Here is a 71,518-nt window from a genome sequence, read left to right as displayed (position 1 = left end):
GTTGACATACTACAACATCCACTGTGGATGGGCCATTATTTTTCTTTGTGCCCCACCATTCTGAGTTTCTATCTTTTATTGGAATATCACAAGTTCTAAACTGGTGGTTGGTGAGTAATTCTGTCACTGTGGGCCACCGCAGCAAGCAAGGTGACCATCACTTTGAGGTGTGTGGAAGACATCTCCTGAACCCTCTTTTTCTTTCAGTCACCAGAGCATGGAGAACTCAGTCCATTTATTCAGCTGTCTCTTGACCAGGAAGATGGGAGCTGGGGAAGGGGAGGGATGGCTTATCCCCTGGTCCCCTGGAGGATGGATTTCTGCAGGTAAGCTCTTCTCATGGTCTGTTGCTTTATGACACCTGCTAGCTTCACTATCCTTTATCCTGGAGGAGAAAGTCCTATATCACTTCCCTTGACCATGATCCCCACGGTGCCCAGGGCTTTCCACAGGCCACCACAGGTCCCAGCTGATATTTGACCTGGGAGAGTCAAATTGATGAGAGTTGATAGTGGAGAAGAAGGGGGCCACAGACAGGCTACCTTTTCCTTGACGTCCCTTCCTTTTCAACTTTCTCACCTTGTCCATGAGAACCATGTAAAATATTTTGTTAGTTGAGTAGCTGAAATCAACATGCTAACTCAGGAGCCAGTGACTCCAGTGGGTACTGGGCTGGAGGCAAACAAGAAATGAATGCATTCTGGTCCTTAGTTGCATGCCTATCCCTAGGTTAGGACCCCTGGGGATCTCTGAAAGGAAAAATTAGCAAGCTCCCGGAGACAGTGCTCTCTGTGTATACTTGCATCCAAAGAGATCAGTGTTTATGTATTTAAGTAAAGCCTTGTGTCTTATACATGAGCGTGAGCAGGTGGAAATATTTACTCAGCCTGAATCCCTAGTTGCAGATCTCTCTATGATCCAGACCCTTTGAAATTCAAACATATTCACGAGGCTGAAACATAGATGCTCTTTATTAAGACCAAAAAAGCTGTCTAAAAAAATAACTCAAAAGCCCATCTATATGCGTGGAAATAGACATGTTAATTGAACTATCCCTATGGGAGCCAGGAGTTGGTAAATCCCGGGAAGGGCCACTCCAGCACCTACAGCTGGGGCAAGGGCTGAACCCTGCCACCAGTCCCGATGGTGCCATCACCACCAAGCGAAAGGAAGAAGAGCCATGAGAGGCAGAAAGACAGAGCCATGGGTGCACAGGGAGCTCTGAGCACGGATGTTGGAAAGAGACAGGCAAAAGGCAAGGTCGCAGCCAAGGACAAAAGCTGAAGCGTGCTCTGGGGCGGCAGGAGCAGTGTCAGAGAAACTCCGGTATCAAATGAGCTGAGGTTTGGAAGAAAAAATGTCAAGGACACTAGAAAATTAATTTCTTTTTTCATTTCGTTTGGACCTGAGAAGAAATGGATTGGGTGCTGTTTTGGGGGGCTGCTGGGGCTTTCTGCCACAGCTGTCAGGTTCCCCTAGCTGGCAGGGGAGGGAGGTGTGTGACAGGCGGGGCTGGTCACAGGGCTGGAGGAAAGGCACAGTCACCCACACCACTTTGACTGTTTTCCTGAGGATGTTCACGGGAGTAGGAAGGATGAAGGGCTTGGTGCAAGAGGGGAAGCTCAGGAAACCTGGAAAGATGAAGAGGGTAGAGGAGCTATAAGGGGCCAGAGAGGTGGGGAAGAGCCCACCTGCAGGCCAGCCTGGCCAGAGCCCTCCAGACATTCCAGTCATTCAAGACCTAGGCTCACACAGCTTATTTCAAATAGGAAAAGAACTTGGTAATGTGACTTCAAGGAATCCACTGTCCAGAATCTCTCAAGACAGAAAGTATGAGAGAGAGAGAGAGAGAGAGAGAGCGTGCAAGCACTCCCTCAAACAAGGGCAGTGCTGACATGTGAAACTGGAAAACAGAACAAAGTCCATTTCCAAATACAAAGCTGAAGGCCATTGACCTCAGGGTTAATTCCCAGAAAGCCCTCTGAATCCCGAGTCCAGTGGTTGAGCAGTCTGTTTCTTTTTTTTTAAAGTTTGAGGAAACTTTTTTTTTTTTTTTTAAGATTTTTATTTATTTATTTGTCAGAGAGAGAGAGCGCGCGAGCGCACTGGCAGACAGAGGCAGAGGGAGAAGCAGGCTCCCTGCTGAGCAAAGAGCCCGATGTGGGACTTGATCCCAGGACGCTGGGATCATAACCTGAGCTGAAGGCAGCTGCTTAACCATGAGCAGTCCGTTTCTAAGTGCTTAAGGAGGAAAGCACTTAAGGAAGAGCCCAGTGAGGGCTCATCAAGTATGCCCGATATAGGTGCTGGTGTTTGCAAAGGGCGAATCCTGGCTGATGAGAGTACCTGAACTTCTGGGAAGCATTTCTCAGCCTCTCACAATAGCCTAGTCCATAATGCAGAAGCCTGTGGCCTGCATGGCAGGAGGATTTGTGGGGGTGCCGAAGACATGCCCCCAAAGAGTGTGGAACAAGAACCTGTTTTTAGCCAGGCTCCGCTTTACTTACTAGGCAGAGAGGTAAGCACAGTGATTACAGCAGTTTTTGACTTGAATGAATGAACTTTGAATGAACTTCAGTGAACTTGGCTCAGTCACTCAGCAAGTGTGTGACCAAAAAAACTTCCTTCCTTTTTGTGAACCTCGGTATCCCCATCTGTCAAGTGGGAGATAATTCTACCCCTACCTACAAAATTTGTACATACACACATATATGCATGTATAAATATAAAATATGCATATATAAAAATATTTATGTGTAGAAGAAAATATGAAATGCATATATACATACAGAAATGGATGTTATATATATATGAAGATTAATATGTCTATAAACATACACAACACATGTGCTTAGCACAGGTGTGGGGTGTTGTGTGCACTGGACCAGTTGTTGTTGGGTGCTGGTGGTTTGTCCCAGCACAGAAGTGCCTCTTCCTCCAGGAGGAAGGGGCAGGAGATTATGTCCTTGAAGTGCAGGTTGGGGTGGCCCCAGGGTGCGAATGCGTGAGAACAATAAGGACTTTATGAAAGGGGAATATTTAAGGTTGGAGTAAGTCTAAAAGAAAATAATAAATCCCCGGCGATTTGCTAAATGAGAATGGATTGCGACACTCGGGCCAGAGGGAAATTTAAGAGTTAGTGCGGCAATTCCAGCCCTCCCAGAGTTATAGGGCGCACCGGAGAGTCTTTAACCGATGCCCTGTAGCCAGAAGAGTAATTCACCAGGCTGGGCCGTACATCTAAAGAGAACCCTGCTCGAGACCAAACTGTTTTTTCTTCCAAATTAAAAAGCAATTTACATCCCTAAATCACAGGCTGCTGAGCTCTCCCCAACACCACTATGCAAATCTTATTCTATAGGCAGATAAATTGAGACGGCAGTTTAAAAAAAAAAATCATAGCTCCATACACTTAAACTTTTTCTGCTTTTCTGCTCTCTCTCTCTCTGCCTAGGGTAGAGCAGAGTGCACACTCCTACCTCCACCGCTTCCAGAGTCCGGCGGTATCTGCCCCTTGCACTCAGTCCATTCACTGGCTAAGCATCTGCCGAGTGTGGGACAAAGTCCTGGCCCCCATCTGAACTGTCAGCTTAGGATGGGAAGCAGAGAGCTAATCATGTCCCAGGCATGTAGCTGGATCCCAAGGAAGAATTAGATGATATTAAAATAAAATGGGGAAATGAATAGCTATATGGCATCTCTAATGCATGATGGGCTCTTAAGTGGCAATTCTCACAAAAGAAAGCCCACTCAGGATCAATATCTGCATGTTATCAGTGCAGATACTGTCTGTGTGGTGAGACTTGCCACTTGAGACTTGGCTCTGATTTGTGCAAAGTGGCTTATGTGCCCACCTTCTGGACCTTCGTGGTGAGCTTCAGCTCCAAGGGAGTATGTACATTTGTGTGCATACGTGTGTGTGTGTGTTTGCGGAAGGTATAGTCAGAAGAGAGGAAAGCTAGTCTGACAAAAGCCATCAGGATCACTACGTGTGACATTGTGAAAAGGAGGCAAAGGTGTCTATACAGACCACTGGGGCTGGATTTGGGCTGGGCTGATCTGTTGTTCTCAAATGTGTGGTCTAATGACCGCCAGCATAGGAATCACCCAGGAAAGCTTGCTGAAACACAGCTTCATAGGCCTGACCTCAGCCCTAGAGTCCGGACTCCCCGGTGGGTCCCGGGGATCTGCCTCTTCAGCAAGCCTCAGAAGGAGCAGATGGATATCTCAACAATTCGGGGATATAGGGGTTGAAACAGATCTCACCCACATCTTTCTTGTGTCTGGCGCTGTGCTAGGTGCCTCGAGATACATGAGACATAATTGCCGACTTCCGGAATCTACGGAGGGCAGGAGTTAAGTGTGTTGATTTCTGAACCTTCCCAGAGAGCCTAGGCATGTGTTATTCACAGATTAAATTCTTCATAATTGAGAATGAATGAATGAATGAATGAATGAATGGCGTTTGTAGGACCACCACCAGGGGGCTCACGCTCTGCCCGGGTGAAAGACAACTGCGTCTCCTCCTCCCCTCCAGCTTGCTCCCTCCTGGCTTCTCTTGGCCAAAGAGGATAATAAAGCATGTTGGGTTATTTATTTATTTATTTGAGAGAGAGAGAAAGTGGGAGGCAGAGCATGAGGGGGAGGGAGGAGTGCAGAGGCAGAGGGAGAAGCAGACTCCCCGCTGACCATGGAGCACCATGTGGGACTCTATCCCAGGACCCTGAGAACAGACCCTAAGGCAGATGCTTACCCAACTAAACCACCCAGGCGTCCCCAGATGTGAGTTTTAGAAAATGCTTTGGGCTGCAGGGACTTCGTGTTCAGCTCTGCAGGCAGTACCAGCCCCGTAGTGGGCACCCCAGAAATGCTGGCTGAATATGTGGCTGGCAGTCCTGCCAGCTGAGCCCTGATGGGGTCCCCAATCTGCTCGGCCAGTTCAGACATCCCCAGCACCCACACCCCCACCACCATGGGTGGCCTGACACCCAACACTGTGTCCTCATTTTCTTCTGCTTTCCTGTCCCCCAGGCCCTCGCTGCATTCCCCTCCCGGGATCTGCCCAGTTCTGCTGAGAAGGTAAAGACTCTGCAGCCATGGGCTCTCCCTTGGGCAGCCCCTCTGGGGCATCGGGCTACCTGCTTGCTTCTAAGACATTGGCTTTGCATCTGGGTCTCCTTTGGTTTCCCTCCACGCCCCCTCCCTTCCCACTCCTCCACCTCAGCCCCTCATGCATAAGGATACAGCCCCCCTCTGGCAGCTTGGAAGGTGCTGCCTAGGTCCAGGTTGCATCTGGGACCTTGTGCCTTCTCTGTGGCCCGATGAGCACAGCCTGCCCATCCCCTCCCCACCCCGCAGATGTCTCCCACCTGCCCTATCCCCACTCAGGGGCTGCAGAGTTTCTGGAGAACAGGGTGAGGGAGATGAGCTTCCTTGGGGAGCTGGGACTCTCTTTGGGAGAGCAGGTCTAGGCACAGCCAAGCCACCAGAGAGCCACGCAGAGCAGTTGGGACAGCAGATGGCTGAGGGCTGGAGGGACAGGCCCTCAAGGGCCCTGTGGGAACCTGGGTGAGAGGGGGGCCAGGAAACTCCACAGGGAGGCGGGAGGTTGGTGTTGGAGCTGGGGGGAGGGGAGTTTGCAGGCTCAAAAGTCTGGTGACAGGTCCCACTCCACCTCCCACATCTTTGGCTCAGATCATGGCCCTTGGTGCTGCTGGGGCTGGTTCCTGCTGCCAAGCCTTTACACTTGTCTTCCTCCCAGCTGCCCCTTTCCTCCTGAATTCCTTCATGAGCCTGCGGGGGGGGGGGGGGGGCTTCTCTTCCAAGCCAGAGGAACAGGAGCACGGATCACCCCTTCCTGTAACTGCCCCCCTCCACCCATGCCTCTGCCAGTGTTGCCCAGACTTCACCCGGCTTCTCCATCTCTCCACGGGGTCTCCCTGAGGCCACCCCACATCTTACTTACTCATCCGAGACACCCCCCCGCCCCACCCCCCACCCAGCACAAGGCAGGTCCTCTCCCCTCACTGCCCTGCCTCTGTGCTCCTCCACAGCTCTGCTGGGACCCTGCCCCGGGCACAGTGACCTTCGGCTTTGGGCCTGGCTCTGCACTTACCCCAAGTGACACCTCCGTGCTTGGGCCTCGGGTTCCTCCCATGGCCTTCCATCAGAATGAGACCCAGAATGAGACAACAGAGTTGATTCGATGCTCACGAGGCCCAGTTCCTGGGCCTCCCAGCTCCCCACTCTCTACAAACACCTGTTTCTCCCCCACTGCCTGACTCTCCTCACTCTCCCCTGTCCCGCTCCCACAGCCCCCACCCAACTCCTTCCATCCTATCTGTGCATCACTGACACCTCTCCATGGGCCAGGTGAGCCATCTGGGGCCTGGAGGGGCTGACCCAGACTGGCAAAGAGTCCTTAACAGGGTGCTTTGGCATATTTGGTGAATAGGAGGCAATAGACCCGTGTATGTTGTGGCTGGAGGAAGAGGGTCTGCCCAGCTGCAGATGCTCCAACCCTGGAGAGACATGACAGACCTGTCCCGCTGAGGACAGGGGGAGTGTAACAGGTGGCCACACAGGTACTGGGTCATATCCTACTTAGGATACCTCCTCAGCTGTGTGACTTCCAGCAAGTCAGTCCACCTCTCTGAGCCTCATACTGGCCAGGCAGAAAATGAAGACTATGTGCGAACCTTCCTCAAAGAGGGTGGTGTGAAGATTAAATGGAATTAATGCTGACAGCGTGTTTAGCATGGCGCAGGGAACATGGGAAGCATGAAATGAATTACAGAAATTAGTAAATATGTGCATTTTCACAGCTGTGCCGAGCCCAAAGAACAGAATGCTCCTTAGGGTGTTTGGGGCCCCAGGAAAATATTTGATTAAAAATGTGTTATCAAATCCATGTGGAATCTAATGATTTATTGATGAGGGCTTAGAATAATGGGCAGAGACGAGGTACTTAATTGTTTGTTGGCCTATCAGCGCCCGGGAAGATTCTTCAGAGAGCCCCGGCACTGCCTCTCTCCGTTCAGGTCCAGGAAGCCTCGCTCTGTATTCTTTATTGACAAGAGCGCATTCCTGACTAATTTCATAGTTCCCACTGCAAGGAACAGGTGTTGATATGTGGAACTCACCATGCTGTGGCTTTCCAGAGCCTGTGAGTCACTGAAGCTGTGTTCAGCTCTCTGGCTGTGCTGTTCCCCAGTGTCATTTCTATAACGCTGGTGGCACCCGTGGTCATGAAGCCGCATCAGCTGGGTGCGGTCCGTGAGCACACTGACTTCACCGACCCCCAGTCACTGTTGTGTGTCTACAAGTCCTGCTCTGGGACTGCGGGGAAACAGGACCAGTGACTCGTTTTCCCGTCATGTTAAAATTGCCACTTGGTATGACTTCCAAGCATGACTTCCATCTGCATCTTCTCTTGAGCTCATTAGGCCGTAAGGACTGTACCCCTAGAATGTGAAGTCTCTCGCTCCACCACAGGCGAACCGGCAGCCCAGTGCGTCTGCCCAAAGAGCGTCCATCCCCTCTCTAGTCCGTCTTCAGAGGGCCAGGGGGAGCATGGTGTGCCCACCCCCATCAGACATAAGAGGCTATATCACAGGGGATACACCAAAGCCTCAGAGGAGATATGCACCCCTCCCACCGCCCTCGGGTGTCATAGAGCTGGGGCCACACCATCATGGAAAAGAACCAGTCCATGGGCCCAAGATGGTGGCTCAAACCCAAAGCTCTGTGTTGGGCTGTGGGTAGCTCAGAGACCCCACATCTATCTTCTGCCTGGCATGAATGAGAGTTACCCCAAATCAGTACATTCTAGAGGCCCCAGCTCATGCATTCAGTGAAGAGAACAGCATGCCAGCCGGCAATAGCCATCTGCTCCTCAGACCACTCTCCTGGAACCATGGCCCGGCAGTGGGACCCTAGGATGATGATCCCCTGAGCACCTGAAACTTCTTCAGATGCTTTGCAGACCCCATGCAAAGAGTAGAGGATCTGAGAGCATCTGGAAGGGGAGAGACAGAGCCAGAGGCTCCTGCCAGTCTAGGTTAGAACACAGGTGCCCCGCATGAAGGCTCTGCTAGCCCTGAGGGTCTCAGATACTCAAGGAGACTTAAGAAAATGTCAAGGAGGGGTCTGCGGGAAGCTGGAACTTATGCAGGCCCAAACCAGAGGTTTGGCAGGGGTGCTTGCCCAAGCAGAGCTCCAAGCCCCAGCTGGTCCCACGTACCCAAAAAGGATTCAGAGAATTTCAAGGAAGACATCCCAAATGGGACCCCCTGAGGCATAGGGCCATGGAAGCTAGGCCTAGGCCTAAGGAAACTACTTCCCTCCAAAATTAATAATAACCAATGATTGAGATTTTAAATCTAAGGGTCATGAAATACCGAACCACATAAGAAGTTCTGGGCTTCATCCAGAGTTTGCCCTGGCTGCTGTGGGCCCGGCTGGGCTGAGGGGGGCAGATGGGTTTGGCTACGGAGGTGATGGCTCAGGTTCCCCAGGGATGCTGCTGTTTACAGATTGGAACTCAACAGGCTGGGGCTTCTCCCCCAGCTTTGCCTTCGTGCCCCAAGGCAGGGGTGCCCAACCTGGTTGCACACTGGGGTGTCTTGGTGATGTTTCCAGACCCATGCCAGACTAGTTAAGTCTGAATCACTGGGGGGCTTCTGCATTCAGGGGATGGGTAAATGGAGGGAATGAGAACAGCAAGGTCTTTGGGCACATAAGGCTTGAATTCAAATCCTGATTCCTCTGCCTATATGCTGTGTGACTTTGAGCAAGTTCATTAACCTCTCTGAGATTCTGTTCCCTTCTGTGTAAACATGATACTAGGCCTCACAGGACTGTCATGAGTTCAGTGACCGAGACCATGGACTTCAGGCTGATATGTTCTGTACTTTACTGACTGCGTGAAAGTGGCTATTATCTGACCTCTCTTAAACCTTCATTTCTTGTTTTTAAATGGGCATAATAATATTCCCCACCACCACCACCCAAGGCTGTGGAGATAGAATAGGATCGTTTATTTTAAATACCTAACAAGTACCTGGCGCACTATACGGAATTAGAAAAAAAAAAAAAAAAGATTATTCTCCTGCCTATGGAAACTGCCTATAAGCAGCAGATGACCTCAGTCCTCCATCCAGCTTCTGGCTGTCTTCACTTCCCAGTTGCTTCCCTGCCTGCCTGCCCCGCCCCCCAGCCTGACAACACACACCTCATCAATCCTTCTCTCCCCTAACCGCTCCAGTCATATTAATCTTCCTTGTTCCTTCTTATCTCTGAGCGTTTGCTCCTGTCAGGTGCAATGGAATGATCTCCCCTCTCCTCTCCACTGGACTGGGATGAGCTCCTCACTCACGCCTTTGTCAAATTAAAATGTTCTCCATGAGGAAAAAAAAAAAAAAAAAAACAACGAAGGAAGAGGAGAAGCCAAAAGAATATATGTACATATTCATATCCAAGCAATAGGAAGAGCTCTTACAAATTAGTGAAATAGAACAATAACTCAATTAAAAAAAAAAAAAAAAAGAGGGGTGGAACCCATAGGTAGTTTTCAAAGAGGGAAGTACAAACCAGCAATAAATATGTGAAAAGAAGCTCAGACCCCCTCATCATTAAAAAATGCACACGAAACAAGGAGATGCCACTTTTCACTATTATCTTGGCAAAAGAATGATGATAATCCAGTCAGGCAAGGGGCTAGGGAGGAAGACACAGGCGGTACTGTTAGGCGAATGCAAGCTGGTGCAGCCTGTTTGCCCTGCAGTTTGACAACTTTACCAAGATTTCCAAGGCTTCTCCTCTCTGAGAGCGATACCACTGCTCAGAGCTGCTTTACAGTTTAATTGCTCATGCCTCTCTATTCATTCAACAACTCTGTAGTCAGGTCTGTCTGTCCACAGGCATGGTCCTCGGCATTGGGATGCAGTGAGAGCAGAACAGAACAGCTACACCTCAATTCCTCTCTTCCTGCTGCTGTAACTTCAACCAACATGGATTTAGCACCTTACAGTTCTGCTGGACAAAAGCCCCAGGGTCAAGGTGTCCGCAGGGATGCAATGGTCCTGGAGGCTCTTGGGGAGAACGCACTTCCTTGTCTTGCCCATCTTCTAGAGGTCCCTGCGCTCCTCTGCTCATGGCCCCTCACCCTTTCCCTGACTCTGACCTTCCTGCCTTGTTCTTACAAGGACACTGTGACTACAGTGTTAGGGCCCTCCTGGATAATGCAGATGGATCAGCGCATCTCCAGATCTTTCATGTAACTGCATCGGCAGGGTCCCTCTGGCCACCTAAGGTAGCCGACTCACAGATTCTGGGGATTGGGATGTGGACGTCTTTGGGGGTCCTTGGTCTGCCAACCACACAGCCTCATGGAGTTAATATTCTAGTGCTGAAACACAAAGATATCCATGGTAGCATTATTTGTAACAGCAGAGAACTTGAAAAGCCTAACTGATCATTAATAGCAGCCTCGTTAAATTGGTTATGATGCCTCCATTTAGTGGAATCCCAGGCTGCCGAAGATCTGAGCCAGCTGGAGCTGTTTGTAGTCACAGGGATCCATCTCGCAGACACTTTGCTGAGTGAAAAAGTGACTGCAGGGCAGGATGAAGAGTTAGCTGACAACTGTGTGGAAAGAAAAGTACATACACTTTGATATGCATAGAGTGTATTTGGAAAGATACACAAGAAACTGTTGAGCAGACCAGAATGGGATCGGGGGGTTTGAGTCTGGGTGAGACTCTTCATATATCTTGTGGTATTGCTTTCCTTTTTCGCCATTTGTAAAAATAAATTTTCAATTAAAAAAGGAAATCTAGCTAAGGAAGGGATAGAAATGAGACCATTCGTATCTCAGCGGGGATAGAAATGAGACCATCCATATCCAAGCGGGGGTGGGGGTGTGGCAACTCCCATTACTTTCCAAAAGATCTGTCCCCGGTTCTCTTCAGACATGCCTGCCCTCCAGGGCATCCTAGAGCCTCTGGGGATTGGTCGGCCAGATTTGAAGCCCCAGACCGATTTGAAGCACCTGTCCTGGGAGGGCTGGCTACAGGGCTCTGGCAGCTGGCAGAGCACAGAGGGAGGACCCAAAGGGATGTGAGGGTGGCCAGAGAATAGCCCGGTGTTTATTGTTCATTCATTCAACAAATATGGACAGGAAGCCACTGTGTGCAGGGCAGGCAGGGAGAGCTTGGAGTCATCCCTGGGGTATGAGGGGCACTTATTCAGCTTTTAAAGTGGCCATCTCACTTCAGACCCATGAACTTTGGCCGGCACCCTGGTACTGGGAATTCTGAGTATCTGGGTACTCTGTCTTAGCTTGGCCTGCAGTTTTGCCCCAGGCAATGATGAAGTCGGATTTTATTATATTTTATTTATTTGTCAGAAAGAGAGAGCACAAACAGGAGGCTCATCAGGCAGAGGGAGAAACAGGCTCCCCACTGAGTAAGGAGCCCGATGCTGGACTCAATCCAAGGACCCCAGGATCATGACCTGAGCCAAAGGCAGACGCTTAACCAATTAAACCACCCAGGCATCCCCAGATGTGAATTTTAGAAAACCCTCTGGGCTGCAGGGAGACACAGAGACCATAAGGGGCAAGAGTTGAGGCAAGGGACAAGCTGGAGGCTGGTCAGGATTAAGGCAGTGGCTGCTGGGAAAAGGGAAGGGTCTGAGGGAAGCGGGAAGGGTCTGACTTGGTGATAGACTGAAAAGACTGGGGGCGCTGAAGGGAGCCCCTCTGTTTCCTTCCTTAGAGACTGCAGAGAGAGCAGCATCTTCCTCGCCAGAAAGAGCAGGAAGGGGAAAACGGTTCCAATGCAAGTCTGCACCGAAGGCACTTGAGGGGCACACAGAGAATACTGACACTGCCAGGGTGGGCGAGTGGCTAGCAGCAGTGTTGACACTGGAGGGACAAAGAAGCAGCTGTGCACGGAGGGGAGGGACCCTGCTGGCTCAGGTGGCTGGTCACGTACAGACCTCTGATCCTGCTCACCTTATGTCCGTGGAAATAGCAAAGCCTTCTAAGATGTTTTCATTCAAGCTTTACAGAAGAATGAGAAAACACACACTTCTTTCTCTCTTCTTCTTCATCTGCTTTCAAGGTGGCTATGCGAGGAAGCAGATGGAGTTGGGGTAACCACCCCTGGCATCCCTTGGCATCGTTCCTACCAGGAAATATATGGACAGTGAAGCAAGAAGAAGATGAATGCCAGGTTTGAAGGGACAGACAGGAAAGAAAGGATGCTGGGGAGGAAGGCTGAAGGGGGTCAGGGAGACAGTGGGGGGAGGCTCCAAAAAAGGTTAAGAAAATGAAGGGGAGACAATGTTTCAAAAACCAAATAATGCATTTTGAATTTAAAAAACATTTTGGGGGGGCAGGGAAGAAGAACGCAACGGTTAACTCTCAGATACCTCCTCTCTCTCCCTCTCTCTCTCTCTCTCTCTCTCTCTCTCTGTCTCATCTATCTATCTAATCCATAGACACTTAAGGCAGTCCTACAAAGCTCAAGGCGTTGTGATAGATTCTTTAGGCAATGCTGTTAAAGTACCTATACTCTAGCTGGGTGAAAATTGAAACGAGCCATAAAATATTTAAGGAACAGCTTAACCCTGAAGCCACAAAGGCAATGATTGATAAATTTGACAACGCAAAAAAAATGAAAAGCTTTACTACCAAAACAAAAATTATTCAGTTCAAACTGTAAAGGTATTTGCAGTGCGAATGACAGACAGCCCGTTTCCCTAATGTGCATTGAAAGAACCATCGAAAGACCCCAGATGTCAACAGGAAGTTCTTAAAAATGAAAGTACAAAAGTATTTTCAACTCATAATTAAAAGAATGTAATTTAAAACAGCAAGGAGACTTCAATAATCACATCTCTGAGTGGCAAATATTAAAATGTTCATTACTATCAAGTGCCATCCAGGGCTTGGGGAAATCGGCACCCTCCTCCTTTCGGTGGTGGTCAGCTGGTAAACCTTTTCAGAAGCTTATTTAGGACCATGTCAGCATTTAAAACACATATCCCATTTGACTCAGCAATGGCCATCGCTAAATACTCAAGGTGTACCAGTAGCCATGCTCAGAACAATACAACCTTTGTTTAAAGATTACAAACTACCTGATAGCCATCAACTGGGGATGGAACAGATGAGTTAGGTCATATCTGTGGTGTAGAATAGCATGTAGTCATTAGGAAAGATGAGGTATAAGGGAAAGCAACTCAGTAGAAAACAGTGTGTCCAGAATTACGCCATTGTGCTGATAAAAATCATATATAGTATGCTGTATATGGATGATTCTAGATTTTTTTGAAAGATACATGTGAAACTAGTAACCATGTCTGTCTTAAAACAGAATTAAAGGAGCAAGTTTTTTTTTTTTTTTAAAGATTTTATTTATTTATTTGACAGAGAGAGATCATAAGGAGGCAGAGAGGCAGGCAGGGAGAGAGGAAGGGAAGCAGGCTCCCTGCTGAGCAGAGAGCCTGATGCGGGACTCGATCTCAGGACCCTGAGATCATGACCTGAGCCGAAGGCAGCGGCTTAACCCACTGAGCCACCCAGGTGCCCCAAGGAGCAAGTTTTTGATGGAAATCATGAGTCTGGCTTTTGACCGTTGGGTTTAAAGCACATTTAGGAGGAAGACCGAGAGGGGCTCCGCGTAGACAGAAAGGCGCAGCTATTAACGATTTTATGTTTTCAAGTACTATTTGAACTTTTTATTATGTGCCTGCATTACTTTTGTGTTATAATAGATTCTAAATTAATTATAGTAAGGCAATAATTAAGTAGCTGGCCCCAAACCACACATGAGAAACATTGAATTGCTCAACCCACAAGGGCTAGACTCGGAGGTCTATCTGGTCACGTTGTTTCTCCGTTTTGTGAACTCCTTATGCCACTGCATATTGTTCGTGAATACCCATAGGGAAATCCCCTGCAAGGTGCCCATGTCCCTCCCCCACCCCTGCTAGCAGCCCCTGCCATCTTGCCGGAAGATAGAGCTGTGACTACAGTCTCTTCGGAGCAACCTGCATTTCAGGAGTTCCTCGAACATCAAAGTATTGTCTTGGCTAAGAACAAAATTAATCACGAATTTGCACAACTGGGGTGTGTGTGTGAGTGTATATGTCCCAGTGGCACAGCTTCGTGAGCAGAAGGAGCCCTGAACTGGGACAAGGACTCTTAGGCTCTAACCAGCACAGCAGTCATCCCAGCTGTGTCTCAGTGCTGACCTCACGGCCTCTCTGGATCTCCCTCACTTGCCTCTAACATGAAGGACTCCAGCTCAAATCATACCCTCCAAAGATCCTTGCAAGCTAGATATTTTGGTTTTTCTACAAGTCTTTCTAGACCCCAATGCCAGCCTTGGTGATATATTCTTCCATTTCCCTACTTTACCACAGAGTCTCTGTAGGGCTGAGCTAACAGGCGCCTGGAGTGGATGGACCCTGGGTTGGAGATTTTGGGTTCAGAGGCAGTCACATATCCTTGGATTTGAAACCCATTTCTTTGTCGCCTGTAATAAGCCAATGATCTTTTCTGAGCCTTGGTTTCTCCCTATACAGAATCCCTTCAAGGTTGTAATACAGCTGAAAGATGCTTCATCTCAGGGGCCTGGCACATAATAGGTGCCCAGGAAAAAGGGAAATGTTTATCATTGCACCAGAAAGCAGTGATAGGAATGCACAGAAGGCATAGACTTCTCTCAGCCTCCTTCAAGTCTTCTCAAACGTCCTTCCTGCAGGCACCTATGTTGCCACACTCTTGACTATATGAGTCCTTCTCTGTTGAAATTGTATGTTGATATCCCTAGCTCCCTCACTGGGCTGTGAACTTCTTGAGGTCTTGGATCATGACTTTGACCCCCTGATCCCCAGTACTTGGCATGGTGCCTGAGAATGGCTCTCTATACCTTTGTCAATGAGTGTCCCTACGTGTAAGCCTGTGAGCACTGCAGGCTTTGGACCGTAGTTTTGCCTCTGGCCCAAGCTTTTGTCTGGCTCACCTGTCCTAGCTCTGATTGATCTAACCCCGGGGTGGGGGTTGGGGGGTCCCATACAGATGGGGACAAGGAAGACTCTCTGGGCAAATGGATAGAAGCACCAGGAAAGAGGCTCATTTCTAATTCATTGCAGCTTCTTTTATCAGTGACAGCAGGGGCCACAGTCAGCATCACAGAATTGCTCTAATTGCCTCTGAGAACTCCCCACACTTCAAAGGTCCTGGGAGGGCCTCCTCAGCAGGCCCAGGCAGCCCTGATAACTCCCTTCTGTCCACGCCAATTAGATCCTCTGGGGAGTTCCCTAGGTCAGATTTAAGCTTTCCACAGCTGGCCCTGTTCCTGAATCCTCTATTTTGGTAAAAGCAGAGCTACCCTCCTGGGCACCCCAGCCTGGAATGAGTCTGGGGTCCACCCCCCAGTCTGGGCATCAACGTCCATCCTGTGCCCTGGCCCCTGCTCCAGACCTTGTCCTCTCTTAGCTAGGCTGCTATGGCCTTGTCTGTTAAATGTGCAGCCCCTACAACCCACATGTCCAGCTCTCACTTCCCAGGGCACCTGTTCCCAGGCCTTGGTCCTCTGGCCAATTTCAGTCACTCTCCCAGCTTAGTGGGACTTCTGCAGGAAGCCTTCCATGAATGTCATCATCCCCTTCAGGTTCACTGTCCCACTCTGGGTCCCTGGACCCCATATAAGATCATCTAGTTGTGTACTGATGGCTCTCTCTCTCCAGCTGGACTGAGAGCTTTTTGAGGGCCTAGCTGCTATGGGACATCTCCTTCTCCCTGCCCAGCACCTGCTACAGGGCCTGACACTTACAATGTGCCTAGGCACGGTTTGCTGGAATTGAGTTAAATCCAGCACACTCACAGAGAAAGAGCCTAAAGAGAGAGAGAACTTCCTATAAAGGAAGGGGGTACTGCCAAATGTTGGGTGAATCTCCTGTTGCCGAAGAGCACGAGACAAAACCAGTGGCTACAGGCCCACTAAGACCATGGGTGAGCACCTACTTGCAATGACATTTGCTTCCATGCTCCCCTGCTTTCTTACACCAACTGGCCACCATCAAGCAGGCCTTGGGTGGGGGCGCTTCTCAGGGGCTCTGGCTCTCTGGCTCTCTGGGACTCAGACCCCACTTCCCAGATAGCACAACCATGACGTAGGTTGCATGAACCCCTCTTGGCTCTCTCTGTCCTTGCTGGCCGGTCCTCGGATGAAACCCCTAGTTGGGGAGTCCCGCAGGCACACACTTTCGGACATGGCGGGGGGGGGGGGGGGTTGGCAATGGCCCAGTATCACCCTTCCTTGTCCAGACAAGAAACGGAGCACTGGAGGAGAACATAGCTGGAGGTCACAATCAATCCAGAAGCTAACTGAGTAGAGACTAGACCTCAGGTCGCCTGACTGTTTGGTGCTTTTTCTGCTATAGAACCATCCGTTTTACTCCAAATTCTTCAGAAGTCCCCCATCACACCTGCTGGAATGCCCACTTCCTCCTGCTCACATTCTTTACCCTGGGGTGCAGTGTGGTAAGGGGGTGGCGAGTATAGGAGAAAGACATGGATTTCTGGATCTGCTTGTGTGCAGACCAAAAGCTCCACTGCAAACTAGCTTGCTGTGTGGCCCTGGGCAGATAACCCTAATCTCTCTGATCTTCAGTTGTCTTCTCAGTAAAATGCAAGTTAGAGACTCTGGTGGGATTGTTCCGAGGAATCAATGCGTGTAAAGAACTTCATACGATGCCAGCTCAAAGCCCGTGCTTGCTGAATGGAAATTTCCCCACATCCTAAGGGGCTGATGCTTAGGTTCTGACCTTAGGTTGACACCCTTTTGAAAGGATTCTGTCCAACGCCAGCTGTAGACTGTTTATTCCTGGGGATGAGGAAGAAGGAAGGAGGAAGGAGTTGAGTGGAGGACCCCGGCTGGGCACAGATAAAAGGCGTGTATTTCTCTGGAGGCAGGAAGGCCCAGACCAGGTGGCACAGCCAGCCAGGGAAACTTGGCGGGACCCGTGGCCTCTGGAGTTCAGGACACTGGCAGAGCGAGACAGAGACTGAGACAGGCGCCTGGCAGGCTGTGCACGGACTGCAGCGCCCCCGCGTGCCGGCAACGAGAAGGCAACCTCCCCAACCACAACCCGTCTGCAGACATGGGGCCCCAGGTCTCCTGCCCTGAAGGGAAAGCAGGGTGCAGCCAGCAGGCCCTGGGCCAGAGGCAGCCAGGTTCTATTTGAGGGAAGTGTGAGACCTGAAACCCACCCCTTTTCAGACTGTTCCTCAATACCAGTCCTGCCACCACCGGCACTGGTCAGTCACCGCCCAGCATCTACCAAATTCTCGCCTGAGACCAGAGCACATTCAGCCCCTGCAGAGCTCCTACTCTGTTCTTCCCAGTCCAAACAGAAAGGGCGCGAGGGCCAGAGAAGAACTTTCATCGGCTTATCAAAGCACTGGAGTATGAAGATCCAGATTTTTTTAAATGCCATTTTAATGTGTCTCTTAACAAACTTGCAAATTTCTTGTGTTCCCTTTTGTGTCATTTTGAGTGCAATTACTGGAGAGACACCATACATCTGTTTCACGAGTGTTCATTATGGTTTTACTGTGTAGATTTGGGGAGTGGGACTGAAGGAAAGAATACCAGTTGGACCCCATGCCGGACTGGGGTTCAGAGCCAAGAACCACCCCCAGCCCCGCCCCCCACTCCTGGGCCAGCCCAGCCCATCACTCTCTACTGAGAATATATTCACTTGTGCCTTCCCTTGCCCCGCCTCCGTGGACCCTCACCCCAGCGGACAGGAACTAGGCCTTTAATCTTTGTGGGGGTGACTCCCTCATAGAAGGCACAGGTGAAGGTCTGGCAAATCACAGGGAAAATGCAAATGTGAGATGGTGAGGTTGGGACCAGGGTGGTGGGGAGTGGAAAGGCAAGCAGAGGTACAGCTCAGTATTAAGTACAGAGGGGCCATCATCAAAAACAGCCCCAAACTCTTCCAGTAGGACATGAAAGTTTTGGCAGTGATCAATATAGGAGAGCCCCCCGCCAGAATGTGCTGGTTTCTCAGGAAACAGCACTTGACTGGGAGGTTGAGCGGCAGCCTGAGGTCGGGCCCAGCGGGCAGAAGTGGAGGCACGGCGTAAGACTCCACAAAGGCATCCTCGGCAAGAGTAGGTGGAGGGCCACTTATCTGTGTCATCAGTCATACCTGGGGTCAAATCTGCCTGCTGCCCTTCTACTGGCTGGGTGACCTTGAACACATTCCTCCACCAGTCGCTGGTTTCAGGAATCTTTACCTTGCAGGGGTTTTTTTGTTTTTGTTTTTTTTTTTAACTGAAGTATGGTGGATGCACAATGTCCCATTAATTTCAGGTGTACTGTGTAATGATCGGACGGGTCTCTAATGCTGTGCTATGTTGCCAAGTGTAGCTACCATCTGTCACCAGGCAAGTCCAGCACAGTACTCTGGACTGTATTCCCTGTGTTGTTCCCTTCATCTCCATGACTTCATCATCCTGTGAGTGGAAGCCTGTACCTCCTACCACCCTGCATCCATTTTGCCCATCCCTTCCCCACCCTGACAACCATCAGCTAGCTTCGTGGATTTACGGTCTGCCTCCTGCAGGTTGTTTTAGAAGATCAAATGAGAGAAAGGGTGCCTGGCACAGGGTAAGCCCTCCGTGGATGGTGGCTTGACTACCCTAAACATTTCTAAGTAGAGGCACCAAGGCCCTCCTTCCCTCCCCAGCCCAGAGTCAAATCCTTCTCCCTTGGATCCCCCAGCACCCTTTCCTTCCCCTGTCACTCAGGTACTGATGTTGGTTCCTGCCCTTGGAGAACACAGAAGTAATCAAATGAGAACTCCACCGATCCTTCATCTTCCTACCACCAAATGCACCGGCTTCCACATACTCATATTTTCGCCTTTCTTCCTGCTGCCATCCAGGAGCTCTCCTCCTCCCACCAATTGCTCAGACCCCTCTGACCTCTAGCCCTCATAAGGACTTAGCTGCTGATATTATGCCCTCTCTCCTGACTTACTAATTTCTCCCTCCCTACAGGGCCATTCCCATGAACATACAAACAGGGCTGACTGTTATAAAACATGAAGCCCTCCCCTGTTCCCCCCATCTCCCTCCGGCTACGGACCCATTTCTCTTCACAGTCCATGCAGCACAGACGTTTTCTGGGCCTCATGCCTCTTGTCCTCCTGGGGGTCTGTGCTCCAAGACACAAAGGGATACACGGTAGCACACAGGGGGACCAGAACTGAAAGTCTAAGCCCAGGATGGGGAAGATTCTGGATTCTTTGTTGATGCATATTGTGCTTTGGTGTTTCCTTTAAACAACAATTTCTTTTCTGCTTATAAATATATACTCAAGATAGACAACTCCAACTCATGGAAAAATATTAAAAAAAAAAAAAGACCAATGATAAAATAAATTAAAAATATAAAATGTAATCAATCATAATCCTGCCAAAGAGAGACATTTTGGTGTGTTTCTTGCCAATTTTTCCCCTAAGCATATACATTTTAAAAACCATATATTACATATATACATCTTACATACATACACACACGATATATATGTGCTATGCTGAAAAATGGGAGTCCACCAGGACAATCACAGTTCTGCTCACAGAACAGAGAGGCAACGAATAGTTCTAAACTCTGCTGGGTGCCATCTTGCCGGCTGGATCCAGGTGTGTGGGGCTCAGAGGAAAGGAAGTGGGAGGAAAGGCAGAGGGGAAGAAAGGGTGAATGGCCATAGCCATTCTGACCAACACTAAGGATTTCTTTTAATTGCCAATATGACATGCAAATAAAAGATCTCTTTTTTTTTTTTAGCATTTCTTTTATTGAAGGTAAGAATGAACTTTAAAAAATGTTTATTGACCTATGGTCTCTCTTTGACCATCTCTTTGATGGTTTATATTCCTGGTTTATATTCCTGGACTCACTCCCCTCTGATACTCTACCAAAAGGGGAACTGAAGAACGTTTAAATGAACAAATTCCTTGAGTTCTGATCCTCTCCTCAACCCCAAGGACTTAGAACATCCCTATCAGAGGGGTGTCATTTGCATGATTTTAATACAGATTCCTGTGTTGCAACAATGCACATTTTCTGAATGCTTCTTGAGTCCAGCATGGTGCAAAGGAAAAAATATTCAGAGCCAGAAGACCTGGAGATGAGTTTTAATGACCAAAAAGATTCATTTTCTTCAGCTAGATTCAGTTTTTCCATCTATAAAATGGAGATAATAAGGAAACATTCCAACTCAGTGTTGTTGTGAAAAATAAATAAGATCAGGGTAACCACCACAATAATAGACCTCACCTCAGAAGATATTGGATTTTGTGCTGATTTTGCCTCCCTTACATGGATGGGTTATCTATCTATCATCTATCTATCTATCAGGAGTGAGTGAAAGGAAGGCTTTCTCTGGAGTGGGTGCTGTCAGACAACGTTTCTTAAACAAAGTACAATGTGAACTGGGCCAGAAAGGGTGGAAAGGATCCTGATGTGGTGGGTGGAGGAAGGGAAGATGTTCTGGGTGTGGAGACATGGTTAGAGAGGAAGCTTAGAGTCAAGCTGTCCTAGTCAGTGCTGCTGTTATTCAGTTCCCAGTATGTGCCAAGAGCTCTGCAGTTACTCCACACAAAGCCATGTATTATTTCTATTTTTAAGCATCATCATCATCATCATTTCCCCCTTTACAGGTGGGGAAACAGAAACTCAGAGAAGTTATGTGACTTCCCCTAAGTCACACAATTGATCATTGGTGCTGGAATTTGAATCTGATCCCAAATCCCATAGTTTCCCTCCCAAAAACCATCTCCAGCAGGCACGGAGGGGCTCCCAGCCCTCCAGCTTCAAGGGAGTACCTCCCCTTGACCTGCAGGACCACGAAGGCTCCAGCCTTAAGGTGGTGGTTACTTATCCACCTCTGCTTCCGGGTCAAGGCTGTGTACTTCCGGAGCAGCCCGGCCAGGGACCCAGTGGAGCAGAGGGAGAGTCTAGGGGCCTGGCTATTCCCACCCAACATGAGACGCAGCCTCTGGGGGCAGTCTTCGCTCCATATCTCCCTGTGGAATCCCATAGGCAGGTGGGGCTGGGCTCTCCTGCCCCATCCAGCTCCTCCTACCTTTTGTCTTTCACATGCCTGATCCCTGTGAGCCTCTCCCGCAGCCAGCTCCGTCTCATGGGGCCCTGGACATCCCATCCTCATGTGTCCTGCCCCCCGAGCCAGGTGCGGCTGGCAGATCCTTCTGAAAGCCTGCTTGCTGGAACACAGGGCCCAGCAGGGCAGTGCCCAGGCAAGGGATGGACTGTGGAGATCGTAGTAACCGACCCTGAGCATTCGCCAGGTAGCAGGCACCATGTTAAATGCTTTCTTTTTACTTATGATTTCTTTCTCCTCCTTCTTTTTTTTTTTTTTTTTTAAAGATTTCATTTCTCTGACAGAGAGAGGCACAGGGAGAGAGGGAACAGAGCAGGGGGAGTGCAAGAGGGAGAAGCTGCTGGGCGCCTGATGTGGGGCTGGATCCCAGGACTCTGGGATCATGACCTGAGCAGAAGGCAGACGCTGAAGCTTAAGGACTGAGCCACCCAGGCGCCCCTTTACTTATGATTTCAATTAAACCTCACAAGAACTCTGAGAGAGAGCAATTGTTACTATATTTTATAGACAAGGAACCCAGAGAGTTCGAACACCTCGACTGTCCAGGTAGAAGCCTGTTATGGGGCAATGTGGTTCCAGAAACCGTGCTTGTAGCTGTGTCTCTCCCCTTGGTTGCCAGGAAGCTCTCCAGGCTTGCCCTGCTGGGCAGGAAGTGACGGGGGTGTCTTGGAGCACCCGCCATCTCTGTCTTGCTCAGCACAGCTTGCCCCGTGCTGGTGTCGTCCTGTGGGCCTCAGCCAGGGGAACTGGAAGCAGAGGAAGGAGAATGACTTCCCTGAACAGCATGTCTGGCAGAGGTTAGGAGGTCAGGCCGAACATCCGAGGGCGCCCACCCCACCCCAGTCTGCTCTCTGGCCCTTGCAGATGCTGTCATGCTAATTTTACCCAGTTCCTCATTGGCGCCCACAATCAGCTATCCGTCAGCCACAGAACCAGTGTGTTCATAGAACTATGTGCTGTGCCCCACACCCCACTTCCACCCATGGTTCTGGAAGGGGTGTTTTCTCAGCTTAGCTTGGCCTGAGAGCTTATGAGAGGAGCTGCCTGGCAGAGGTGCAGGGGACAGCAACTCTCCATCGTCTCTTAATCTTACCAATGTCAGACAGAGACCTGGCTTCGAACCCCTCTCTGCCCCTTCCGGGGCTGTGTGTCCTTAGTCAAATTAATTCCATTAGGCGGTTATTGCTAATAACCGCCACACCCCAGACTTAGTGGCTTTAAGCTACAACAAACTGTGGTTGTTCAAGAGATCATAGGTTGGTTGAACAGTTAGTTCCTTGGATGTGGGCCAGGCTTGACCAGCCTCGGCTGAACTCCCTACTGGGACTGCAGCCAGCTAGAGGCTGGATGGATGGCGAATGACCTCACCTGGGGTAACTGGACCCTGCTTCACATGCCCACTTATCCCCCAGTGGGCTAGCATGGACCAGTGTTCCTAATGTGCTGGGGATGCCCAGAGAGTGAACCAGGGACAGACTTGGCTTCTGATGATGAGCGGCAAAGTCACGTTGCGAATACCCCAGAGAGAAGGGTGGTGGATTGGAGCCATAAACCGCATCACTTAACCTCGCTGCAACTCTGTTGACTCATTTCTAGGATGGGAATAATATCACATATCATGTGATGCTCTAGCGTTCCCAGTCTTTTTAGGGGGCGGTCACGAAGGGGCAGCCACAAGAGGGCACTCAAGAGAGGTGCAGGAAAACAAAGCTTATTAAACTCGGGGGGTCTTAGGGAGACGGAATCACTGCAGGCTGGGAGGGGGGACCATGTGGGAAAAGCCCCAAGGGACCAGGTCCAGCCATGCATGTGGGGAACTGAGAGACAATGAGGAACCTGTGGGTCAGGGCGGTTACTGTGGGGCGGGGTGGGTACACAGGCAAACAGCCTGAGGGGCTGTCCTTGGGGCTCTTTGGTGTTTGACCAGCACTGGGTCACAGTCACGGGAGGTAAGAAGGGGAGCTGGTGGCAGGGACCCATCTTATCATCCTGGTACACTTGGTTCTCCAGATTGGGTGCTCACGACGTGTTTGTGGGGATGTTGAGGCAGCAGGAAGCGATGAACTTTTGAAATTTATAATACACCTAGTACGCCAGGGGCTCCATGAGTTTATTTTGAAAGCTAACTTTATAAATTACAGAAGACCAAGTAGTAGATTCACCATTCCTTTGCACCTTAGAAACTGTTTGGTTGTGGTGGTGGTGGTGGGGTGTCCTTAGCCACAATAATTAGAGTATGAGGCACCAGGATCTGCCCTCCAGCTGCAGGAGACAATGAAGCCATCCTAGTGCAGCAAAGTGGAGTGCTCTGTCCAGCATTCCTTCCTCCCTTCCTTCGTTTATTCAGGGAATCAATCAGAAAACAGACAGCAAGAGCCTGTCATGTAATGTGTGGGAGATACTGGTCGTAACATAGGAAATGAAGCATCGAGGTTCCCAGAGGGGTGTGTGGGGTTGATTGTCAAGGGCTCTCCCCTGCAAGCCAGGTGAAGAGTGTGGCGCCCTGCCTTGGGGAATGGGGAACCACTGAAGGCTTTAGGCAGGGATCCCTATGGTGGTTTCTTTGTCATTTCAAAAGATGTCTCAGGTGGCTGCCTGGAGAACAAAGAGGTGGTTGGTGAAGTGCAGTGCAGGGAAGACTAATCAGAAGATGTTGGGAGAGAGAGAGAGCGCGTGCACATGAGATTGCACTCAGAAAGTATAGAACCCTGGGGGAAGCCTGGAAAGGGATGGGGGAGCTGAGTTGCTCAGAACATGAGCTGCTCTACCTTCTTGGTTTAATTCGGTCATTGATTAAATACAAGTTTACCAAGCCCCTAGATGGGGGTGAATAAAATAGACAACAGTCCTTTCATTAATGGAGCTCACATCCCAAGAAAACTCATTTTCATGCTTAAAGGCATGCAGCATGGTGTCAGCTACATGCCCACCTCCCCATTTGCTGGTGAAGGGCTCCAGGCCTGGCGCTCAAGCGGAAGGGACAGGGATGGTCATGCCTCATTCTGACTACTGGTACTCTTCACTTTCCACATCAAATTTAGGACCCCTTGAGTCCCACCTCTCCCTGGCTATAAGTTGAGATTCCACTGTCCTCTTTTGAGAACTCAGTGTGTCCTTTGAGTGGGCCCATCAATAAGGAACAGAAGGTATGAACTCATGAGTTCAGCCACAGCCAAATACATTACCAGGTCATGTTTTGAGTTTTATTAGTGACCCCACCTCAGAACAACCCCTCAGAGAATGCTGGCCCTCCTGCAGGGGAGCTGAGTGTCCCTGTCTGCAGACACTTCCGGCCACAGCATGGTGGAGGGACTGTGGGGGGTCATCTGCATTCCACACCAGCATCCTCGTTGTGGTTGCAGTTGTGGGCCCCCCAGTTGTTCTTACTGCAATTCCAGAGGGTCATCTCTGTCCCCCGACAGGCAACGTTATCCAGCCATATCTCCCCACTGCCTGGATATAGGGAAAGCAGGGAGAAAGAGGGAAGCAGGATTAGTGCCAAACTTACATTTGGGGTAGACTGCCAATTTCCCTCACAGCCACTTGGGCCCCAGGTGCTGATGGCCGGTCTCCTCTCCTGCTATGAGTCTGCCTCCCTTCTGCTTTCTGCTCTTTAACAAAAGTCTCATCCAAAGATTAGATGAGATTGATTAAGATAGATTGAGATATATATCATCTATTTATAATTACTGATACTTAGTCTATGCAGTGTTTGAAATTTCCTCCTGGGGACTTCCCAGTGTTTGTTTCTTTCCTGCTTAGTCCTGCTGCTGTACCCACCTTCCTCAAATGCCCTTTGAACCAGGCCGTTCTCTGGCTCGAAAGCATTCACATGTTCCTCCAAATCCCTTCCTCCTGATATAATCGATTTCAGATCACCAGCACAGAGGAAAACAGCAGGATGGTGGATGGTTCCAACTTACCGTGGTTTGATTTATGACTTTCCTACTTTATGATGGTGCAATCATACTTGGAATTTTGAATTGTGATCTTTTCCCAGGCTAGGGGGATGTGGGGTGAGGCGCTCTTCAGATGCTGGGCGGCAGAAGCTCCCAGTCAGCCAGGTGCTCGTGAGAGCAAACGGCGGACCCATGATACCGGGGCAACCATTCCGTATGCAGACTGCCATGCTGTTTGTAACCTTCGGTACAGTGTCCAATCAATGGCATGGTCTAGTGACTTCATCATAAGTAGGCTTTGTGTTACATGATTTTGCCTAACTATGTTCTAGTGTAGGTGTTCTGAGCATCCTTACGGCAGATGAGGCTAAGCTGTGACTTGGTAGGTGACCTGTTTTGTATTAGATGCATCTTTGACACAATGTTTTCAAATTACTTTGTGTTTATTGAAATGTAACCCCATTGTAAACCCAGGGTGATCTGTATTTGGTTACAGTAATTTACTTTTACACACAGTTTACAGTGTAGTGATCTATGTAAGTGTAATCTATATGAGGAAAATATATACTTTAAAGGAGTTTTACAAGCCAACTGGTACCTAGATTAAAAACCAGGTAGGCACTGTAGGGTGGAGTAAAGGCAGAGAGCTTTTGGGGCAGGAGAAGACAACCTAATCTTCCTGCCAAGTCAGCTCTTATGGCCAAAGAAATAGTCTTAGTCTGGGGATTTGGCTACTTTATTGAAAGTTTGAAGTTTTTGCTGAAAGAGTAGCCTGAGTCTCTAGCACCCCAGGATGTCTTTCCAAAAGTGATTTAAGGAAGTCCCTGCCCTGATTTGTTTATTTTTCCCTTTGCACCTTTTCCTTGAAGATGATCAAGGCGTGTCCTGGCTTCTAGTTTCCAGAAGTTGAGATGAGCACCTGTATTTGCCCACCCTGAAACTTTTCTGTTCTTCTAGGACTGGCGCCTGGCTGTCCTTCAGAGAGCCATGACTCACAGACACCCTTGGCCATGGAGCACTCTGGCTTTCTATGCTGCACAGACAGTGACCCAGCCGGGTAAGCCAGAGCCCCACCCAAGCCTTTGCTGTCCAGGTCCTCTTTGTCCTGGGGCAGCCAGCCTAGAAGGCACTGACCAGCAGGACTTTTCAGTTGCTTAAACCAATCTTTTTCTTTTAACCTAAATTCATGGAGTTCTTTGCAACCAAAGGGAAAGCCTCCAGGAGAGAGGCTCCTGGCCAAGGACCCACTCACCAGGTGACACGTTGGTAAGGGCTGTTCCGCTGGAGTAGCCCAGCATGCGGCAGAAGACGGTGGCATCGGAATTGTCCCAGTCATCATCACAGATTGTCCCCCAGACGCCGTTATAGAAAATTTCAGCCCGGCCTCTGTTCCTACTGCCGATAATCCTGACGGTCTGTAAAGGTTCACCTGGGTGAAAGACACACGTGGGAGAGGGGAAGAGAGCAGCCTAGGGCTTTGTGTGGCTGCAGGCTCAGCCTTTTTCTGGTTGGCAGTTCTGTTATTCCGGGGCAGGGGAAATCCCCCTGTTGGACTGTCACCAGAGCCGGGAACTTCCTGCATGTGGCTCAGCATTCTCTGTCCACTTGCAGCCAGTCCTGCATACCCAGCTGGCTGCATCGCACCTTGTCTTGTGGGGAGAAGAAAAGGAGCAGTTGAGGGGAAAACAGAAGGAGGGAAAGAAGGGAGAATGGGAGAAAGGGAAGGAGCGGGACTTGGAGCAGGAGGGAAGAAGAAAGAGAAGGAAGGGGGGAGGCAGGAAGGGAGAGGAGATGGGAGCTAAAAAAGCAGTTGCGCTGTGGCTCTAAATCATCATGGATGGGCTTCGCCAAAGGCTGAGTCTGTTAGCTTTTCCCCAAATGAGGCATTTCTCTGAGAAGCAGGGTCTGTTCCCTACCACACGTACAGTTTTCAAGCACTGAGTTCCCACAAAGGCACACATTAAAGAGAATAGAAATAATAATTACCTTTTTGGCCTTTTTCTCCCTGAGTTCCCTGTGCTCCAGAAGCTCCTGTTGCAAGGGAAAAAAGAAAAGCAAAAGAAAGAACCCACACAATTTAAAGGAAACCAAGCCAGGATCCCTTCACCCTTCTTCACCGGTGGTGGGGAGGAGAGCGGGGGCAGGGAGGTCAGATTCTCTCCTCCAGCTGTGCCAGTGACCGGGCATCATGGGGACTGAGCACTACTGGTTGAAGAAGCCGAAACAGGCCTGACCTATGGTGGGAGGATCTAAACTAGATTCCTGAGGAGTACTGAACAGGTAGGAGACAGGGAGGGGCGGCCTCTCCTTTGTGGAAAGCTCTGGTGGCTAGGGCTCGGCGGGGCGTCGTGCAAACACACGTTCTCTTGTCTGGCCCCCAGGATGCCCTGGCTGTGCCTCATCCACTCCTGTATCCTCAGGGCTGAGGGCAATCCCAGCGCAGAAACTGTCCAGGGAGCCAATAAACCTCTACACCTTTGGTTCTTAAAACTCCCAGGCTCTTTACAACAGGGCCTCTCCTTAGAGCCCATAAATCACAGACCGAGGCCTTACCTTTCACTCCCGGCTCTCCCTTTTGGCCTTTCAGTCCAGGTGCACCTGTGAGGCCTCCCTGGCCCGGGTTTCCCTTTTGTCCCTTCATGCCCTCCAGGCCTGGAGAGGAGAGAGACGCTTCCATCAGATGTTCTGCCCTGCTTTCCGAGGGGGACCGAGGGCCTTGGTCTTTAGAGACTGGGTTGTCCTTGACAAGCGCACTCCCCACCCCCGTGAATGGACTGTTTGCATGTTGAGCCTGCACCTTCGGTCCACCTGGGAGAGGTGGTGAGGGCGGGCAGGGTCTGGCTACTGCAGTGATCTCCCCCCACTGACTCTCACATGAATGCTGGGAGACCACACACGGGTCACAAGAGCTGACAGGATTCCAGAGGTTTTTATTTTCCTCAGACCACACAATTGTGTGCAAGTTCTGGCCATTCTGGGAGAACTTGCTAGAATGTTTCTAGGCCTCGAGATCTGCTTTAGTAAGTTTCAATGCGAACCAGATATCCAGCTCAGAGGAAGAAAGCCAGTTCAAGAAATGTGTCTGAGAAGTTTCACATTGGCCCTCATCAGGGCAGAGCTGTGGAGAAGACTAGAAGTGCTCTGTGTGAAGACGTGTGCTCAGTGACGGACCACGGGCAGGGGCTTGGAAAGCCATGGTGACCATAACAGGCCAGTGGTAAGCAGCCGGAGGAGGACAAGAGGAGTTTCAGGGGACAAACTGAAGATGGAGAGGGACCAGCACAGGCATGGGGAAGCAGAGGTCTTACAGCCTGGGACCTGGAGAATAAGGCAGCCCAGCTCCACAGAGGCCGCATGCCTTGAAGCCACCAGCGGACTCCAAGCTCTCCAGCCCCTTCCTACCCCTTCTCCACCCTCAGCTCGGTCCCCTCTCTATTACCTCAGGTCCCTGAGTTCTGTCCCTCTCCAGGTTTTCCAGGGGAAGAACCTGAGGCTTGAGAGACAGAGCCCTGGAATCTTAGCCTCAAACAGGCTTGGGCCCTGGCCGCTCTAGGGGAAGGTTAAAGCAGAATGTTCAAAGTCAACAAGACCTGCCCTCCGAGCACGAGCCTTTCCAGACATCATTCTGAGAAATTAAAATGAAGCCGGCCCTTTACCTGGAACTCCTGATTCTCCTTTTGTTCCTTTCTGTCCTTGAAGTCCTAAGATCGAAATACAAAAAAGGGGGGGGGGAAGATAATAAAACTTAGATATTAGACACTTTTAATCTTAGACAACCTCTACCTTTTGTCTGATTAATGCAGATGGAAAGACACATTGGTTCTCCACGATTGTTTAAAGCCTCCTTAGCCGAGCATAAAAGGAGATAGACCGCAGATAAATGGGGACACGTGTTGGGGTGAAGTAGAAAGGTAGTGGATGAAAGTCAGAGTTAGACAGACAGACAGACTCTGGATTTACTGGCTGGCCTTCTTGGTCTGATGATAGCCTGACTCGGAGTATAAATTCAACCCCATTCCTTCCTGCCTGCATTTTATTGGAAAAGAAGTGAGACATATTTTGAAAATAAAAGCACCTTTATTTCCAGAAGACTGTGGAGGAGACTCCTGGGGCTCAAGGAGTGGGTGGGGGGAGCCCTCATCCACAGCAGATGCTCCATAGAAGTTATTGGTTCTTTTCATCATGGCCCTAAGGTAGCTAAGGATTCATGTGGCCAGGTCAGAGGCCACAGGAATCAGAGCCGCTGCTGTAGAAAAGCAGGACATGCTGGAAGGATCTGAGAGGGCAACTAGTTCAGCCCCTCATGGGAAAGATGGGACAGAACTGAGGTTTAGTGAGTTTCCTGTAAGACCTGGAGGAACCTCAGAGGCCAGACCTTGGCAGGCAGGCCCGAGCCCACCGTGAGCCATTTGCACCTGCTCTGGTCCCTCTTTTTAGAATGCCTCACCCATTCTGTTCGCTGGAGAACTCAGATCAAGCCTGTAAGACCTGCTAAGATGTCAGATGTCACTTGACTACGAAAACTTCTCTGGCCTCTCCTATGGATGGCGTGATCCTCCCGAGGCAGCAGAAGGGCTGGAGCCAGACGGCCTGGGCTGGCATCTGTCTCTGTGACCTTGAGCAATGTACTTGCCCTCTCAGAGACTCATTTTCCTGCTCTGAGTCTCCTGGCTGCCTCGGGGGTGGTCCTGAGACTGAAATGTCATCTGTGTCATGGGCTGAGCTTCGTGTCTGGCCTGCACTCAGTAGGTGCTGCCCCAGAGACCCCACGGACCCTGTTTGCACGTATCTGTCTCCCCTCCGGAGGAAGTACCTCAGACCCTGGCCCACAGGAGCTCCTGGCTCCTGGCCCAACAAGCCCCCTAACTGTTCACTGGTGACCTGAGCCAGAAGAGGCAGCACAAATTTCCTCTGCTCATCGGCATCTGAATGGTGTGTGTCAAGATTAGAGAGGAGAAGCCACACTCAGACATCTGTCTTTGGCTTTAGTAAATAGAAAAATACTTTGACCCTTGGCCCTCTGTCTGCAGCCTAGAGGGCGCAATATTGCAGAAACCTCTACCTGAAGAGTCTGTCCCTGGAACCAAGGTTCAGGGACGCCAGGCCCCATGACCTCCCTTTATGGTCCCCTCCCAAAGAAATGCCCATCCCCAGCTGTCCCCAAAGCACCACATGACAAGCACACCCTGTACAGACAGGAATCACAGGGACTCCCTTATTTGCTGACCTGTGCATGCTGCTAAGGGCTTTATACATATCCTCATTCCACCTTTCAGTTACCCTGCAAGGTCATGCCCTTTTCCTTTATACAGAAGAGGAGAAAAGACACAGTCACAGATTCTAGGTGATTTATCCAAGGCCACACAGTGACGAAGTGGTGAAACTGGGTTGTAACCCAGGTGGGGCCCCCACTGAGTGCTGTAGCTCCCTATGCCCCATTAGCATAGCAGCTCACATCTTCCTGGAGTTTCCATTTGGCCTGTCCACCTGGTTCCCAGGTTCCATCCCGTCCCCTAAATGAGTAGCTGAGCTAGGGGTGCTTCAGAGTCACCTGCATGGGGCTGGCGAGCCAAACCGGCTTGTCAGGCTCCACCCTGGAGCTGCTGATTCAGTGGATCTGAGAAGCTGCCTTTCTAGCAGGTTCCCAGCTGATGGTGATGCTGCTGGTCCGGGGACCACATTTTGAGTAACACTGCCTTAAACAAATCTCACTGGCTCTTTAAAGACCAGCTCCCAGCTCACCACCTTCGAGCAGCCTTCCTGTCTATGGTTTCTCCTCTAAACCACATCTAACTGGGTTTTTCTGGGTGTCACACATGTATCAAGCTGAGATGACCCCAAATATTTATTTGCAAGGTATTTACTTAGAGAAATAATTTTCTCCCAAGAAAATCATTTTGTTAGAAAGCACATGTCTCTGGATTGTTCCGTGTTCAGCTGGTGTTTTGCCTGAAATCTTAGAATGTTCCTGCTCTGAGGGGGAAATTGCCAGTTTCAAACACAGAGTGCTGTCAAGCTAGCAGGGACCTGGCTATTATTCTAGAATATTCTTCACATTCCACACAGAAGGAAATGGGCCCGGGGCAGGTCTTCCAGCTCTGATTTAATGTAGAAATTTCCAGTACATTAGGAAACTCCTTAAGTAGCATCTTGACATACAGGCTAAGTGCAGCCTGACAAAGTGAGGATGACTTTGACAACTGACAGACGGCGCTATGTGGCAGAAGTAAGATGGCGGGTTGAAGACCGATACTGGGATGGATGTAGACTTTTGCAGATATCTCTGAGAGATTTAGAAGAAAATGAGGACAGGTTTTATGAGTGGCAACTTAGAAATGTGAGTTGGTAGAATTTAATAAATTCTGGGACCAACTCAGTACTTTGATATGGGGACTGGAATGAACTGAGAAATTATATTCACAATATAGGGCTTAATTGCTATTATGAATTACTTTTTGTTGCTTACCTTCAAAATAAAATGTCTTCAAATACAGATAAGAAAATGGATTTCAGGCTATTTGCATTTTGGCTTTGCCTCAAGAGGAAAATAAAAGAACATAGAAAATTCAGATTCTTGTTATATTTTAGACACGAAGGCTGCTGAGATGCAGACCTTCTGATCAGATGGGTGTTTCAGAGCTTAAATGTCTTGGCTGCTTCTAATACCATTTCATGGGCCCCTGGGTGGCTCAGTGGGTTAAGCCGCTGCCTTCAGCTCAGGTCATGATCTCAGGGTCCTGGGATCGAGTCCCGCATAGGGCTCTCTGCTCAGCAGGGAGCCTGTTTCCTCCTCTCTCTCTCTCTCTCTTTCTCTCTCTCTCTGCCTGCCTCTCTGCCTACTTGTAATCTCTGTCTGTCAAAAAAAAAAAAAAATCTAATGCCATTTCATGAGGTGTGATGCTAGAAAGCAAAATGCCCACGTCATTTCCCAACAAACTTGAAAATGGCCAAGGGATTTTGAGCTAAAATGAATTTTTGTGGGATTTTTGGTTTTTTATTTTGCGATCGTTTTCCCCCAAGTCAAATAACTCCATAATCCTTTGAAAGATCAAAGGTTAGAAATAACTCCATTTTGGGAGGTTGGTAAAATGCTGTTTTGTGAATGGTGAAGGAAAGGGTCTTGGGAGAAAGTTCTGCCGAGTGATCATGCCATCTGTGACATGTGTGATTTGTCCTCCCGACAGAATGAAAAATGTTTCCTCGTCACCATCTTTAATCTAAGATGGCTGCTTTCTCTCAAGAAGTGCCAACACAGGGGCACATTCCACCTGAGTGGGTTGGAGTACAGTAAGCGACCACTCACGACGGCAGGAGGATTTGGTGACTGAGCCAAGATTCACCCATCTGCAGGGGAGTGGCAAGGGCAGGAGAGTCTGGCTTTCTTAGAATTGTTTACTGTGTGCTATTCTATGTAACATGGTCTGGAAAAGCACAACTTTGGGATCTGGCCCTGGGATTAAGATTCAGAGTATATTACCTGCGAGACCCCAAGGAGAGGATTCACCCTCGGGGAATGTTTGCTCCCTCCACTGTAAGGTAGCGGTAATGGAACTCAGGGACACAAGCAGATGAGCTAAGATCATAGGAGTAAATCCCAAGCACAGTGCCTGGCCCAGAAGTATCGTTAATTATAAACAGATTTCATTTTTTTAAATTAATGCACCATCATAGGAGCTGGCTGTTAGCCTAGGTCAAGCCAAGGCACTATAATTTCTCTGTTTTCATCCAGGGAGGCTTGATGTTCTCTTGAGAGATTAATGATTTTATTTACAAAATAGGAAATACATTGGGTTGAAAAACTGGCTTGATATAACCCACACGGGACAGACACCATACTATCTCCAGTTTGGGGAATACCAGTGTCCTGACATTGAAAAGTAAGCATTATCTTCCACGATCACTACCCATCCTTCCTTTTCCCACTTGAGAAATCTAACCTCTCCAGGAGTTCCTTAACCTCTGACTTCGGGATGATAGGTAGACCGATAATGGACCTGTTGGAATAGGCCAGATAATGGACCTGTGGAAATTCCCTCTTGAGATGGAACCATTAGCTACTAGATCGAGACAAGCATTTGGATTTGCGTGGGAAACTGACACAATTTTATGAAAGTTGTAATCAACACGTGCTCCGAATTGAAGATGTAATCAGCATGTTTACTTGGGTAGCCGGAATTAAGGAATAGCCTTTAGAATTTGCCTGGTTGGTATTCACCACTGGGTCTGATTGATGGAGATCCCCCCAAAAGTGTTCAACAAACATGGGAACTTGATAATAGGGTTAAAGCCATCCCTAGTCTGTGAGCCAAAGGTCTCTGGGCTCTCAGGGAGGTGGGTTTTGGGGTAAATAATGAAGAGTCATAACAGGGCCTGAGAACATCATGTTTCCTTCTTGGAATTGAAGAAGAGCCTGCTGTAGCCTCAGCTTTAATCCTTCCTGACCTGGGATGGAGAGGGAAGGTGTCACTCATTAGAATGCCTAATGGGGTGGGGGGCGCCTGGGTGGTTCAGTGGGTTAAGCCGCTGCCTTCAGCTCAGGTCCTGGGATCGAGTCCCACATCGGGCTCTCTGCTCAGCAGGGAGCCTGCTTCCCTCTCTCTCTCTCTCTGCCTGCCTCTCCGACTACTTGTGATTTCTGTCAAATAAATAAGTAAAATCTTAAAAAAAAAAAAAAAAAAAAAAAAGAATGCCTGATGGGGGGTAATGGTATTCTCAGGCTGCCTAGGAAGGAAAAGAGCATGACAGAGTGTAATGGATAAGGCCCCAGGCTTTGAGCCAGCCAGGCTACGATTCCAACCTTCCCTGTGCCTCCTCCTGGCTCCTCGAGTGTGGGCAAGTTGCACTAACGAAAGTGCTTATCCCACTGGGTTATCATGAAAATGCTTGTTATCGGAGCGACTCTTCCGAGGTAAACCGTCCCAGGGTATAGCATGCAGGGCAAAATATCCTACCTCCAGAGAGTGGGAGACACAGGCTGGGGGCCTGGGAAGGGGGCGCAGTGTCCCTTGTGGGTAAAATCATGTTTTACCCCTGATACCCTTAAGAACTGCTAGTCTGGCAATCGGGGGAGGGTGGGGAAGGATTGGGATAGAGACTTGTTTATAACTGAGGGTTGAAAGCTGTCATCACTATGAAGCCAAGCAGAAAACTCAGGGGTAGGGCAGCCTCATGCCCAGAAGTCAGACCTCCTGGGATCTGGGAGCAAGGAAAGGGGAAATATTTAAGATCGGGAGGAGGCAGTCAACAAGGCAGGGAGAGCTGACCACCACACCAGAAGGTGAGACCTTTCTGGGGGGGGCCTTCAGGTAGCATCGATATGGCCTCAGGCAGCAGATCCCTGGCCCTGGCTGACACAGTCGTGAAAAAGAAATCAGCTCAGAGGCTGGATGGGCTGGAAGGACAGTGGGTACTTTTTTCTTTTCCCGAAGATTTTATTTATTTAATTGATAGAAAGACACATAATGAGAGAGGGAACACAAGCAGGGGGAATGGGAGAGGGAGAAGCAGGCTTCCTGCCGAGGAGGAAGCCCGATGCGGGGCCTGATCCCAGGACCCTGGGATCATGACCTAAGCCAAAGGCAGATGCTTAATGACTGAGTCACCCAGGCACCCCAGGATAGCACGTACTACAAAAGCCTGTGCCATAACTCTCAATGATCTTCAGGAAAACCCCAATGGTTGAAGGCTCAGAGTCCAGGGCCAGCCAGGACGTGGCCCCTACCCACCCCTCTAGCCAGAGCTCCTGACCCTCTCTCACACCCCAACCCTAGATGCCAGGTACAGAAGCCTACAGAGCCCTCCCTCATTCTTTCATGACTTCGCTTGCTCTCTTCCTTCTCTCTAGATTTCCTTTCCCTTCCTCCCTATGGCCAGCCTCCACTCCTTCCACAAGACTCAGCTCAAGCTCTTACATCACTCATGTGCTGCTCTGCCTTTCACCACCCCTACCAGAGACGTGACATGATGAAACTGAAGCATTTAGCTGAGTTAAGTCACATTTGTTTAAGGAATCAATCCATCTACTAGTCAACTACTTGATCAATGAGCCCTAAGAACACCTGCCCCTCATGTGGGTCTGCACATGGCTCTGCGTGAGGGGGTCAGGCTAACACAGCATGACCTGCGGCATGAGACACAGACCTGCGACACAGCATGAGAACGGCCTGCAACAGACTGTCCACGGCCACCCGAAGCCACTGCCCAGCCTGCTCTCTTGACCTTGCACTGTTACAATGCCTCCAGGCTGCACTTGGCTTTCTAAGGGGCATTCAGCACTTCTCCATGCAAACGTTCATGACAGAATGCACCTGGCACAGTCTGGCAACAGTCTGTCTGCCTGTCTCAGGCACCAACCTGTGTGCGTGAGGTCAGGAAGCAGGTGTTACACATCATGGTGCACCAGTGCCCCCCAAAAGTGGCCCAGAGTTTTTAGACCATTGCCCAGACTGACTTAGTGACTAGACAAAATTGGTGTAGAGGTTTAATAAAGTAGGCCACATTGGTTGACTGGTTTATAACCTATACTAAGTTGGCACAATGGTTTATAATGTAGACTAAGTTGACAGGAAGGTTCATATAGTGGTCACTGTGCGCTTGGTTACTATGGGTCACTCCTCCCAGCCTGAGGCCCTTTGGGAGAATGTGCAAGAAGGGGTTTCTTGATCTTGACCCCTCCCCACCGAAATCCAGAGCCCTGACCCTGGGGGCCCCGTTATAGGTTAGCTGGAGAGAATGGAAACTATGTCCAGGGCTAGAAGGCAGTCCAGGAGACTATGTGGGTCAGCTGCCCTTCTCTTTAATGGAGGAGGTTCGGTCATGGCTTTGGGGCCTTTCAGGGGCCCTGGGCAGAGAGAGGACAGCCCTAGGGCTTTGAGCTCAAAGGGCCCTGAGAGAGGAAAGTGTCCTCTGGGGCCTGAGTGCAGAAGACCATCTCCCTCCTTGTGGTGGGCTCACTGGGAGGGGTCCTCCTCCCTGTGAGGAGGTCCTCCTCCCTCCTCCCCGACACCCAGCACCCCGCGCACCCCCAACCACACCCTCTGTTACCTGGGTCTCCCTTGCTTCCTTTCATGCCGTTGGCTCCAGGACTCCCGGGTGTCCCTGGTGGCCCTGTACAACAGATGCCCAGATGGCATGAGGGCTGAGCTCCGTGGGTCTTCAGACATCACTCCCTATACCCACCGCCGTGCCGAGGACCTCACCTGCTAGTCCAGGGGAGCCAGCAGTGCCAGGCTCCCCCTTGGGCCCTGGGGATCCTGCCACGCCCGGAGAGCCGGGAGGACCCTTCACTCCAGGTTGTCCTGCAAGCGACAAGGGCAAGGTTGGGTGTGGTCGCCAGAGAGCCTCGTTGCCACCCCTCAACACACCTCTCTTCTCAGCAGTGACACATGTATGTCCTACCACCTTGTATGTTCCCTGGGCAGCTTTGATCAGCTCCCTTTAGAGGCTGCAAACAGGCCGAATCAGCAGGAGAAAAGTTAGAGCCTGAGCAATTTGTTCATCTCGGCCGTCACTCTGCAGGGTCTGGGGTTAGGGCCCCGCCAATCAAGCCGGCTCCTTTCAGACAGAGCTGAGTTTTAAGAGACTCCGGGTGCTCTGGGTTAACCCAACAATGAGATAAAGATAGTGGAGTCAAGTCCTGGACGTGGCTTTGCCCAGGGACAGTGGCAGCTTGAATGATACCTGGATTCCCAGAGTTCTTACCTTGATCTCCTTTTATTCCAGGAAATCCAGCTGCACCTGAAAGGACGAGGGACTTTTAGGGATTTTGTGCCCTTATAGCTCAGCCCGCCAGGGGGAAAGGAATAGCTATAGTCTGATGGACAGCCTCTTACCTGGGGTGCCCGGCTTCCCTGAGTCACCTTTAGTCCCCTGGGCTCCGGGGGGACCCATAACCCCTGCATCTCCTTTCATGCCTGTGTCCCCCTTGCTTCCTGAAAAATCAAGAAGTCGTGGTCAGGCACAGGGGGAGGGCAAACCCAGCCAGCAGATCTCACTGACATTTGTCCCACCCAAATTACAAACGCAAACTCTTTGAGCTCCTGCTACCTGGTGCCCACAAGTGGAAGATACCATAGCTGCCCTCTAGAAGCACACCACCTTGCCCCTTGCCCCAAAAGACATGAACTCGTGAAAGACGGCCAAGGTCAACTGGCCTGAGTGATGGGTGGGCCAGGGAAGCCAGGCTCTCAGGACCCTGGGCAGCACGCTGGTCCCCTTGGGAGGGACCACAGTCCAGGCTTAACCAGTGCTCATTTTCGTGTCTGCATTTTGGATAATTACTTTTCAAGCCTCCCAAACCGAAATCTGAATATTCCAGAAAGTTGATCCCAAATGCTGAGAATAGAGATTCAAAGGTATGGGTGGGGAGAAGAACATTGCGGCAGCTGGAATTCCTGCCAGGGCTTCAGTCACAGCCTCTCTTGGTGCCCTAGGTTTCAAATTTTCCACTTGTCATCTGCATTCAAGGCTCGTCCCAGCCTGTCCTCTCCTCGGTCGTCCACTGCTCCCTCCTCCTTTCTGCCACTGCTTGGTGCATATCAATCGAGGGAGGCTTCTGGCAGAGCAGGGCCTGGCAACCCCTTCCCAGTCCATGAGTTTGGTTTTGGAGCCAGCTGTACGCTCCTCCTAACCATGCCAGGCTGGGTCTGCTCAGCAGTAACCCAGCAGTGACCTGCTGTTCCGGGAGCCAGTCGAAGCCCTATCCAGAGCAGCTCGCTCTGCCCTGGGACGGGCTCAGCACTGTGCAATTTGGTTAAAAGGCTCCATTCCCTTACTTTCTTGATAGGGAGGGGGAGGACTCAAAGGGATACCAGCCTTCTCTCCAGTGAATCAGGAAAGGAGACAGAAAGTCCTGAAGCAGAGGGAAAGAACCATGGGTCATGCAAAGCTTTCTGGATCAAAGCTGGGGGTGATCTTAGGGGTAAGGCTTAGGAAGTAGATTCTTTCTGGTTTAGATACTTGAAGGATGATTATTCCTTCATGGGAAACAGAACCAGAGAGAACTTGGTTACAGCTGAGATCTCTTATAGCCTCAGGGGCAAGCCCCAAGGAAGGCAGTTCTTGGGCCTTGAGGGTGTCCTCTTTGGCAGAAGGCACAAATGGGATTTGTTAGAAGGAACTAGGAATTACTTCCCTGGAGGAATTGGTTGGTGCCCGATTGCTCTGGCCAGCCAGAACCATCACATGATAGAAATGGCTTGGCTGTACAAGGATTTTGGAGCGTGGTCTGGGCCGGGGTCTGTGTGTGGCTGTGTGTGGCTGGGCCCGCCATGTCTCTATCAAAGGGGACAGCCCTGGGACTCCCGGCGTTCTTGGTGAAACGACCAGAGCCTGGCACCCACCCACGGAGGAACCCCGCTGTGCCTGATGTGTGAACCTTTCCATCACAGCTAAAGGTGAAGTGAGGCAAACAGAGTGTCCCCTGGATCTCCACTAGGGGCATTACCCATCCACTGTGACAAAGAACACCAAGCCTCAGTACCACCAAAGCAGGGCCCTCTTGGTTCGCGGGTCCCCTCTGCGGAATGGAGATAGGGGACCAGTGGGTGAAAGAGATCTTGTGATCTTGGGAGACGAAATTTAGGAAGAGGAGGGTTAAAAACTACTGCAATTCCCCTCGCAGGCCTGGCCACAGCGTTTCCAGTCCCGAGTCCGCCTCCGAGTGCGGGCTTCGTGCCCTGCTGCGGAGTCGCCGTAGGCCTGTGGCAGTGGGAGATGTGGGATGGGAAACACGAGGGCGTAGGCTCTACGGGCAAAGAGCCGGCTTGTCACACCCCATCCTGGGGTGGGAGGGGAGGGACAGCTTGAGAAAGCCGGGGGCCTCCTTCCCTGCTGCAGAGAGCACTGCAGAGGGCTGCCTTTGGAAGCATCCTCAGTGGTCAACGGTCTAACCAACTGCTTGGTGCAAAGGTTTGGCTCAGTCCTGAGCAGAAGAATTCTGCGACGCCGCACCTGTCGCTGCCCCTGCCCCGCCTCCGTGGCTGCCCCCGCTGAGAACCGCGCATGCGTGCCTGGTACATCCCTGGGGTGCCCTAAGTTCTAATGCCTTCCTACTTCCTTACTTCAGCACAATTGGCTCTCCTGAAACCCTTGATCATCGCTCCTCATTCTATTGATGGGCACCCAGAGGGAGTCTGTTTTCTCTTCCACAAGTGCCTTTCTAATGTTTGAGCATGGCTGACACATCCCAGTAAGGGCCCCCTTCCTGAAGACAAGCACCCCAGTCTCTTACAATGTAAATATCCTATTTGCAGGTATAGTGCCACACATCTAATGGCTTATACTCCTGTTGTAACTAATCCTTATTAGAAGTTGCTCTTATTATCCCCCTTTTACGGGTGAGTAAATTGAGGGTCAGAGAGGTTGAGTCATTTTCCCCAGATTAACCAGCTAGTGAGCTGTATTAGGGCCCCGATGTGTCCGATCTTAGAACTGAAGTCCTTCCCAAAGGCTAACGGCTATCATTCATTTAGTGTTGAACCATGTGGCAGATGGTTTGAAAACATGATCTCTAGCCCTCCCTACTGTCCTACAAGATATGCATAATTTAATTATGATGATTTTAATGGCCATTCTTTTCTGAAATGAAGAAACTAAATCTCAGCTGGTTAAAAATGTGCCTAGCAAGGCATGTGAACAGGTGCAGAGCATGGTTGAGGTCCCAGCCCACTAACTGGGGCCCCAGTGTGCCGCAGCTGGTGGAGCGTCCAACTTCTGGTTTCTGCTCAGGTCAGAATCTCAAGGTCATGGGATCAAGCTCCGCCTCCCGCTCTGTGTGCAGTATGGAGTCTGTTTGGGATTTTCTCTCTCTCCCTTTCCCTCTGCCCCTACCCCCGCCGTGCTTGCTTGCTCTCTAAAATAAATAAATCTTCAAAAAAAAAAATAATAATGATAACAAGCTCACTAGCTGCACAGCTCTCATTCTCCCTATGACGCTATACCCCAGAACCCCCCACAAAGAGGCTTCAAGAGGCCAAGGGGCAAGGGACATGGAGGTGCTCGGTCATGGCCAGAGCCCCTGGGGTCGTTCTTCTCAAAGAGTGCCTGCTAGGCTGTCAAGGTCAAAATCATCCAGGCCTTCGAAACACAGACTCTTGGACTTGGAACAAGTGCCCTAAAAAGTTCTGAGGTAGCACCTCCTTCTGGAGTCAATCCCTTTCCCCTCCTTGCCAGCCAGTCTCCCCTCCTCCCTTGGGCCCTCCTCAAGTCCCACTGCTGTCCCTCGCCTTCCTCTCCTCCGAGCTCCTAGCATGGCCTGTGTCCCCACTCATCCTTGGTTATGCCTGGCATGAGACTGTGTCTCCTTACTCCCCTCCCCCTGCTCTCAGCTTTCACATTCCTGGCCTCTGCTCACCTGGACAGAAGGGACCTCATGTGTGCTCCCATGAGACTGGTAGCCCAGCTTTGTCTGCTTTGTTCTCAGTGGGACAGAACAGACACACTTCCGCAGGATCGGGGCCCAGCCCTTAGCCACCCCCCACCCCCAACACACACAAGCACCAACACTCCCACTGGACCCTTACCTGGAAGACCCAGGTCTCCTTTGTCTCCCTTAGCTCCAGGTTCCCCTTTCGGGCCAACGAGACCCCCATCGCCTTTGCTGCCCTTCTCTCCCTGCTCTCCTGGGGTGGGCAGAGAATGGCCAATGAGGTGGGCTCCCACCATCCTCCTGGGAGGGACTCCTAGGTAATGGGGCAGGGGGCGTTCCAGGAGAAGAGGAAGTCTGGGGGAGGTGAGGTCATCTCTTGGGTGTGTCGATGAGGCACAATAAGACTCCAGAGCAGAGGACTGGGGGAGGGCAATGCCCCTCTGAGGCAGCGGGGGTAGGGGATGGCCATTGGGGGATAGCTGTGGGGAGAAGGTTGGGGGGTGCTGGCTCAGCCTCTCGACCAAGGCGTCGCTGCACCCAAGCAGAGGAAGCACACATTACCAGGGGCTCCTTGTTTCCCTGGAGCACCGTTGGGTCCTTGGAGGCCTGTGAAGAAGGAAAGAACTAGTCACAGGGCTCTCGGCTCCTCAGTCAGCTGATGTTCTAGAATGCCTCAGAAAAACAAGATAGATGCCCAGCTCGAGGTGAAGGGCCTCTCTGTCTCCTCCGCTCCCCCCAACTTTGCCACACGCACACCAGTGACACCATTTTACTCTTCAGAACAAGAAGAAAAAGAGAGAGAGAGAGAGGAAATAAGAGGCCGAGTTTCTTAGGCATAGAGGTATGAATGAGCCGACGCTCCTGCTTCCCAACCCTCGGCTCATGCACACACCCACCCCTACCCACCTGCCTCTCCCTTGATTCCAGGCGGGCCTTGGAGTCCTGGAGGACCTGGAAAGGAAAAGGGATTCAGAACAAAGCTTGGACAAAGAGGAGGAAAAGGATTATAGGGCCAGTAGCCAGAGGCCAGAATCCATGGCTTGCCTTGGCCCGTTGGCCCCTTGGCCTCAGTCAGCGGTCTTGGCAGAAGTGGGATGTGATGCCAAGCCTGCCCGGGGTCCCTTTTGACCTGGGAGACTTGAAGCACAGGAGCAGAGACCCAGGAGCCAGCTCACAAGGTGGGGTGACAAAGCCACTTATCACACTACTATTTATCCAACGCACTGCCAGTGAGCTCCAAGAACAAGCCAAACTGTGCGGAAGAAGGAAAGGAAGAGAAGGCAGAGCTTTTTCCTTCAAGAAGCTCAGGGCCTAACAGGTGAACCGCAGTGGTGCGGGTTCAAGGAGCAGCACCGCCCCTTCAGCTGGGTGACGTGGTTCAAGTTACTTCTTCCTTTTGAGCCTCAGTTTCCTCATCAGTAAAATGGGCTTAATATACTAGCTCTGCAGGGCGGTCCTTGCCGCAGGCTCTGGACTCAGGCCACCTATTTTTACTGTCACTCACATATGGTTCTCTCCCTTTCCAAGGGCTGCTTTGCAGGTTCGAGACTCACAACAACCCAGGAGGGTGGGACAGAGTTCCTTGTCCTGTCTTAATCCATTCTGGTGGCTATAAGCCTCAGGGAAGGAGGCCTATAAACAACAAAAATGCATTGCTCACAGTTCTAGAGGCTGGAAGTCTAAGATTCTGTTGCTAGTGTGGTCAGCTTCTTCTGACTTCTTGCTGTGTCCTCACTTGGTGGAGGGGGTTGGTGAGGGATCATTGGAGTGTCTTTTATAAGGGTACGAATCCTATTCAAGAGGGCCCTGCTCTTAGCACCAAATCACCTCCCAAAGGCCCCACCTCCTAATACAGTCAGCTCAGGGGTCAGGTTTTCAACACAGGCATTTGGAGGAGATACACTCAGACCATAGTGGGTCTCCACATCCCCACAGAGGAGAACAATTTTCTGATAGGCATGGCTTTGCCTGAGAGAGAGAGAGAGAGATTTGGAGAGAGGCTGGCAGGTTCCAGGTCTCTCAGGGGCAAAGCCTTTTACCCATGTCAGGACACCACGATGACAAAGCCCTTGACATGCTTTCTATTTCGGAGTAGGACCTCAGTCCAATTTGTGGAGTCCATAAGGCTGTATCCATCCTGTGTGCATGAGGGATGGAAGCAGCATGGGGGGCTAGAGTTCCTCTCAGACAAGCCCTAGGAAAGGGCAGTTGAAAATCAGTTCAGGGGTTGACGCAGGCCCCACTGACAGGGAGGAGACTTCTACTCCCTCCAGGGTCTGATTCTGCTCCTCAGCCTCGCCTGAGTTAGCTTGAGCAAGTCAACATCCCGGGGGCCCTGGGGCCTGTTTCCTCATCTGTGAAATGCGGGTAATAGCAGCAGCCACATGAGGTTAGTGTGAGGGGTCCACAAAACATAGGTGAATGTGCCTTGCATGTAGCTAGGACCACTGCCTTCACCCCACCTCCTGACCCCACCTCCTGACCCAGCTCCCAGCCTGTCTCCCACCTCCACTCCTCTCATTCTTGCACTCCAGCACTAGTTCTTATTTCTTTGCTTTTCTTTGCTCACCAAATCCCCCTTTCTACCTCATACCCCAGGGCCTTTGCATGTGTGGGGCTCTGCCTAGCATCTGTATTTCCCGGCACCTTCCACTCACACTCAGGTCAAGGCTGAAAGTTCTCTCTGGGAACCTTCTGTGACCCCTGAGGGGGTTAAGTCCCCTCATACTCTCCTTACCTAGGGGGCTGCCCCAGTCTCTCAGAGCAAAAGCCAGGGCTGGAACCAAATAATGCTTCCCTGAGGGCAGGGATTCTGTCTTTTTCTGTCTGCATTCCCAGTGCCTGGGGAGGTGACAGCCTTGAGAGGCTGTTTGTAAATGTCTGTTGAGAAGTCTGGAACACAGCGGGGGAGGGGCAGAGAGGTGTGGGTGGGTTCCACATCACCGTTTCCCAAACTTGACTTAGGTGCAGGATCCCCTGCTCCTACCAGCACTGTTTTGGAAGCCTGGGCCAGAGGGCAGTTTCAAGGCAGGCTGCTTTGGGGCCAAAACCATCACCTCTGGGCCCTGCACCCAGCCATCCTCTGGGACCCACCTATTGGTCTCCAGAGGCTGGTGCAGGAAAACATGCCTTTCCGGGGGCCTGACCAGGCAAGGCAGGCCTTGGGGGAAGGAAGAGAGATGGTGGGCCTCCCCTGGGTGGCCCAGGGTGGTGGGGGAAGCTGGGAAGGGGTCGGGGTTGTGCCTGAACCCCAGCTGCTGGAATCAGTTTCCTGCCTCTGTTTTCTGGGCTTCAGAAGAGAGAGACAGAGACAGAGACAAAGAGGTAGTCAGAGACTACCGTGACTGGAGAGAGACAGAGAGACGAAGCTGGAGATTACAAATACACACACACACACACACACACACACACATACAGGTCTTCTTCAACTTACAGTGGGGCTACATCTCAATAAACAGAAGAGAAATTGAAAATATTTTAAGTGAAAAATGCATTTTGTACACCTAATCAACCACACATCACAGCTCAGCTTCGCCTCCCTTAAAGATGCTCAGAACACCGACATCAGCCCACAGCTATGCAAAATCATCTAATGCAAAGCCTGTTTTTTAATATGGAGTTGCCTCTGTCCTGTAACTTATTGACTCCTGTACTGACAGTGAGAGCAGTGTGGATGTCTGGGGACAGAGTGGTTGTCAGCGGATCAGTTGTTTGCTCTTGGGAGTGCCTGGCTGAAGGGGATCTGTCCCACTCAGGATCATAAGAGAGCATGCCCCACCTCCCACCATGTCCCTAGCCTGGGAGAAGATCGATATTCAAAATTTGAGGACGCCTGGGTGGCTCAGTGGGTTAAGCGTCTGCCTTCGGCTCAGGTCATGATCCCAGGGTCCTGGGATCAAGTTCCACACTGGCCTCCCCGCTCAGTGGAGCCTGCTTCTCCCTCTCCCTCTCCCCGCTGCTCTCCCTGCTTGTGCTCTCTCTCTCTGACCAATAAATAAATAAAGTCCTTTTAAAAAAAACAACTAAAAACAAATTCAAAATTTGAAGTACAGTATCTGCTGAATGAGATCACTTTCTCACCATTGTGAAGTCAAAAAGTCATAACTGGAGCCGCTCTGCATCAGAGGCCATGTGTACATTCACACAGAGAAAGAGCCAGAGAGACAGAGACAGAGGGACCAAAGGGAGGCTGCTCCCTGCCTGGAGGTGAGCTGAGCTCTGTGTCTGGTCCTAGAACACTGGGCCTGGGGCAGGGGCTAGAGCAGACTTTCAACGTCAGCTAGGTGGGTGATGGATACTAAAGGAGGGCACTTGCTGTGATGAGCTCTGGGTGTTGTAGGTAAGTGATGAATCACTGACTTCCACTCCTGAAACCAATATTGCTCTGTATGGTAACTGAAATTAGCAAGCACAAACAACATCAGACGAAACACTGGGTTGAGAAGAGGTGTCAGCCTCTCCTTGGAGGGAAGAAGCCAACATCCATCCGGCTGGAGCTCCCCAAGCATTAGCTCCTTTAACCTTCCCCACAAAATAACAAAGCAAATAACAACACAGAACAACAAGGACATGATTGAATACTCACTCTGAGCTAGGCACTGGACTACACATTTTTACATTCATCATTTTATCCTCACTTCAATCGCAGGAGGTCCTATCATTATCTCCATCTTACAGCGGGGGGACACAGAGCTCAAAGGTGTTAAGTGACTTGCTCAAGGCACCTGGTTCCAGAGAGAGCCAAGGTCTGTTCCCAGGAGAGCCAGTGATGCAAGGGACCCTCATGTCATCGTGCAAGGCTGCCTCGAAACTCTCCCTCGCCAGTGGCATGTCTGGGCCATCCATGAATAATTATGAAGCCAAAGAGTTCTATCCCAAGAACACCATGCGGAGTTCTTTTCAAGGTGACATTCCAACCACTCCGCTGATAGAACGTGGTAGGGGTGAGTGTGTGTACATGTATGTGCATGCGCGTAGCCAAAGCTGTGTGTGTTCAGGTAGAAAGAAAAAGCAGTGAAGGCACAGGTGTTTTCCTCAGAGAACACCTGTTGTCATCAGACATTTTTTTGCATATCTCTTCATGTGCATCTTATAGCCACCCTGGGAAGTGAGCAAAATTATCTCCATTAGTTTTTACACAGCTGAGTCACTGAGGTTCCAGAAAAGTGACATCACTGGTCCAAAGTCACACAACCAGGAAGCAGTGGGGCTAGGATTAGAACTCAGTTCCCAGAGGCTGCCCCTCCCATTATGTGCTCTAGGAGGCATGAGCCGTGCACCCCTGGAAAGGATCACAGACAGATGGGGGGACAAGCTCGGTGCTGGGTAAGAGGTATCTGGAAACAGTGCTTACTGGAGACCGAGGGGGAGCCCTGCGCCTGCAGCTGGAGTGCTGGGGGAGAGGGCACCTGAGGGTGATGCCCTTGGGCTGGCCTCGGAGGGCAGCTTAGATTTGGTGGGGTGAGGAGGATGGGGAAGCCATTTCCCACTTCAGGTGAGGAAAGGGTAAAGGCCCAGAAGCCAGGAGTCCCAGCATGGTCAGAGAACAGAGAGCCGACCCAATGGAGGACCAGTGAGTTTATGGGGAACTTTGGGGGCCTGTGGAAGGTAAGCTGGGGTAGGGGTCCAGAAAGGCATAAGTCCAGGAGCCCCTGGGGGAAGGCCTTGGTGAGCGGGTGGAGTCAGAGGGGAAATGAACATACCTGGAGCGCCTCGTTCCCCTTTGACCCGGAACAGCTCTGCAAGGGGAGGAGAGAGGGCTGTAGGCTGGGCTGGGAGAGCATAGACCCAGGGCACCCAGCTCTAAGTTGGGGGACTCTGCCCTCCAGCTGAGCAGCAAGGGTTTCAAGTGGTTGGGGGATTTGGCCAACAGGAGCCAAACACCTGGGTATTTTCCAGAACTGAGCTTTGGAAAAAGCCAGATGTTTCGTTGCAGCTAGTGGTCTGCTCCAGGGAGCCTGAGATCCCCGGGAGCTGCGGAAATGGGGAAAGAAGGTTGAGACTTCCAGAGTTATCCTATATCGTCAGAAGACTTGGGAGCCCAACCCCTTCAAGAAGAGCCTCAGGTTAAAAGTGGGGCCCCTCAGGCTGATCACAACCAGCTCCGCCATATCTCAAGGGAGGGGGTGAAGGTCCCTGCGTCTGAGTATCTGAATGTCTGAGCCAGGGCGCTGCCCATCGGTCACAGCTGTCCCCTGTCCCTGCATCCTGACTTGGCCTTCATCTGTGCTCACTGGGAAAACCACAGCCTCTGGGGAATTCCCCCACCGGGACCCTGTGCCCATTGAGTACATGTTCCCATGGGCACAGAACAGCAGTCATGGGATCACCCTTTAAACACTAGCTCACTCCAGACATCGGGGCCGGAGCACCTCGCAATAGTGAGGTCACACGTAGGAGCTACTTTGGCCCAAATCAGTCCTCCCTGTTCTGGCACAGCCGGTCTTGGGTCCCGAGAAAACTGAGGGGAGGGGGATCCCCAGAATCTCCACCTTGGGTTCCATTTTCTCCTGCCCAGGGCCCTATCTTCCAAGCTGCCACACTTCCCCAGCAAGCCCGCCACCCTGTCCTTCTGAGGTCCCTATGTGGCCCAGACCTCTTGTTGCCTGCTGTTAATCTCTCTCTAGACATGGGGCCAGTATTAGTCAATTGCATAAGAGTGATCCTGGGACTTGCCCCAGGCTCTGTGTTTTACCATCCTCCCAAACATTCTAGATCCACCTCATGGCTACTCTATATGGCTTTCACTCCTTTCCTTGCGCCCCAGGATTCTGGAATGCTCTCCTTGCCGGGGAAGGGGATTTGGACCCAAGGATCCACTTGCCATGAACCCGCAGCCCCTCCTTTCCATCCCCTGAGGAGTCCTGTTGCAGAGGGGAAGGGGCCGAACCTGGGCTCCGAGTGAAGTTGTCCACCTTCCGTAGCAGTTGTTCTTGCCTGGTGCGGACCTGGGTGATCTGGGTCTGTAGGGCCTGCAACCCCAGCGTGCCCCCAGGGAGGTACAGGAGGGGCATTGACTGGAACATTGACTGGTCCTCGGCGGCCAGTGTCCCATTGAAGTGAGTCTCCAGCACCCGGAGCCGCTCCTGCAGATTCAAAACTGGACACCCCATCCCCACCCCAGAGCCTTCTTTTAGGGAGACCTCATTAAATCTCCAGGCATCTGAGCACATCCCTGACATTCTTGTGTTATATATGCATGACTTCTGAGGGTCCTGGATACCGAATGTGCATTTCATGTTCTGTAAGGACCTAGTGTGAGCACAGAGTCTTTCTATATCCTGCATGTGGGCACTACACACTGAGGCATGACATTACCTGTTCATAGAATATTCTTGAATGGCCTAGGGATGTACCCACAGCATCATGATCAATCTTCAGCCTTCCTGCAGGCTCTGGGCATGAATGTATGACAACCAACATGCTGGTCTGATGTGATCACACATGGCCTGAATATATGTGTGACGGATGTTTACAGCAGCTGGGCACACAATGTTCTTGGGTGACCTCAGTGTCTGCAGATGGGAATGTTTCGTGACCTTAACATTTGGACCAGGCTGCATTTTGCAAGTAAAACCATGTTAATATGAACATTTTGATCAATAACATCCCTTCCTGCTAGACACGGGGAAGTCTTGATGAAAGACACATGCAGCGGACCCATGTGAAATTAAAGTATTGTTCACTTCTCTGACATGCACAAGCTCGCATGGGCTCTCTCTCTCTCTCTTTCAATCTGTCTCCATGTCTCTCTCTCTATCATACACATACTCTGCTGTCCACTTCCCCCCACCAACCCCCAATCATGTGACTACCTGGCTACCCATGGAATAAGAACCACCTCTCAGCAGGTGGGCAGCAGTGACTCCAGGGCTCTCCATTCAACCTGAGCCCTGTATCACCCCAGGAGGCACCAGACAGGACCAGACCTCTTTACCTTTCACCACCAACAGCCCAGTACCCACGGTGAGCAGAATCAGGTAGATGGCCACCATGACCATGAAGTAGTTCACCCCCCTTCTCTTCCTGGGGTTTGAATCTGAAACACAACACCGGCAGAAGGAGGCTGCTATAGGAGGCAGAGACCGGGAGGTCCCAACGTGTGTGGGAATCCCCTCTCTGTGTGAGCAGATGGCTCCCCGGGAGGTCGAGGATAAAGACACAAAGTCCCACTACCCTGAAATCTTCCCCCTGGTCCTCTCTTCCTCCCACAAACTGAGAAGAGCCACAGTTGGTCCCTCGCTAGTGGGGCTGGGCAAACACCCGCACCCCCTACCATTACGTGGCAAGTACAGTCCTGAAACCAGGTACACTCTCGGTGCCCCAGCACAGCGCCTGACGACAGAGGGCTCTCAAGAGATGTTTATCAAGTGAATGAATGAATGAACGGACTTAAGTTTCACGACTTTGGGAGGAGAACGATTGTCTCCAGTTTATCAACTCCAAGCGAGGTTTGGAGAAGTTGAAATACCTATTAGGTGATGAGACCCTGATCTAAAACTCAGATTCGGGCTTTTGTTTTCTTTTTTCCTTAGATCATTAATTATACATTAATAATACTAATTAATTGGGGCACCTGGGTGGCTCAGTGGGTTAAGCCGCTGCCTTCGGCTCAGGTCATGATCTCAGAGTCCTGGGATCGAGTCCCGCATCGGGCTCTCTGCTCAGCGGGGAGCCTGCTTCCCTCTCTCTCTCTGTCTGCCTCTCCATCTACTTATGATTTCTCTGTCAAATAAATAAATAAAATCTTTTAAAAAAATAATACTAATTAATTAATTGTTTCCTTTTTTCCTTATATCATTAATTATACAAATGAAACATACTTAGTGTAATTTATCAGACAGCACAGCATTACAAGGGTTAATAATCTTTTAATCGGGGGCTTTGGAGGACCTCAATTCCCTGGCATCCTAACCTGCTGACACAAGTTTTGCTGGCTTTCTGGGGTGTGGCCTTGTTCTCAGCCTGCTTGCTCATGGAAACTGACAAACCCATACGTACACTGCTGGACAGACTATTTTTTTCTTTTGCTTTTACACAAATGGTATCATATGACATATAATACGGCGCACTTTTTTCTGCAATGCATGATTTCCCATGGACATTCCTCTTGTTTGTTTGTTTTGTTTTGTAGAGAAAGATTTAACTCTTCTTTTAATAGCTGCCTAATAGTCCTTCAAGACAAGAGCCACAATTCATGCAGGCATTTCCCCATGGGCAAGCTGTTTCCAATGTGGGGCATTGCAAAAGAGATCACTACATAGGGGCGCCTGGATGGCTCCGTGGGTTAAAGCCTCTGCCTTCGGCTCAGGTCATGATCTCAGGGTCGAATCCCGCATCGGGCTCTCTGCTCAGCAGGGAGCCTGCGTCCCCCTCTCTCTTTGCCTGCCTCTCTGCCTACTTGTGATCTCTCTCTCTCTGTGTCAAATAAATAAATAAAATCTTAAAAAATAATAAAAAAGAGGCCACCATGTTTCCAACACCAACCCTCTCCAACACCAGCTGTCTTCCCATTTCAGGGCATCCAAAGGCAGGGAGCCAGACAGTAGAAGGTCCTGTGTTTCCCAGCACTCTTACTGACAGAGCACCTCCTCTGTGTCGGGTGTTGTCTGATACTGTCTATAACGCTTCTGACAATCCTGGCAGGTAGGTGTGAACATACTCTTCTACAGACTTGGGGTCCAGAAAAGTTAGGGCAACACAACAGGCATGTGCCCCTGGGCCCATCTAACCCCAAAGACTGAGTTCGCCTTACTCGGCTATATGAACCATTGCCCTCGGAAAAATGCAGTTGAAATGAGATCCAAGGGCAAGTGTGAAGGTCAAAGAGGTCATCTGTGGACATCCCAGGGGAGGGAGTCGGGGCTCATGAACACATTTTTTGCTTTGTGGTAGGTGATGTTGGGTTTTCAGTTGACTCTTATCATAGATCCATATGAACCTCCAGTCTGTGGAACCTTCATCGTTTTGCTGATACTGCTTCCAGCCACGTGCAGAACAGAAACCCCTGCTTTAGCATCGCCCGATGCATGGTGGTCTCGAGATGGCTTTGGCAGCAGCGAGGGGAATGACTTCTTGGTTGGGTGGTTTTTTAGTTAGTGGCACTTGGGTATGCTCAGCGTCACACCATGCCTCCCAATTTGGAGCCCACGCAGCAACCCAAGTAAACTCTCTAATACACAACCTGGCCAAGTCACTTCCTTGCCTTCAGTGGTTCCCGTGGCTGTTAGCTGTCCTTGGGACAGACAGGAAGACTTGCTGCCTGCCAATTTGTGGTGTGGACTTCCACACCACACCTCACGTGGACCCTGACCCTCAGGCAGGCCAGACCACTCATCGTTACACCCATCTCACTCGAGGCCGTGTATCTTCTCTGACTACATAACCCTCCTGCCTCCCCACTGCATGACTGAGCAGCGCGGAGCTTCTCCAGGATACAGTCTCTGACTCCGCTGGGTCAGGTGGGATGCTGCTCTGCTGCCCCGCATCACTCTGTGTTTCCACTTGATACGGCGTCAATCATCCTGCCCTGTGTCTCTCTGCGTCTCAGTTTCCCTCCTCCACCCCCAGTATTCCAGAGGCTTCTAGAGTGGACTTCCAGCGCCAACACGGTATCTACCACACAACGTGGGCTGGAAAGATGACAAATGAAAGGATGAATGAGTGGCTGCAGGGGTTTGGGTCCTGAACACATGCAGAGGGCAACAGTGCCAGCTTGGAAGGGTTGGAAAAGCATCGGGAAGGTGATGTCAGATCTTAGGCAAGCATACAATTGTGGCGAGGATGGGTAATGAACAAGGGAAGCTTGTATTTCACAGAAGATGGACAGAGGAAGAGGAATACGATCTCATAGGCAGCACTAAACATGAAGTGATGGGAATAGATAGATAGTGTTATCTTTCCAGAGGCACAAGTGTTACAGCAGTTGGAGGTGGCAGTGAGGGCCAGCATGGAAAATATAGATACTTTCAAACCAGATGGTAACAAAAATGGAAGGCATCTGAGTGAAGACAGTGAGAGGACAAACAAACATGGTAGTACAGATGGGAATCGTTCAGAGGTGTGCACTAAAGCCCAGAATACTTTATTAAGTCAGAGCTCTCATATAACGTAGAGGCAAGGTATCTTAGAAACTGGGACTTTTGGATCTGTGGGCAAATGACAAATGCTTTTGTCATCTACAATGATTTCTAAAAGTGTAGAAAAACTGCAAAGGAATGTCTACTCTCCAAAGTGGATTTCACCAACGAGGAAGGGTCATCCAAGATGAGAGAATGAATAAAGCTTCCAGTAAACAAGAATGAGCATCCCTGGAGTAAACTAGGGTTTGTCCAGGTGATGATTTTAGGAAAGCAGTTTTCAAAAATATGACAGCTCTATTGTCTGAGACACAGTGAAAATGTGGCTCCAGAGGGAAATACAATTTTGATTCCGTAAATGATCTCAATGAAGAAAACAGTCTATATACAAACTCTAGGGTCTCCAGGCCTGCCATCTCCCCACCCCTTGCCCACTGGCAGAAGGTGGTTTTGTGCAGGCAGAAGTCCCCTCTCCTTGCCCCTGCCACTGGGCAAAGTGGTTGCTGCCCTGTTGGCTCGATGTCTCCCACCCCTGACCCAGGATCACTGGGCAGTCTGGAAAACTACCTTCTGTCCTGGCAGGCAGCACCAGCAGGGAGCAAGGAAGAACACCAGTAGTATCGGTTAACAAAGCAGACCAGGATAGAATAGTCAGCTCTCTGAAAACTAAGTTGTTATTGGAACCACAGCCCACAAAAGTGGGCCAGAATTTATGTGATAAACCTAAACAGTATGATTTAAAATAGAAAATCTGAACAGGATCTAGAGTGTCCTAACAGACCATACACAATGTCCACAATACAATGGAAAAGTACTCATCCTACCAAGGACAGAGAAAATTACAACTTGAGTGATGAAATACAATGAACAGGGCACCTGGGTGGCTCAGTCAATTAAGAGGCTGGCTCTTAATTTTGGTTCAGGTCATGATATCAGTGTCCTTGGATTCAACCCTGCATCAGGCTCTGTGCTCAGCAGGGAGTCTGCTTAAGGATTCTCTCTCCCTCTCCCTCTGCCGTTCCCTGCATTCCCTGTCTCTCTCAAATAAATACATAAACCTTAAAAAAAAAAAGAGAGAGAGAAAGCAAAAAGAAAATCAACAAGTGTCAGTATGGAGATGGCACATGTATCAGAATTATTCAATAAGGATTTTAAAGCAGGCATAACAAAAATGCTTGAGTGAACAATTACAAATACTCTTGAAACAAAAAAATTTTTTTAATCTACCAAGAAATAGAGAATATAAAGAAGAACCAAAGGGAAATCATAGGACTTAAAAGTTCCATTTAAAAAAAAAAAAAACTCACTAAATGGGCTCAGTAATGGAATAAAAGAGGGAGAGAATCAATGAAATAAAGGATAGAACAATAGAAATGACCCTGTCTGAAAAACAGAGAAAATCAACTAACAAAAAAAACAAAAAACAAAACAAAAAAAAAAAACAAAAAAAAAACAGAGACTCAGAGATCTATGTATCAATAACAAACCACATAATATTCATATCCTTAAAGTCCCAGAAAGATGTGAAGCTGAAAAAAAAATTTAAAGAAAGAATGGTGGCTGAAAACTTCTCAAATTTGGTGAAAGTCACCAACCTGCAAATTTAAGAACTTGAGCAAACCTCAAACATGATAAATTCAAGCAATCAATAACAAGACACATATGAGTTAAAAATCTGAAGGAAAAAACCCTACATACCAAGAAAATTAAAAATCAAAAGAAAAAGAAAAAATCTTGAAAGCAGCCAAGAGAAAAATAACCCATTACCTATAGAGATACTACTTTGAATTGCAGCAGATTTCTCATCTGAAACTGGAATTGACATGACATTTTTCATGTGCTCAAGGAAATGAATTATCAACTGTATCTAGTGAAAATACCCCTTAAGAATGAATGGGAAGTAAAGAGATTCTCAGATGAAGGAAAACTAAGCGAAAGTTTTTGCTAGTAGGTCTACCTTGGAAGAATGGCTGAAGAGGGGCACCCCACTGGCTCAGGCAAAGATATGAAACTCTTGATCTCAGGGTCATGAGTTCAAAGCTCAGTCAGTTAAGCATCTGCTTTCAGCTCAGGTCTTGTTCCCAGGGTCCTGGGATTGAGTGCTGCATCAGGCTCCCTGCTTCTCCCTCTCCCTCTGCCTGCAGCTCCTCTTGTTTGTGCTCTCCCCCCCTCCACCATCAAATAAATAAATAAAACCTTTAAAAAAATAAAATATCAAAAAAAAAAAAGGATAGCTAAAGGAAGTTATTCAAACAGAAGGGAAAAGATAATAGCAGAAGGCATGACACTTCCAAAGGGAAAGAAGAACAAGAATGAAGAATGGATAAATATGGAGATATGTTTAGACCATCCCTCTCATAATTTTTTAAAATCACATTTAAAAAAATATTTTATTTATTTATTTGAGTGTGTGTGTGTGTGTGAGAGAGGGAGAGACAGAGAGAGAAACAGCAGTGGGGGGGGGGGCAGAAGGAGAAGCAGACTCCCCACAAACAGGGAGCTCTACAGGGAGCCCCATCCCAGGATGCTGACATCATGACCTGAGCCAAAGGCAGACACGTTTAACTGACTGAGCCACCCTGGTGACCCTAAAATCACATTTGATGGTTGAAACAAAAATAATTAAGTGATGCCTAGTGCATGTAGAAGAAATGTTTAAGACAATTACATTTCAAAAATGGAAAGGTTCAAAAGACATAAGTGGAAATTAGTTTTCAAGACTTGACTCAAAGTGGTAGAATATTGATGTTGATAGACTGTAATAAATTATACATGTGTATTGTAATGCCCAGGAAAAAAGTAAGAAAACTATTTCAAATGAAGAACTAAACAAACAAACAAACAAACAAAAAACTATAAATAAATCAAAATCGAATTTTAAAACAAGCTCAAGTAACCCATAGGAAAGTAAGAAAAGAAAAGCTGGTAATGGGAAACAGAGGGACAAAGAGAAAATGCATAATAATGTGGCAGATTTAAGCCCTAACACATCAATAATTACTTTAATGTAAATGGTTTAAATACACCAATTAGAAGGCAGAGAGTGTGGCAAAAGTAGATTAAAAAGCATGACTCCACTCTCCGCTGTATCCAAGAAATCAACAACAGAGTTTCTATTTATATGCAGCAAACACTGATGTAACTGAAAGGAGAAATCAATATATCCACAATTGTATTGGGACCTTTAACACCCCACTCTCAGAAATCAGCAAAGCTATAGAATAAATGAACAACACCATAAACCAAAAGGATCTAATGAATAATTATAGACAACTCTATGCAACAACAGTGGAATAAACATTCTTTCCATGCACTTAGGATAGTCACCAAGACAGACCATATCATGGGTCATGAAACAAACCCCAACAAAATGGAAATGAATTGAAGTTGCATAGAGTATGTTTCCGGACAATGGGCTCAAAATAGAAAATAATAACAGACAGACAGCAGGAAAACCTCTAAACACTTGGAATTTTTTCTCAAAAATTAAATAATACATGGGCTATAAAGTCTCAAAGAAAATTTTTTAAAAATAGGACTGATTATAAGTGAGAATAGAACATACCAATTATTGGATTCAGCTAAAGTAGTATTGGGAGGAAAATTTATAGCAGCCCTAGAGGCTCACATTACAAATCAGAAATGATCTCAAGCCGATAAACTAGGTTCCTAGCTCAAGGAACTGGAAGAGAAGAGCAAAATAAACCCTTAGTAACAAGAAAAAATAAATAAAAATTAAAAAAAAATAGAGGTCAAAGCAGAAATCAATGAGATTTAAAATAGGAAAACAAAAGAGAAGCTCAGTAGAGGAAAATGCTGATTCTTTGAATAAAATTGATAAAGTTCTGGCAAAACGGATGAAGAGAAAAAGAAAAAAAGACACAAATCACCAATATCGGGAACGAAACGGGTGCTATTTCCACAGATCCTGCAACCCTTCCAAGAAAATAAGATTTTATCACTGACTTCATGCTCACAACTTAGATGAAATGAAGCGACTTCTCCAAAATTACAAACTACCAAGACTCAACCAATATTAAGCAATATGAATACCTACATCTATTAAATAAACTGAATGTATACTTAAAACCTCCTATAAAAGAAATATCCAGGCCCAGATAATTTTAATGGAGTCTTTTATCAAGCCTTTAGGAGAAGTAACGCTGTTTTATCCACTTTCTTATGGATTATAGAAGAGTAGAGAACACTTTCTAACTCATTTTAGGAGGTCAGGATTACCTTGAAATGAAAACCAAAGACAGTGCAAAAGAAAAAAACTGAAGACCAGTGTCTTTCATGGAATTTGACACAAAAATCCTTAACAAAATATTGGTAAACCTTATCAAGCAATGTATAAAAAGAATCTATATACCATTACTAAGTGGAATTTCTAGGTATACAAGCTGGTTTAATACCCAGAAATTGATCAATATGATCAACCATATCAATGAGCTAAGGAAGAAAAAAATCACATAACCATATAACTGATGCAGAAAAAACACTTGACAAAATCGAATTCACAATAAAGCTCTCATAATTAAAATTCATAATTCTAACTCTCATAAAAATAATAAATTCATAATAAAAACTCTCAGCACAGAAATAAAAGAGAAGTTTTCTAAGAGAAACTTAGAAAAAAAGGAGCATTGGGGGTGCCTGGGTGGCTCAGTCAGTTGAGTGCCCAACTCTTTTAATTTTGGCTAGGGTCCTGGGATCAAGCCCCATGTTGGGCACCATGCTCAGTGTGGAGTCTTCTTGTCCCTCTTCCTTCACTCCTCTTACTACTTGCTCACTCTCTTACTCTTGAATAAATAAATGAATAAAAAAATTTTTTTAAAAGGAGCATCTAAGAAATATCTAAAGCTAACATTATCCATAATGGTGACACAGAATCATTTTGTCTGAAGATTGGGAACGAGGCAAGGATGTCTCTTTTCACTCTCTCATTCAGCCCCATGTTATATACTACTGACAAATAAGTGGAAATCACCATTAACACATAATGGCATTCACAGTCACTCCAAAGGAAATGAAATATTTCAGGATAAGGGTAACAAAATGTATATAGGATCTGTATGCTGAAAGTTATAAAATACTGATTAAAATACTGATTAAAAACTTTCAGTTCTCCAAAACTGGTCTGGAGGTATAACACAGCTCTGCCAAAATCCCAGCAAGGTTTTCTGTAGATATTGATAAGCTCATGCTAAAATTTACCTGGAAAAGGACAAGCCACAGAATGGCTAAAGTCATCCTGAAAAAGATGAATAGAATGTGACGAATAATGACTTGTTGAAGCTCACAATAGAGCCACAGTGATCAAGACAGTGTGGGATGGGAGGAGGGATAGACATACAGAGTTATGTAACAGAATAAAGGACACAGAAATAGTCCTTACACAGCTATAACCACCTGGGTTTTTTTTTTTTTTTTGACAGTTACAGAAGTAATTTAATGGAGGAAACATAGCGTTTTCAGCAAATGGTGTTAGAGCAACTGGACACCCATAAGCAAAATAATAAATAAATAAACAAACAAATCTTGACATGAGTGAAATTCAGGTCAAGATTTGTTTGTTTATTTATATATGTAGATATAAATATATATATATATTACAAATACATACACATATCATATACCTATTATATATACATATACAATACAAATATATACATTACATGTATTACATTCATATAATACATGCTACAAACATATATAATACATTGTATATACAATTATATACATATATTACATGTATATATTACCTATGTATTACATATGTATATTACATATATACATTACATATATTTTATACATATATACAAGTATATGTATATAATACATATAGGAACCATGGACTTAATTATAAAGTGAGAAATTATTAAAAAATTTTAGAATTAAACATAAGAGAAAAATTGGGAGACCTAGGGCCAGGTGAAGAGTTCTTAGATATGACACCAAAATCACAATCCATAAAAGGGAAAATTGGTAGGTAGAGCCTCTACAGGGTTAAATGCTTTTGCTTTGAAAAAGACTCTGCTAAGAGGATGAAAAGACCCATTACAGACTGGGAGAGAATATTTGCAAGCCACCCATCCAGCAGAGGACTTGTATTTGGAATAAAGTGCTCTCAAAACAAAATAGGAAAACAAACGATCCCATTAAACATTGACAAAAGACACAAAGAGGCATTTCATATACAAATGGGGAAAAAAAAAAACAACATGTGAGAAGATAGCCAACATTGTTAGCCCTTAGGAAAATGCAAATCAAAATTACAATAAGATCTCACAATCGTACACATATCAGAATGGCTAAAATAAAAATAGTAATGATACCAACTGCTCCCAGGAAGTCAGAGAAACTGAATATATGGTATATCGCTGGTAGGAACGTAACTGACACAGCCATACTGGAAAAAAATAGATCGGGGCTTCTTCTAAAACCAAACATATACTTAGAATCCAGCAATTGCCATTTTGGGGGCAATTATCCTAGAGAAATGAAAACTTAGGCTCATACAAAAAAAACTTCTACATCAACAATCACAGTGGCTTTATTTGTAATGGCCCCAAACAGGCAACAACCCAAATGTCTTTCTGAGGGTGCCTGGTTAAACAAACTGTGAAACATTCATATCGTGGGATAATACTCACGAAAAATACTCATTAATAAAAATCAGTAGTGATACATACAACAACTTGGGAGGATTTCAAGGGAATCATGCTATGTGAAAACAAGCCAAGCTTTACAAAGTTACATACTTTCTCCATTTAGATAACAGTCTTTACACAACAAAATTATAGAAATGGGGAACTGGTTGGGGATTGTCAGGGGACAGTGATTGCTGGTGTGGGAGTGAGGGGACATGTGTGGCTAGAAAGGCAGTCTGAGGGATTGGCGCGGTGAAGGAACAGTTTGGTATTCTGATATTGGGGGGATGACACAGATATATGCATATGGTAAAATTGTAGACAACTGTATTCCCACACACAAACGAGTGCCTATAAAACGAATGAAATGGAAATAAGCTCCATAAAGTGTAGCAATATCCATTTCCTGGCTGTGATAGCGAACTGTAGCTACGTAAGATGTTCTCACTGGGAGAAACTGGGTGGGGGTCACAGAGACGTCCCTACTTCTTTTTTTTTTTTTTTTTTTTTGCAAGTTTCTGGAAATCTATAATTATTTCGTAACAAAAGGATAGGGGAAAAAATAATACTAGGGTAAAGCAGGACATCTAAAAGGTGCTGAGAAATAGTGACATGACAAAAAACAAAGTCAGAACAAGGACCTGAAGTGACACTGAGCACGTCAACAAGGGTGACTGTGAATTGATTCCAGGGTCAAGGTCTATTGGGAGAATGTTTAAAATTATCTTTTGAGCAGGAAGGAGAGACAGTTAGACCCAGAGCTGGGAACCAGGGCTTAATGTTAACTTCAAACAAGCAACAACTTCTCTATCTGTCTTTTGGGGAGTTCTCCCTGTCAAGAGGCAGGTTCTTCAGATCAAAATTGGTGGGAAGACATATCCAGAAGTGAGATGTGAAGCCTGAAATAGTAGAGGGCTCAGGGGGAGGGGTCCAGACAGATGAAGGGTATTGCCATTGGGGACAAATGGAGATCCTCTCACTCAAGCCCAAATGCCCCACTGGAGGGGTAAGGTGTTGCAGATACTGGTCCATGAGGAAAGAGTTAGAGTTTAGATGGACCTTCAGGGCAGTGAAAGGAGCAGTATGTCGAACCTCTTCAGAAAATGAAAGCAATCTTCAGCAGAAATAAGAGAAAGGAGGGAGGGTGGTAGAAAGAAAGGAAGATGCTTGAAGCCATTTAGTGCTGAAGCAAGTAGTTTTACTTATTTCAGTTAAGCCCTGAGGGGGTACTATGTTACAGAGCCTCACAGTGAGTACTGTCCATAATGGAATTCACCTAGAAAGTTCCATATGTTCCAAGATCTTTGTGTAAGAAGACTGGAAGTTGTTGTGATACATACAACAACTTGGGAGGATTTCAAGGGAATCATGTTATGTGAAAACAAGCCAAGCTTTACAAAGTTACATACTTTCTCCATTTAGATAACAGTCTTTACACAAGAAAATTATAGAAATGGGGAATTGGTTGGCGATTGTCAGGGGACAGTGATTGCTGGTGGGGGAGTGAGGGGACATGTGTGGCTAGAAAGGCTAGAATGTATTTAGCAAAATGTTCCTTCCAGGGTACCTGGGTGGTTCAGTCAGTTAAGTGTCTGCCTTTGGCTCATGTCATGATCTCAGGGTCCTGGGATTAAGCCCCATGTCAGGCTCCCTGCTCAGCCTGGAGTCTGCTTCTCCCTCTCCCTTTGCCCTTCCCCACCCCCCCCCCCAGCTGGTTCCTCTCTTTCTCTCTCTCAAATAAATAAATGAAATCTTTAAAGAAAGAAAGAAAGAAAGAATATTCTTCCTAACCAAGCTGTTTTGTTTTTTGGTTAGTGTTTTAGTTAATGATATCCATAATCCAAGTCAGAAATCTGGAATTCCCCCTTAAGCCTGGCCTCCCCCTCACTTGCCTTATTCCACCATTATAGTCCTATTGGCTTGACTTCTAATATCTTTCCAGAACATTCTCTCTTTTCCATCCTTATAACCACTGCCTCTTGCTGCCACATATCTCTCTGTCTAGCTCATTCCACATCTACGACAGTGAGTAATCTCAAATGCAAAGCAATGCCTCTTAGCCCAACATCCAACTTCCAAAGCTCCCCATTGTCTTCAGGACAAAGTCTAAATTAATTGGTCCTAGTGACAGTCCCCACTGAACTTCCTCCACTCAATGCTGGTTAGCCCCATTGCATGGAACTATTTGTACTTCTCTAAAGATTCCCTAGGAATATATAATAAACCGGTGGTCTTCTATTCCTGCCGCAGCCAGCATCTTATTTCACTAATTCTCTTTATCCTTTAAACTTTAGAAGAGGTCTCACTTCTGACCTCCAGGTCAGACCAGGTTGCATCTGCCCATAGATCTATCTGTCCTGTGCTTACATAGAGGTAGTTTACAGGTTCCAGGGTACCTGCCAATCTCCTGCCACCGCTAGCATGACTGAGGACTCCCCGTGTATTCTTGTGTTTCCTCGGTGCCAAGAGCAATACCCAGCAGGAGCTGAATATGTTTGATCAACTGACTTTGCTTGCACATTTTCAGTAACTTAAAAAGTCACCTATCCAGAAGGCTGCATTCCCCAAAGTTCTCAAAAGCTAACAATTATTATATATTTTTTAAAGATTTTGTTTATTTATTTATCAGAGAGAGAGAGAGTACAAGCAGGGGGAGCGGCAGGCAGAGGGAGAAGCAGGCTCATTTGAGCAGGAAACCCAACATATGACTCGATCCCAAGACCCTGGTATCAGACCCCAGCTGAAGACAGACACTCAACTAACTGAGCCACCCTGGTGCCCCTAAATAGCCAACAATTATTTTAAGTCACACATTCTCTGTTACTACACCGTAAATCCCTAAGGGCAGAATACTCAACCTTGTATCTTTGTACCGCCTTAAATTCCAGCCAGTGACCCACTCAAATACTGGGTGAGAGGGACTGTTCAGGCTGATGGACAGAACTGCAATTGATCTGAACATATGATTTCCAGAAAAGACTGGAAGTGGGAATGACTCGTCAACTTGGAAGGCAATTCCTAGAGGATATTCTGGCATGGGAAATCAGAGATCCCCCGTGGAAAATACTCCTCGGTGACTTTAAGTTCTAGAAGATTTAAAAAATGCATCACCTGAAGAAGGATGAGGAGAAAAATAAAGATGACAGAGTTGCCTGAATTTTTAAAACCTGAATTGAATCTAAGACAAACTGATTATGAAGCTTTGAACATATCCTAGCTAGCACAAAATGAAGAAAGCACTCCCTGATCAACACAGCAGATACAATGGAAGTCACCTTAAAGAATTTTAAAGGAATTATATTAAATAAGTATGTAGCACTTGGCTTTCATTTTGTGGAACTTTTTCATCCCTCTTGGCCTGCTTTGCCATTTTGTCGTACAACCTGTCTGTCAAAATAAGACACTAATAGAAGGGGGCACCTGGGTGGCTCAGTGGGTTAAAGCCGCTGCCTTCAGCTCAGGTCATGATCCCAGGGTCCTGGAATCGAGGCCCACATCGGGCTCTCTGCTCTGCGGGGAGCCTGCTTCCTCCTCTCTCTTCCTGCCTGCCTCTCTGCCTACTTGTGATCTCTCTCTGTCAAATAAATAAATAAAATCTTAAAAAAAAAAAAAGACACTAATAGAAGGGAAGGGCGTGTGATAAGTATTAGCATTAATCAAAGGGCACATATTTTTTAAAAAGATTTATTTATTTATTTGACAGACAGAGATCACAAGTAGACAGAGAGGCAGGCAAAGGCTGGGGAGCAGGCTCCCTGCTGAGCCAAGAGCCCAATGCAGGGCTCGATTCCAGGACCCTGAGATCATGAGCCGAGCCGAAGGCAGAGGCTTAAGCCAGTGAGCCACCCAGGTGGCCCAAAGGGCACATAATGTAATACAATTTATTGTGAAGCTAAAAAAACCCCAACTATACACTAAAGATATAGTGTCTCTTCCTAACATTACATGAGCTCCATATTGAAGCATTCCAGAAATGTATTAGTGAGAGTCTATGATACAAACCAAGGCTTCCTATCACCTTGTCTATTCTTATGTTGCCAATAAAAAAAAGTACATCACCAGGCAATGTCATTACTGGGAAGCAGTACTTTACCATTGATTTCAAAGGCCTCCATTGCAGGGATCATGGTTTGGTTGATGGCTGTTCTTTCTCTAGTGCTCGCCAGGAACTCTTCCTCCTTGAGAATTTCCTTCTTTTCCATCGTGAAGCTTTATAGATGGCCCAAAGTTCTGGAGCCAACAGAAATGCTGTCCACAAGAGGAACCACTTGGGAAAAGATTGTTCTCATTTAACTACTGCAGCTCACTGGAGACCACACAGCACTTCCCTTTGGCTCGGACTTCTGATTTTGCAAAATGTTTCCTGACACAATCAGAATTGGGAATGTTGCAAAAATGGGCTATTTGCATGTGGAACTCTTGTGCGTTGCAGCTGCTTGTTAAGGGCAGTGACTTATGCTTTGGGGCATAAGTCAATACTGCCTGGAAACACCCCTCACTCCCAGACCCCTGAGAAGAGGGAGTTGGGTGACCCCAGGGGATATGTTTCTCTCCCTCCCCTCTGCCCATCCAAGGGCCTCCATCATGCTAGACCCAGGGCAGTATCCAACATATGACTCTGCAGTTCACACTGAAATCTCCCTCCTGTGACCTACTTTGGCCTTAGAGTTCATCTTTTCTCCTCAAAGGGTGGACCTTAGACAGCAGCATTCGCATCACCTGGGATCCTGTTAGAAATGCAGAGTCTCGGGTCCCATCTCAGTGAGTCCAGATCTATAGCTGAAGTAGCTTTCCAGGTGATGAATGTAGGGGATGGAGAAACACTGCTCTAGACCACACATTGTAACATCTGCTTACACTTCCGTGTGTATCTTCCCATGTTACATCTATTGGGGGTGGCACATGTGTGCTCTCTCTGGCCCCAGTGAGACCTGAGGTCCTTGAGGGGACAAACCCCCACCCTAGCTCCTTTTTGTCAGGCATTCCCTGCCAGAAGGGACACATAGCGTGGGAGTGGACACACAGACCCTACAAGCTCAGAGGCTTGGGTTCAAATTCTACCTGCTCCCCACAGCCACTGTACTACCGTAGAAACATCACGTGAGCTCTGGGGGCCTCGATTTCCTCGTTTGTCAAATAAGGGAGACCAGGGTTATTATCTGTTGCATGGGCCGAATGAATTAAATCACATCCAGTGGTGGTTAAGATGGCGCCTGGCGGGCTGAGGGCACTGAGGTCCTGTGGTTGCTAGAGATGCCATGAGCCTCCTGATTTGCAGGGAGATGAAGGCAACAGCTTTTGCCTTAAAGGAGCTCACAGTGTGGTATGTAGGCTGGATGTGGATACAGCTGAATTCTAGAAACTTGCTGTCATGTGAGAGGCTGGAAGTGACCTGGAGGCAGTGGGGCCAGGGGTGGGAATACTCCGAGAAAGCTGCTGGTCAGCTCTAAGTTCAAGGGAGGACAGAGAGTGAGGGGGTGGGTTTGCCTGGAGAGAAACATGGGGCTGTGGGACCTTCGAGCCAGGAAAGGCAAGGGCAGCCTCCCAGGTGGGGTTTCGGGGTACAGGAGCCGCAAGACTTTGGGGCTGTTGGAACCTGAGAGGTGAGGAGGAGAGGTGGTCAGGGAAGAGGCTGGGTCCCACTCATTCACTTTGTTTGGCCTGTAGTGTGGCAGAAAACAGAAAGGGCAAGAGAATCAGGAAGAAGAGTGATTGGCGGTGCCCCCAAGGCAGAGGTCCCCATGGCACCCACGGTTTCAACATGCAGGAAGTCCCTGCTGTGGGCTGAGGTCCTAGGAACAGAAACCAGCACAGAAAAGGTTAAAGGAATTGGAGGTAAGGAAATGGAAACAGCTGGCCATTCTTGTCCGAAGTGTGGGCCATTGGAGGTAATAGAAACTTCAGGGGGCTTCCCCTGTGGGAGGGGAATCTCCCCGCAGCGTCTCCTCTCCCTGCCTGGCAACAAGCAGTCCTCATCCAGGACAGTGGGGACAGGGCTCATTGGAAGTGCACTGGGCTAGTGACAGAGGGCCGCTGGCCTTGGATGGAACTTTTAGTGGACATCACATATGGTGGCTTTGGCTCTAGTTATCAGCCCAGACAGACCTGGGGCACAAATCCAACTCTTTCAGGAACTTGCTGGGTGACTGTGGTGTGTTACTTCACTTCTCTGGGCCTCAGCACAAAGTAATAGCTTCTAGAACCATTAGCGGTATGGAGGATTTAGTAGGTAATCAAGCACTGTGATGGGCACTTATACACATTACTCACCACTCACAACAACCTATAATAGCCTCATATCTTGTGGTTAGAAAGTGATGCCATCAGAATTTGAATCCAGGACACTCTGCCTCAACAGCCTGGTTTAAGCCTAGTTTGATCCAAAGGCTGTAATGCAGAGGTTCACACTGGAGGAGTTTTTTGAAAACACTCGTACCATTTCTCCATCCCTGGCCTGAGATTCTGGTTTTCATAAAAACCCTAAGGTTAGTTAAAATGTGCAACCTGGCTGAGGACCTCTGCACAGAAAAATGAAGCAGTCACATGTAGCGCAGAGACCCATGGGAGCCCTCAAGACTCCCTTCTGGAATGATCCATGAGGTTGAAATATACACAATTACTGATATTTATCCCTTCTTGACATGCAGTAAACGGTACTTCATAGGATGCAGGCTAATCCATCCAGCCTGCAGGGCTGGGACTAGATTAAGGCAATTAAGGCACTAGATTGGGGTGCAAAAGATTCAGTATCAAGGTAGGTAGCATTTTAATGGAGCATTTTAAAAATCAAAGTTAATGCCAAAAGCTCATGATGAACAAAATTTTAAAAAGATGGGATCTCACAGTGCACTTGGAATGACCCGTCACTTGCTCTCCCTCATCTCTGCTCTGCTCTTTACTCTGTGTTTCAGAGTCTCCATTTGCAAAATGGAATACCAGTAGTTGACTTGGCCCATAGGGTGGGCATGAGGGTCAAACAAAATAAAACCATAAGCATGTTTATAAATGAAAGGGCTACCAGTAGAATGGCATTTTCCATCAAGCCAGCATGTAACATGAAACCCCTGCATTGTCAATGTCACCCTTAAAAATCCCTTAAATCTCCCATAAAGTATAAGACACACAATTTGGGGGAATATCGTACAGTCTCTTCCTAAGTGTCTTCCACTCAGACACTGTTATCTCCGGGGAATAAGGATCTAGCAGTTTCTTCTCTTGAGCACCAGATGAAATGGTTGACTTGCCTTTGGGACCATGCTGTTCAAGAAATGCAGGGTTTTGCTTTATTTTTCTAGCAAAGTGTGTATCATTGGGTTGGAGAGTTTAAATGTGTGTTTAGAGTGGGTCTGATGTAGTTACATCACATTCCATTGTTCTCCAGAGTGACAACCAAGTGGCTCACAGTGCTCTTTTAGACAGGGGGATTGGGGCTGGAGTCCCAAGCAGAGGCAACCCCGAGCCTCATGGTCTCGGCAGAGCTGGGCTTTCTATGAATCAGTTGACCCCAAACAAGTCTAATCAATGGGCCACCTGGAAGATCAGGAATTCTTGAGCAACCCCATTCTAGCTGAATGCTAGGGCAACTGTGGTAACACATGATTTATAAATCACCAGCACAAACCCAAGTGTTCAAAACAATCAGAACCCACAGCAAGTAGGCAAGCCAATGGAGCTTAATAACAACAAATCTTCAATGAAGCAGGAAAAAAGAAGTCTCTTCAATAAATGGTGCTGGGAAAATTGGACAGCTATGTATAGAAGAATGAAACTTGACCCATTCTCTTACACCATACACAAAGCTGAAGTCTAAATGGATGAAGGACCTCAACGTGAGGCAGGATTCTATAAAAATCCTAGAGGAGAATATAGGCAGTAACCACTTCAACATCGGCCACAGCAACTTCTTTCAAAGGGAGGGGAAACAAAACCAAAAATAAACTTTTGGGACTTCAGGATAAAAAGCTTCTGCACAGCAAAGGAAACAGTTAACAAAACTAAGAGGCAACCCACGGAATGGGAGAAGATATTTGCAAATGACACTGCAGATAAAGGGGTGGTATCTAAGAACTATAAAGAACTTCTCAAACTCAACACCCAAAAACAAATAATCAAGTCAAAACATGGGTAGAAGACATGAACAGACACTTCTCCAAAGAAGACATACAGATGGATAAGAGACACATGAAAAAATATTCAACACTATTCGCCTTCAGGGAGATACAAATCAAAACCACATGGAGATACCACCTTACATCAATTAGAATGGCAAAAATTGGCAAGGCAAGAAACAACAAATGTGGGAGAGGATGTGGGGAAAGGGGAACCCTCTTACAGTCTTGGTGGGAATGCAAGTTGATGCAGCCACTTTGGAAAACAGTGTGGAGATTCCTTAAGAAATTAAAAAGTAGAGCTACCCTGTGACCCTGCAATTGCACTACTGGGTATTTACCCCCAAAGATACAGAGGTAGTGAAAGAAGGGCCACATGCCCTCCAACGTTCATAGCAGCAATGTCCACAATAGCCAAACCATGGAAGGAGCTGAGATGCCCTTCAACAGATGAATGGATAAAGAAGATATGATCCATATTTAACATGTAATATTACTCAGCCAACAGATAGGATGAAGATCCATCATTTGCACTGACGTGGTCGGGACTGGAGGCGATTATGCTGAGTAAAATAAGGCAAGCAGAGAAAGTCAATTATCATATGGTTTCACTTACTTGTGGAACATAAGGAATAGCATGGAGGACATTAGGAGAAGGAAGGGAAAAGTGAAGAGGGAAATCAAAGGGGGAGATGAACCATGAGAGACTTAAGGACTCTGAGAAACAAACTGAGAGTTTCAGAGGGGAGGGAAGTAGGGGATGGGTGAGCCCGGGGTAAGAGGTATTGAGGAGGGTACGTATTTCAATTGAGCAAACAAGCAATGACTCATGGAACACTACATTAAAAAAATTAACAAAATAAAAAATAAAATAATATTAAAAATTTTTTTAAAAAAATTACTTGTTGATCAATGTTAAAAATAAGAAAGCCCTGGGGCGCCTGGATGGCTCAATGGGTTGAGCCTCTGCCTTCGGCTCAGGTCATGATCTCTGGGTCCTGGGATTGAGCCCTGCATCAGTGTTCTGCTCAGTAGGGAGCTTGCTTCCCCCTCTCTCTGCCTACTTGTGATCTCTCTCTCTCTCTGTCAAATAAATATGTAAAATCTTAAAAAAAAAAAAAAAGAAGAAGAAAGCCTTACCAACACCAATGACCGTCAATGTGTAAATAGATAAATAAATGTCAGTACAACCATTCAGTGGGGTACTAATCAGCCATAGGACAAACACAAGCAAATTTCCTAGGGCACCTCAGCGTCCTTTATCAAAACTACCTCTTTCCTATTGTCATTCAGTCCACTGCAGTCATAAGTGGGAACCTGTAGTAAATCTAGGGTGGGGGGCAAGCAAACAGATCTAAGCCAATGGTGTGGTCCCTTACTGGTATTTTGTGAGCTCCCAATAGCTTTCCAGTGATTTCCTTCTCAGCTTAAATCCATTAGATTTTCACCTTGGTTGCTTGCCATGGGTATTTCAGACCAGTACAGGTAATAAAAGTTGGCATCGCCAAAGCAGACCTTCAGGAGGCGCAAGTGCGAAGATTTTTGGAGAGTAATCAAGTCCAAGGACCTTACTGCTGGGCAAATAAGAACCTCTGTGATTGTGCCAGAGTCTCCCCTCGAATCTCTTACTACCCTCTCCACCACCCACCCATCTTTCTCAGGTCATCTTGAATTACTAGTTTACCAAGACTGCGCCTTCAACTTAAAAGGACGTTCCCACTCCCAAATCCCTTCTGCTGAATGATGACCAGTCATCCTAAGGACACCTTTTCTAGGAATCCTACTGCCCAGTAGAACTGACCCTTCACACTCCCAACTCACTTTTTTTTTTAGTTTTTTTTTTTTAATTTATTTTCAGCGTAACAGTATTCATTGTTTTTGCACCACACCCAGTGCTCCATGCAATCCGTGCCCTCCCCAATACCCACCACCTGGTTCCCCCAACCTCCCACCCCCCACCCCTTCAAAACCCTCAGATTGTTTTTCAGAGTCCATAGTCTCTCATGGTTCACTTCCCCTTCCAATTTCCCTCAACTCCCTTCTTCTCTCTAACTCCCCTTGTCCTCCATGCTATTTGTTATGCTCCACAAATAAGTGAAACCATATGATAATTGACTCTCTGCTTGACTTATTTCACTCAGCATAATCTCTTCCAGTCCTGTCCATGTTGCTACAAAAGTTGGGTATTCATCCTTTCTGATGGAAGCATAATACTCCATAGTGTATATGGACCACATCTTCCTTATCCATTTGTCCGTTGAAGGGCATCTTGGTTCCACTTTTTCAATGTATATTCTGCACAGAGATTCCTCAAGAGACCTATGGCTCTGCTGCTGGTTGTTTCCAATGGTCTCCTTCTTCCCTCGAGTTCCCCAAGAGCAGGAACCACACATCACACTGCTTGAACCTCAGTTCAACCTCAGCTTGAACCTCAAGCAGGAATAAAGAAGTGAAAGGATGATCAAGAAGTATCCAGATGCTGAAGGGCAACCCCCACGCAGCCTTTGTGGGAGAAGGGCAGAAAAGAGCAGGCCAGAGTCTCTTTTCTTTTCTCATGGACTCTATTAGATCGGATTTCAAAGAACGGTGATCGAGAAAGGAAGGGAACTGAGATTATCTTGGCTTATCTGGCAAAGACTGTAAGAAATTTTATGGCCAATCCCACCTGAGATTTACGCTTCAGGGTCCTTAATCTCAGCCCCTAGATGTTAACTACTGACCCAGGGTATTTACCTTCTCCAGCATGGGGTGCCTTAACGAGGATCCTACACTATCAATGGGCTAAATTTCTGCAGAAGGGAGGGTTGGGGGGAGTGGAGGGCTTTGGCTGAGGCCATCCCTCCCCTCTGCCTTGTCCTTGCGGGAAAACGAAGTGGACACATAAGGGCATTTTAAGCCAAATTTTGCCCCTCCCTTCTTTTAACCATTTTTCAGTGGGAAGATTTGCAGTAAGCAACATAATGCTAACTCTTTCATCATTTGGTCTGACTCTGCCCTTTCGCCTAGAAGAAGCTGCCATCTGGCTACTTGCAAGCCTAAGTGCTCTACTAGGTGCGGTGAAGCCATCTAAAACGCAAATGCAAGGAGTTCCACTGTTGGTCTACAAAATTCCCAGGCCATTCTTATTTCTCTCGTGTCATTTCTGATTTTACCGAAAGGAGTTAACTCGTGGTGATTGTACAAACTGGATATAAATAGAAAGGGAAGCAAAGTCCTGAGGCAGAGGTTTCAAGGTCTGGGTGGAGAGGAGCTGAACTGATTGCATTTCCGTAGATTTACTTCCAGAATGGTCGATTTCTTAGAATCACTTCCCCAGGATGTACCCGTCATGCTTACACTCGAGTTCCCACTCCAGGCTGGGCACAGCTAGGCGTTTACATAGGCTCATTCTTCACAACAATGCTTTTTAAGTGCAAATGTTATTTTTCTTTTTCTGCCGATGAAGAAACTGACGCCCAGGGCCAAGAAAAAGTGTGTACCGGAGGTCACAGAACCAGGTCTATCTGACTCCCAAGACGGAAGTGGCCACTACACATCCCCTGAATCCTGGACTCCCTGGGCACTGATGGGGGACAGAGGTATTTAAATGAGGCATACTTTAGAGGACTTTCGTCTGAGGCAGTGAAGCTGATGTCGTTCGCTGCAAACAATACAAAGAATCGAAAGCAGGTGAGCCCACAGAAAGATAGGGCAGGATGCCCTTAGTCCTGCCTGTTCCTGTGAAAGAGGCTGTATCCTCAGCTGAAACTTACCCTAAGGACACTCTCACAGAATGTCATAGCAAAGAACCAAAGTCATCTGAATGGTCTTTAGTAGGGGACACTGAGAATACTATGCAGCTGTCAACAAGAACAGGATAGATCTGATTGTGCGGATTAGTATAAAAGTTGTTATTAAGGAGAAAAAAAGAGGGGCAGAACAAATGAACAGTTTGATTCCAGGGATACAAATTAAAAAGCATACGCATAGGTACCCAACACGATAGGTCACTTATAAAAGATTTTAGAAGGAGAATAGTGCACAGAGACCTTTCAACAGTGGCTATCTTTGTGATAAGGGGCCAGAAATGGGAGGGCTATGATTTTTAAATCATTGTTAACCATCATTTCACAATAAAAATTTTTAATATATATGTTATGTTTATATCATCCTTGTACTGTCCTACATTTTTCGTGTCTCTTAATGTACTTGAGCTACATGATAATATTGCAACAAAATCGGTATCATCAGGTCCGCTTTGTACATAGGGAAATCTAGTTGAGAGAAGTTAAGTAACATGCCCAAAGCCTCCTTGCTGTTAACTGATAGAGCAGGGGTTTGAGCTCAGACCCTCAGGCTCTGGAGTTTAGGCTTATAATCACTGCACTACACCCCTTTCCAGAATAGTGTAATACAGGCACATATATTACAAAGGAAATATTGATAAAAGGCTAATATCTAAGAAGGACCGTCCACTGACCTACATGACCTCTTCAGGGGCAAAACTTACAATTTTTCTTTTCTTTCCTTTTCTTTCTTTCTTTCTTTCTTTTTCTTTCTTTCTTTCTTTTTTTTTTTTTTTAAGATTTTATTTGTTTATTTATGACAGACACAGAGAGAGAGAGTCAGAGGCAGAAGGAGAAGCAGGGATCGAGCAAGACTCAGTCCCAGGACCCTGGGATCATGACCTGAGCCGAAGACAGCCGCTTAATCAACTGAGCCCCCGAGGTGCCCAAAACTTTCAAATTTTTCCAGCTATTTCTTCTGATTATCTCCCTATTTTTATATGCTGCTATTTTTCATTTACCAATTCTAGAATAATCTATCGACTTCATGTTATGGAAGATAAAGACTTAGCTCTCTTCTATTGCTACTCCTTACTTCCCCCAATCCTGCTTTCCTCAGATTTAAGCAAATCTATAGTCAGCGCTTAAATCTCCATGACCACGTACATATGTTCATGGGTTAGGCAAGTAATCAGCTATACCTGTCTTTGTGTGTGTGTGTGTGTGTGTGTGTTTCTTAACAGTTGGCTTACATTTTTCATTGGTTAAGTTTCCTATGAATCCATTCTTTAATTTTCCACATGTTCTTTCAGATTTGTTTAAAAACGATAATTATTAGTTCTCAAGCAATCAAATATATTTGCTATTCTATGAATTCCATTTTTCTGAGAGAACTCTCTCCTGCAGTTCTTAATCAAATAATTTTCACTACTGTTT

At 47.9% G+C, this 71,518-nt stretch overlaps 1 protein-coding gene across 1 annotated transcript; it reads right to left on the bottom strand.

The window, feature by feature from the left end:
- Positions 1 to 24,373: 24,373 nt before the first annotated feature.
- Positions 24,374 to 62,528, bottom strand: MARCO (macrophage receptor with collagenous structure). The gene is made up of 16 exons (XM_059392828.1): positions 62,303 to 62,528; positions 48,415 to 48,516; positions 47,368 to 47,577; positions 46,181 to 46,216; positions 41,385 to 41,429; positions 41,040 to 41,084; positions 40,633 to 40,731; positions 36,943 to 37,041; positions 36,812 to 36,847; positions 36,310 to 36,408; positions 36,155 to 36,217; positions 28,768 to 28,812; positions 27,665 to 27,763; positions 27,098 to 27,142; positions 26,364 to 26,540; positions 24,374 to 24,665 (listed from the first exon to the last, which is right to left on the bottom strand). The coding sequence occupies exons 1-16, from the start codon at positions 62,409 to 62,411 to the stop codon at positions 24,535 to 24,537; spliced, it is 1,440 nt and encodes a 479-aa protein (XP_059248811.1). The 5' UTR covers positions 62,412 to 62,528; the 3' UTR covers positions 24,374 to 24,534.
- Positions 62,529 to 71,518: the final 8,990 nt, after the last annotated feature.

The sequence above is a fragment of the Mustela nigripes genome, chromosome 3 (assembly GCF_022355385.1).
Source record: "Mustela nigripes isolate SB6536 chromosome 3, MUSNIG.SB6536, whole genome shotgun sequence".
Taxonomy (NCBI): Eukaryota; Metazoa; Chordata; class Mammalia; order Carnivora; family Mustelidae; genus Mustela; species Mustela nigripes.
Note: the sequence above shows the minus strand (reverse complement) of the source record. Positions and strands in the feature narration are given on the sequence as shown.

Coding starts and splice junctions, on each gene's coding strand:
- MARCO (XM_059392828.1), bottom strand. CDS start 62,411: ATGGAAAAGAAGGAAATTCTCAAGGAGGAAGAGTTCCTGGCGAGCACT. Junction 37,042..40,632: donor AGGAGACCTGGGTCTTCCAG/GTAAGGGTCCAG, acceptor TTGATTTTTCAG/GAAGCAAGGGGGACACAGGC. Junction 36,218..36,309: donor TGGCTCCCCTGGACTAGCAG/GTGAGGTCCTCG, acceptor TCTGTTGTACAG/GGCCACCAGGGACACCCGGG.